Source organism: Mustela nivalis (genome assembly GCF_964662115.1).
Source record: "Mustela nivalis genome assembly, chromosome: 8".
Lineage (NCBI taxonomy): Eukaryota > Metazoa > Chordata > Mammalia > Carnivora > Mustelidae > Mustela > Mustela nivalis.
The window spans coordinates 76,010,204-76,080,644 of NC_139027.1; the positions used below are offsets into that span (position 1 = coordinate 76,010,204).

Here is a 70,441-nt window from a genome sequence, read left to right on the forward strand (position 1 = left end):
ACCACGGCAGGCACACCTCAAAGAGGGAACACACAGCCGCCTCTGAAAAGCCTGCCCCACACTCTGGCACCTCAGTTCATGAATATGCTTTTCCAACGTCTGACGCTGCTGCTTAGCAAAGATATTATGGGACAAATCCTTGATTTGACCTTTTGTATCTCTATTCATCCCACTGTGCTAAAAGCAATTATGTGCATCTTGTGTGTGGCTGTTGGAATGGGGAGTCACTTAGCGACAGGTCCCTTTCACACTCCAACTGTCCCCTCGCTCATTCCTTACCCCCCTCGCCAGGGCCTGCACAGCAGGCCTCCTCCACTACTTGGCAGAGTCGAAAATGGCATTAAGGGGAGGCGAGCAGGATGTAAACAGGTGGAAATGGTTCCTGTCATGGCGATTAGCATTCCCCTTGGCCAGGCATAGCAATGGAGGGAAAATAGGGCTCCAGGGGCACAGGGAGGAGAACGCTTGCTGGGGAGCAGGAGGCAGAAGAGGGCTTGTCACAGGCACAGCCAACTTTCTACGAAAACTTCCTACAAAGCAAAGCAGTCCTCCCATCAGGGTGAAGGGTAATGGTCTCTGTCTAGGGATGTGATGTCTGTCATCTCTCTTCTTCGCCTGCAGTAGATTTATGTGTGCTTGTGTCCGGGTGATTAAATATATGTGCAAGGATCGATGTCTGCTTGTGTGGGAATGCACAGTTGTGTCTGTGTGTGTGTGTATGTGGTTGTGTACATTCCAGTGCCCGTATGAATGCCTGTGTGTTTTCTGCGTTTGTAGACTGATAGGCGTGGATGTCTAGAACACGTGTTAGTACCTATCTATGTGTGTCTGAGGGTATGTGTGTGGAACATGCATGTATGCATGGCTGTGTGTGTATCGTTTCTGGATGTGCTACGCCCCTCTGTGTACGCATGTGTGGCAGTACTTGTGGGCATGAGTGGAAAAGGGCTGAGTGGGGAAGAGCTCCTCTGTCCTTCTCTGGTGGAGCAGCTCAGCATGACAGTGGAGACTGTTCTAATCCTGGCCAGAGAGGGGAGCCTTGAGGATACTAAATTGCCCAAGGGTTTGGTTCTTTGGGAACTTACCCCCTTGTCTCAGTTCTCCATGTCCCTTAAACTCCAGCCCTAAATGTAGTGGAAAGACAGACCCCAGAGCTAGGGAGGCTGTCCAGGAAGACAACCCAAGGAGACAGTTAAGATGCTTGAAGTAAGACCCCCGAGGAACGGAAAAAGATCAAGGATCTTTTCTAAGCTTTTGTATATAAATAATTTACAGTGGAAAAGTGAGCTGCCCTCTTGGGCAGGAGATAAATGCAGACAATGAAATAATGGTGAGTAAAGTGATCTGCTCCCAGCCCAGGCTCACCCCTGATTGAGTTGAGAAAAGACTGGGGGAGAGGAAGTAGAACTGGCAGGTGTGGGAGGGTTATCAGAGCCGACCCGGACCATCTCCGCTGTCTACAAGAGTGCTCACCTCCCAATCCCAAGTATATTCGCCATTGACTCAGGAAACTATGGCAGAAAGGAGAGAATTAACAATGCCTGCAATCAGAACTCTATGTTATTGTCCAAGAAAACCTCCCAAGCATGCCAGATTTTACTGGAGTTGGCAACTTCCTGACACTCCAGCTTCCAATCAGCAGCAGGTGACCTGACGTGATCTTGTCCCCCATTCCAGATCGTTTAGGGCCTTTCAGATTATTTGCGAGGTAGAGAGGGGTTGATGAAGCTCCAGGGTTAGGTTAGGCTCTCTGCTTTTAAAATCATCCAAGAGACTCATTCAGACCTTTTATGATTACTCATTGATTGCTCTTTGTATGTAAACTAAGAATAGAGCTAGAAAACAAAATAAAATGATCCATGACGACACAATCTACAATAACCAACTTTTAATCTTCTGATGGATATCTACCCCGCTTTTTCTTTATATGTGTGTGTGTATGTGTGTGTATATTATATGTATATGTATAACTTATCACTTATTAATGTCTTAAATATCTTTCCATGTCAGTAAAAATTTATACCATTTTAGCTTTTTCCAAGTTTTTAAATTCCAGCTAGTGAATACACAGTACAATATTAGTTTCAAGAGTAGCATTTAGTGATTCAACACTTCCGTTCAACGCTCAGCGCTCATCACATGTGCTCTCCTTGATCCCACCTCCCAGCCATTATAGAGACTGAGAGCCTCTCAAGGCCAGGGACTAGATTCTCCTTACCCCCATGTGCCCAGTACCTAACCCCACAGCCCAGAAGATGCGAATGAGGACAGTGAGGAGGGCACAATGTGGGAACCACGGCCACCCAGCCTTGGTCCCGCTGGGTCGTCATTCCCATCGTCTGCGCTGCTGACCAGTGCGCTCCACTCCTGCCAGGAATCTCAGCCAAGCCTGTAGGCTCCGAAGCCAGAGCGTGTGTTCAGATCCCTCCTCCTCCACTTACTAGGGCCATCCTGGGTTAGTCACCGAACACATCTGTACCTCAGTGCCCTCATGTGTGAAATGGGAGTAGAATAGGGCCTATCTTATCACAGGGCGTGGGGAGGACTCGTTTTTTGTACTATTGGTACAGCACCAAAACCAGGAGTGAGTCCTTTGTAAGCTCTCAAACACGTCTGGCTGTGACTGTTACTGTATTACCTCAGATGGAGAGAAGTGAGCCTTTTAGTCAGTCTTGGAAGGCTTGGCTTCTGGTGATTCTGTCTCTTCTGACTCTTCCAAAGAACAGATCTTCCTCCCCCCAGAGACCTGGAGCTTGGGTCCCTGAAAGCTATTAAGCATAGCATGACCTGTGTTGCCTTTATTACTCAAGGCCTGGCCTCCATGGCTCTCCTGCATCATGCAGAGTTCCTGGCTTCTCTTAAGCACTTGTCTCTGGGTTTAAAAGACAGCCTTTGTTTTCCCGTCTTTGTACAATTGGGAATCTGATCATTGGCTCCAAGATCACCTTTATAATTTTCCCAAGGACCCCAGAACCCCCATTCATGCTGATACAGTGTTGGTGGCCTACGGGGATGTCTAGAGCTTCTGAGGTAGGTGCACAGACTTCCGGGGACATGGGCGTATTTTGTCCCATCAGAAGAAAATGACATGTGCTCTGAATTGTACATCTAGGCTTGGGAATGGCCTGTATAGAACTGTTCATGTTCTCAGAGTCTTTTGTGATCTTTTGTATGGTTTTTAGTGGGGGCTTCTCTGGAGTTAGGAAGCTACATGGAGCTGTAGCAAGTCACGTCCTTGGCCTCTTCCGTGAAGGAATTGAAGTCTGTCCCTGGTACTCCCATCTGCCTGTTCAGGCCCCACTTATTGATTCGTTCAGTGGATGTTCCTTGGGTAACTACAAGGTGCCAGGCATGTCTGGTGCTGGGAGAGTGAAATGTCAAATATGGAACCTGAGCCATAGAATTCACAGTCAACCAGGTATATGGACAATAAACGGTCATGTGAGACAGTGCATTCCGTGCTCTGATGAGGAAAGCAGAGGGGGCCATAGGGATACACGGCAGGGGCATCAAGCCCAGACTGAGATGATTAGGAAAGTCCTCCTAAAGGAAGGGATGTCTGAACTGGAATTTGGAGGATGAGTAGGAGGTGGGCAGCTAAAGGAGTGGGCACAGTATATCGAAAGGCCAGAAAGCAGAACAGAGCAAGGAATGGTGAAGGGAGGGAAGGATATTGAGTGTTTTAGGACTGTAGCATTACCAAGGCAAGAGTGATAAGAAAAAATGCTAGAGAGGCAAGCAGGGACCAGATCCTGATGGGTATCTCGAGCCATGGTAAGGAGTTACACTGTATTCCCTACACTCAAGCGCTTGTCCCGTGTCTAGTTCCTCCTGATTCCCTTTGTTACGTGTGCTGATAAGGCTTAATACTCATGGGGGAGGTGAGCATAGGGTGCATTTCATTTTAGAAGGGACCTCAGAAGAGAAATAAAAATTATGTCTAAGAGACTGAAGATTTCATAGCATAGTGGCCATTAGTCAGATGGACATTTTGGAAACAAGGAATCCTGCCTAACTCTTCTTCTTCTTTTTTTTTTTTTTTATTATTTGCCACAGAGAGAGAGATCACAAGTAGGCAGAGAGGCAGGCAGAGAAATAGAGGGGGAAGCAGGCTCCCTGCTGAGCAGAGAGCCCGATGCAGGGCCCCATCCTAGGACACTGAAATCATGACCTGAGCCGGAGGAAGAGGCTTAACCCACTGAGCCACCCAGGCGCCCTAGCTGCCTAACTCTTCTTTAAGCATTGGTGCCTAGGTAGCTGCCTGCTTCTGAAACTCAGGGGATGCGTTCTTTCATTTTTCATAAGAATCACATAAACCAGTTTCTGCTGCGTAAGAACAAAGAAACCATAATCTCTCATGTGTCAAGAGAGAAGCCAATGAGCTTGTAGGAGCAGTGAAAAAAGATTTAAGTGAGGTGATACATGTGAAAGAGCCTAGCCCAAAGTGGACATTAAAGAAATATTTGCTAAAATAAATAAATATATATATATATATATATATTTGCTGGACTTGCCGATACCACTTCAAGTAACCATCCTCAGATGTTCACCCTTCCTGGGAGCCAGGCCCAAGATGCAGTGAGTGATGCAAAGAAGTACGGGACCAAGGGGCACGGGGTCTAGCTCAGGAGTTCCAGCGTCTCCACTTCTGAAGCTCATGGCTGTCAATGCATATGGTGGCACAGAAGGAGAGTATTCACCTAGGAAGAGAAGACATGCTTTCTAGGAAGAGGGACGTGTTTTGCTAAGAGTTGAGAGGATGGGGGGAGAATGGCGGTGGCTGGGACTAGCATCTACAAAGACATGCACAGAAAAGGCAATCCCACCAACTAGGTACTGCAGTCAGCTGGACCGAGGGGATTGAACCCTGGCGTCGGCTCTTATAAGCTGGGTGAACCTGCATAAGTTACTTACCTACTCTGAGTCTCAGTTATCCTCATCTCTAAACTCAGACTAGGGAGAACCCAGCTAACATCACAACATGGTGCGGACCGTTCACCTCTGAGCATAAGAGCAAGGGTTTAGGGGTCAGACAGAGCTGGTTTCACATCACACTCAGCAGGCTGCTGCTGCTGTGGATTTGGGTAAATTAACTAACCTGTCCAAGGTCAGTAATGAGGTTGTTGTGGTAGTACCGTATCACAGATCTGTTCAGAAGAACAAATGAGATGACACCGGTCAAGAACACAAAGCTTGGTGCTTCCAGCATGATTGGGTGCTAATTACTAGGTAATAAGGTGAGAGGAATACATCTGCAGAAGGAGAGGAATGTGAAATCAGTGCAGGGCAACCTCACAGTGCAGCCGCTCCCCAGGCTGGAGGGTGTAAGCCTAGAGACTTCCTTCCCCCCCCAGTTACCAGTGGCCAGTGGCCCTTTAAGGAAACCATCCAGTCTACCTGGAACCGAAGCAACGTGGGAGCTTCTGCCAAGTGCCCCTAGAGCCTGCCAAAAGCAACCGTTCCCATGACTGCCGGAACAACAAGGCCCCCAGATTGACATCTGAGAGCTACTACCATCTGCGTTTCAGAGGACAGGAGGAAAATGCTCTAATTAATCGGCTGGAAAGGGGCTGAATGGGAATGCAGATGCATGGGTGTGGCCAGCAGTGTTGAGTAAAAGGAACAGAGGGGGAGCAGGTCACATCAAAATTCATTAAGCATTATTGACCTAGGTGGTGGTGAGAAATCAATACTGGCTTCTAGTGGAAAGTTTTACTGGGGCTCAAACTCCAAAGTGCAAAAGAGTTGTTTCATGTTTTCCATGACAGTTCAGCTCATTGGTGTGTAGACTTGGCTATTATTTTCTTTTGCCTCTTGAGGCAAAGATTATAACAAGTAAATTTGAAAGGAGAAATAGATTTCCACCCCCTACCCCTGGGGTCAGGAAGGAGGGGTTACATCAAGTCTGATTGGGTTAGAGGGTGCCTGTCGCATAGGAAATGGAACACAGGTCCCAGCCTCTGCCTCCCCAACCCTGCTCTGTTCTCTGAAGTGTCCCCATTCTGGTGGCCTTCATTCCCCTCACTGCCATTTCTACCTCCTACTGGAGAAGGAGCTCTTTGGACATATCTGTTTAGGTTTGTTTGTTTTTGCCCTAAATTGTTGAGTGCCTTTTTTTTTCTTTTTTTTCTTTTTCTTTTTTTTTTTTTTTTTTGACAGAGAAAGAGAGAGATCCCAAATAGGCAGAGAGGCAGGCAGAGAGAGAGGGAGAAGCAGGCTCCCCTCTGAGCAGAGAGCCTGACTCGGGGCTCAATCCCAGGACCTGAAATCGTGACCTGAGCAGAAGGAAGAGGCTTTAACCCACTGGGCCACTCAGGCACCCCTGTTGAATGCCTTCTAATGAGCTCATGTTAACATCCAGTTTCCATACTCTGTTGGGGAATGCAGGCACAGGCAGGTAACATAAACCACCAGTGATCATTGTTTTAGTGGTGGAATGAGCACGGGGTCATTGTTGCTTTGAGACAAGGCCACAATGAACATCGCAAAGTGTAGTCTGAAACCCACTGCCTCTCTCTGGCCTGCGTCCATCACTGGAGGGCAGAGCAGGGGTCAATGTGGAGAGCGTAACCCCTCCATTTGGATCTGGGGGTACTGGAAACCCCATGCTCAGTGACAGAGCCTGGGTTGAATGGTTCAGTCAGTAATCCAGAAATCATAGCTGCCTGCCTGCTGTGAGCACACCTGTGTGCTAGATGTTTCCTAGGAAGCAGGGTGGATAAAGAAACCATGTGGGGGCTGCCCTCAAGGAGTTCATAGCCTAACTAAAGAGGCAAAAAACTAAGCTAGCAAACAGATGTGGTGGGAAGGGGTTTTTGTTTCTGTTCTCTCTTTCTTTTTCTTTGAGTTGGGCACCAACTACGGTGAGATGCAGAGGGAGACAGACTATTCCATAGCATGACTGGGTACAGATGTACTGGCTGTGCACTGTACAATTTGAGGGGTAGCTATTCACATAGACAAGGAGTGATGCCCCTGGAAGAGTCCTAGGTGATGCCGAAGGCCGCGTAATGTTAGAGATCTCATGCCCAGAGGCAGCCCACTGTGAAGTTCTCTTTTTCTAATCCCATTCTCACTTTCCAGGTTCTAGTGCCCTCTAGAGCTGTGTTATTCTGTAGAACTTTGTGTGGTGATGGTGATATTCTTTGTCTGTGCTGGCCCATATGGAGGTCGCTAAATACACGTGCCACCTGGACACTTGAAATGTTGCCACTGTCACTGAGGAACCGAATTTTCAATGTTATTTAATTTTAATTAATAATTTAAGTGGCTACCTTTGGCTAGTGGCTAGTATGGGAGAGCACAGCTCTGGAGTGAAGGATAGATAGACTAACAAAAAGTAAGATCCTGGGTGCCTGGGTGGCTCAGTAGGTTAAGCCTCTGCCTTCAGCTCAGGTCATGATCTCAGGGTCTTGGGATCGATGCCCACATCGGCCTCTCAGCTCAGCAGGGAACCTAATTCTCCCTCTTTCTCTGCCTGCCTCTCTGCCTACTTGTGATCTCTCTCACTCTTTGTCAAATAAATTAAAAAAAAAAAATCCCCGAGATGAGAGCAAAAGGATATAGAGTGACTAAGGGGCTATTGAAGAGGAAGAAGACATAGTTTAAGGCTAAAGTGGTTTCTATGTCAACCTGGAGGGAGCACATTTAAACAGGGCCAAGAACACTGATGCAAAAAAAAAAAAAAAAAATCAGTGGCCAGTCACATAGTATATGACTTTATTTATATGAAATGTCCAGAATGGGGAAACCCATAGAGTCAAAAAGCTGATTGTTGGAGAAATGAGGGAATGGGGAGTGACCATTTAATGGGTCCGGAGTTTCCCTTTGGGGCAATGAAATGTTTGGAACTAAACAGAGGTGGTAGTTTTATGACACTGAATATATGAGATGCCACTGAATTATACACTTTGAAACTGGTTAATTTGATGTTGTGTAAATTTTACTTTATTTGAAAGAGAACCCAACTCACTGGCAGTGGAAGGGGAGCCGGTACCGCCGACAAAAACATGAACTGCGGGGCTCAGTCGGTGAAGCATCTGTCTTCAACTCAGGCCATGATTCCAGGGTTCTGGGATCGAGCCCCACATTGAGCTCCCTGCTCCGTGGGGAGCTTGCCACTCCCTCTCCTACCTGCATGTGCTCTCATGCACTCTCTCTCCCTCTGTCAAATAAATAAAATCTTTAAACAAACAAACAAACATATGAACATTCCCATGTCCCTAACTCTCCTTGTGATCTCTAAAGAAGCGGAATATATGATATACACCCAAGATAAAGCACATTTATACACGCTTCGGGAGTCCATGCATATGTGTTTGTCGCAGCCAACATGTAAGAGCACTTGGAGTTTGGGCTGTCCCATTTGGGCAGAGATGTATGCTGGTGTATTCAAGGAGTATAGTTAGGAATGACCAAGGACCAGACTACTGGGAGTGGGAGAATGATATCAAGATAGCTTGGAAGGGCAAACCTCAGTCATTCATTCGCTCTGATCTGGTCATTTGGGTTGTATTAGGCATTATAGATTTGAGAGCTTGAAAGGACCCTACATGATCATTGTTAGGCCATTCCTCTTCCTTTGGGCACTACCCTCCGAGTGAAAGGTGACCAGAGGGCCCAGTCTGGCAATTGCTGTAGTAGCAGCAATCGTTCCCATTTATCAAGGGCTTACTCACATGTGTTATTTTGTTGACGTATTTCTCTCCACTACCCTATGAAGTATGTGTCAATTCTATTTTAGAGATGAAAAGCAGGTCCAGAGCACCCATTCAAACCAGAAAGCGTCAGAGCCAGGATCCAAACCTAAAAATATCTGACCCCAAAGCCGATGCTTGTAACTGCTACTCAACATTGCTCCTGGTGTACTGTATTGATTTCGCTGTTTCCAGGGTAAAAGTGGCATTTTTATGGAAAAAAAAAAAAAACAACAAAGCTTATCCTTTAGCCACGTGCTATGCATTTCCTCTGCCATAACTTTGTTTCCTTCCCTTCATCTCTCAGATTCTATTCACCCTTCAAACCTCAGGTTAGGCCCACAGTCTCCATGAAGACATAGCTTGTCCTTTTAGATCAGAATGGTCTCTTACCTCTAGATTCCTGTAGCACTTTGTAAAATTTTTTTAATAAACTATTGCTTTTAAGTGTTAAGAATTTCAGTGTATAGGGACGCCTGTGTGGCTCAGTTGGTTGAGCGACTGTCTTCCACTCAGGTCATGATCCTGGACTCTCGGGATCGAGTCCCGCATCGGGCTCCCGCTCCACGGGGAGTCTGCTTCTCTCTCTGACCTTCTCCTCACTCATGCTCTCTCTCACTGTCTCGCTCTCAAATAAATAAATAAAATCTTTAAAAAAATTTCAGTGTATAGCTCAATTAATTTTTATTTTTTTTATTTTTTGAAGATTTTATTTATTTGAGAGAGAGAATGAAAGAAAAAGAGAGCACAAGGTGGGGAATTCAGAAAGAGAAGCAGAAACAGACTCCCTGCTGAGCAGGGTGCTATATGGGGGATTCAATCTCAAGACTCTGGGTTCATGACCTGAGCCAAAGGCAGAAGCCCAACAACTGAGCCCCCAGGTGTTCCATAATGAAAACACACACACACACACACAAACTGTGCAGCCATCAGATCAAGACGTCAAACATTTCTAGCACTCAGAAGATTCCCTTGGGCCCCTTCTCTGTCCATACATGCCATCATTGTTACCATGCGCAAATTTCACCTGTTCTTAAAATGCTAATGAGCGGGTCACACAGTGTGTAGTTTTGTATCTGGCTTCCTCATCCTGGGATATGCGTCTATAATATTCATCATGCTGTTGTTTATTAGCATCTTATTCTTTTTTATTGCTCTGTAGTATTCCTTCGTACAAATATACCAGCATCGGTCCATTCTTCTGCACTGCAGGTGGACCTTGGATCTGTGATGGCTAGTTTTTTGCACCACCTAGGCTAGCTAGGCTGTAGTATCCAGTTAACCAACCACTAACCTGGGTGTTGCAGTGAAGGTATTTTGTGGATGTGATAGTATCTGCAACCAGCTGAAAATTAAAGTAAAAGAGATTACCTTTGATAATGGGGGTGGGGCCTTCCAATTAGTTGAAGGTCTTAAGAACAAAAACCCAGGTTTCCCAAAGAAGAAATTTTGCTTCAAGCCTACAGCATTGGGTGCCTGGGTAGCTCAGTCCTTAAGTGTCAGCCTTCAGCTCAGGTCGTGATCCCGGAGTCCTGGGATCCAGCCCTGCATCAGGCTGTCTGCTTGGCGGGAAGCCTGCTTCTCCATCTCCGCCTCCCCCTGCTTCTGATCATTCTTTCTCACAAAAATCAATATATGTATATATATATTTTTAAAGATTTTATTTATCCATTTGACAGAGATCACAAGTAGGCAAAGAGGTGGGCAGAGAGAGAGAGAGAGAGAGGAGGAAGCAGGCTCCCCGAGGAGCAGAAAGCCCAATATGGGGCTCAATCCCAGGATCATGACCTGAGCCCAAGGCAGAAACTCTAACCCACTGAGCCACCCAGGCGCCCCAAAAGTCAATATATCTTTAAAAAAACAAAACAAAACTGCAGCCTTAACTCCTGCCTGGGTTTCCAGTCTGCTGACGTGCCATGGAGATTTCAGAGATGCTAACCTCCACAACTGCTTGAGCCATTTTCTTAAATTTCTTTTCTTTTTAAAAAAATATTATATTTATTTATTTGACAGCACGAGAGAACAGAAGCAGGGGGAGGGGCAGAGGCAGAGGGAGAAGCAGGCTCCCTGCTAAGCGGAGAGCCCAATGCGGGGCTCAATCCCAGGGCCCTGGGATCATGACCTGAGCTGAAGGCAAATGCTTAACTGACTGAGCCACCCAGACACCCCTTCAATTTCTTAATATATGAATGTATAGAACCTCATCATTCTGTTTCTCTGGCGAATCCGGATGTGGGGTTTCCAGACTTGAGCTACCATGAATAAAGTTTCTGTGCACCTATTTGTATGTCCTTTGGTGGATATATGCACTGGTTTCTCTTGAGTCTATCCCTGGAAGATGAATGCTGAGTCATGGAGCACCTATTTTCTGAGTCACACACATGACAGTTATTATTGACTGCCTAGATTAATCAGTTACATTTAAGGTGGGTTTGTTAGGGCCAAAAGTAACTGTAGAATTTGTTTTGTCTATGTCCTTCACTTTCCATGGCAGAATGAGTCATGTATTTAGTTAGTGCTAACAGAGTATTTGGAGCTACAGAAACATAAAACTTAACTTGAATTCAACAGTAAGGAAATGTACTATGTCATACAAGAAGAAGTTCACTGGTATGGAAGCTTCAGAGTTGCTTAATTCAGCAGCTCAGTAACATCATCAAAGATCCAGATTCTTTCCACTGTTCTGTCGTCCTCAAGATGTTGTTGACTCTGACCTCAGACTGGCCCAGCTTAGTCACAAATTGAGTACAGAAGTTCCAGGCATCAGGCATTTCAGAGTCCAAAGGACAAAGAGATTGTCTTTTCCTCTTAACCTTGCTTGGAAGCCAAGAATCTTTCTCAGGTATCCTCCTGTGCATTTCCCCCCAACATCTCTTAGCCAGAAATAGGTCAGAGAGCCACCCTTGTGTCAATTACTGTCAAGGGGAATCAGACCCTCATTTATTCCTGGGTCTGCAGATGGGTCTTTCCTTCCGGAGTCGTGTGGAAAAGAGGCAGATGTTTGGACACAACCAGGGGTTGTCCGCCAGCAATGGAAGAAGAGAGAATGGATATTGTGGAGTTAAGGAATAGTGTTTCCCACATTAATGCACCCAGGTAGCTTAAACCTACTTGAAGACAGAAACTATTTTGAATTTTCTTGAGTCCTCCATTATACCCAGGAAGACAGTCAAGGGGCTACTAAGGTTTTCTTAGCTAGTGGAGGACAGATTTTTTTCCCCCTTAATTTTAAATTTATGTCCAGCCTTACATATATAGGGTAAATAATGCATATTTACTCAACTTGAAACATTGCAGATGTAGCTTTCTTCATGTTTCTTGTACTGGGGTTTATTAAGTTTTTTGGATCTGTGGGTTTATAGTTTAACCAAATTGGAAGTTTTTCTGTCATTATTTCTTCAAATAGATTTCCCCCCCACCCCCTTTCAGAGAGAGCAACTATAAATATATCGGGTTGCTCAAAGTTGTCCTAAACCTCACTGATGCTCTTTGTATTTATTTTCATTCTTTCTTCTTCAGCTTAAAATAGCCAGAATTCCAAGGTGCCATATTTGGGGGTGGTGTATCTTGAGCCCGGCTACATTCATTTCACCAGACCCTATGAAAATTCAGATTTTTATAGATTCCTTACTGATTGGAGAGTGTGAGCTGCTGTCCATCCACGTGTAGAGATACAGAATCATGATTGTTTTCTTCCCTTGTACTTAAAACCTACTCTTCCCGTGGTGGGCTGCAGAGTTTTCTTCCTTTAGGGCAAACCATGGTGGTGGAGAAATAGATATTCTTCTTCCTCATGCAGCAACTTCTGTCCAGCCTAGAAGAACATCTCAAAATTCATCTGTAAAGAGGGAGGGAAAGAGCAAGAGAAATCCACTTACTTTGGGAAAAAAAAAATGCTAGTTATCAATGACCGGTAAAAACTCTGCTTGGGTTGGGAGTGCAAATCTTTGGCTTGGTTGTTGAAATTTCTGTAGTATGATCTCATAGCAGGCATGTGCACGTGTGTGCGTGTGTGCACGCACGCACACTCACACACACACACACTCTCTCTCTCTTTCTCTCTCTCTCTATATATATATATGAAGAACTAGCTGTGCCTCTAAAGGACCCTGCATTTGGGTACCTAGCTGACTCAGTCAGTAGAACAAGTGACTCTTAGGCTCAGGGTCATGAGTTTAAGCCCCACACTGGGTGTAGAACTTTACTTAAAAATAAATTTTTTTAGGGGTGCCTGGGAGGCTCAGTGGATTAAAGCCTCTGCCTCCAGCCCAGGTCATGATCCCAGGGTCCTGGGATTGAGCCCCACATCTGGCTTTCTGCTCAGCAGGGAGCCTGCTTCCTCCTCTCTCTCTCTCTCTCTGCCTGCTTCTCTGCCTACTTGTGATCTCCGTCTGTCAAATAAATAAAATCTTTTTTAAAATAAATAAATAAATAAAAATTTTTAAAAAAGAGCCTTCATTTATAAAACGCTTTTTACATATGTTATCCTGTTTAATCCTCACATGAGATAATAGAGAATAGCTTGTCCAGTATCACCCGGAAGGAAAACGATGGAGTCCTGTGACTCCCAAGTCCCATGTTATTTTCAGCACATCAGCACTGCCTCACCTTTATACAGGGAGACAAAACCACTGGAGGGTGGCACACTATCATTAAGGAAATAAATGGATTAAAACGATATTCACAGTGTGGGACCTTCATCTGTTGGAAGACATATTTATGCATGTAAAAACATACGCAGAATGGGGAAAGGCCATGATATGTTGAATAGATGGGGAGTTTATAGGTGACTTTTTCCTGTTTTGACTGTCAACATGACCTAGAGCAGCACTGTCGGCTAGAACTGTCTGTCATGATGGCAGTGTTCTCTGTCTGCACTGCCCAGTACGGTAGCCACTGGATACATGTCCGTTGAGCTCTTGCAATTTGTCTTGTCCTGGCCAAGAAGTAAGTGTAAAACACGTACTGAGTTACCAAGGCTTAGTATGAAAAGAAGAATGTGAAGTATCTCATTTAGTTTATTTTTATACTGATTGAATGTTGAAATGATTCTATTTTGGATGCCCTGGGCTAAATAAAACATTATCAAAGGTAATCTCACTTGTTTCTTTTTACTTCTTTTAATGTCGCTACTAGAAAATTCTGCATATGGACATGGCTCACAGTATATATCTCTTGAGCACCACCGGTCTAGAGTTCAAGGGCGTGAAATTCTTTATCAGGGGCACTTGAGTTCAATTCCCAGTCTTCGCTTTTCTAAGTAGGGGACCTGGAACAAGTTACAGAACTCATCCTTGTTCTTTTTCAGTTCTTAAACAGGAATAATGATTGTGCCCTAGCTCAGAGAGTTATTGTTAGAATTAAATGAGTTGATTTTGGAAAGCCTCTACTGCAGGGAGTGACTAGCACCTGTTAAGCGCTCGATAAGAATTAGTTGTTAATTCTTTTTTCTAAATTTTCTAAGGTGGATGTGAATTTCTTATATAATAAAGATTTAAAAGAAAATTGAAATAAACAATGAATTCTGGAACACTGAAAATAAATTTTAAAAATAAATAAAAATTAAAAAAAAAAAGAAATTGAAATAATTAAAATTTAAAGCAAGACCATTATCTTTAACCCTGGTCAGAAGCTGAGTATTTATATTGTTTTAAAGCTGTGTAGTCAGGACGCCTGGGAGACTCAGTCAGTTTAGCAGCTGCCTTGGGCTCAGGTCGTTATTCCAGATTCCTGGGATCAAGTCCCTCATCGGGATCCCTGTTCAGCCAGGAGCCTGCTTCTCTCTCTGCCTCTGCCTGCCAGTCTGTTGGCTTGTGCTCTCTCTCTCTCTCTCTCTGACAAATAAATAAATAAATAAATAAATAAATAAAATCTTTTAAAAAAAATCAAAGCTGTGTAGTCGTGTTTGCTTTGTTTTATTGTGTGTATGCATGTACAAACCTTGGACACAAGCGGAGTTGGGACCATCACAAGTGACTGTTTATTAGGCAATCTCATTCTTGCCTTCTGACCCGGGTCCTCCCCCTCCATCAAAGGGAGGGGATAATTGCATCATGGTTCCTGCTGGCATGCACAACACACCAAGTGTTCGCCTATATTTAGCCAACATGAAGTCACTGAAACTCTATGCCCACTAGATGCAATTAGTGCTTTGTTATTTGTTGCTCACATGGCTTATATCCTGACTGCTCTGCATAGTTTGTGTCCTTAGATGAATTTAAAAGAACTGAAAACCTTTTGTGCCGAGAAAACTGCTTGGGGAGTAGGAACCAAAATCCCAAGTCACTGAATCCCCTGGAAGGTACCCTGAGGTGAATACTTGATGCCTCCCGCAAGCCAGCGAGACCTCAATTATCCTCCTCTTTGATGGCAGGAGGAGTAGCAGGGGGAGCAGGCTGGGGAAGGAAGGGTTGTCTATATTCTACCCAGCTGGTAGAAGCAGTACTCGGTCAGTGGCTCCCAGGAATGGGCCCAGCTCCACTTTCCTTCCTGCAAACAGAAATGGCACCTGGAGCGCAAAAACACAGAGATGCTCAGCGGGGGCTGACTCTGCAAGGGGACAGAGGCTGGGGACTGCCCACAGAGCAGTGAGTCAGAGGCTCACTGTGTTGGCTAGTGCCTCCATTTTACTCTTGGGGCCTCGTCCCTCTAATTTAAGGCTCTGAGGTGCCATGTGTGCGTGCGTGTGCGTGCATGTGTGTGTGAGATATTGAGAACATTAGCTTAGACTCTCAATCCTCAAATTTTTGTTTCTCAAAATTATCCTCATTTTGGATGGCAAAGACTTACTCCTATCAGAGATCCCAGTTTTATTTTATTTAACAGACAAAATAACTCCCAGGGAGCAGGCAAAGAAATAAAGCAAACACTATTGAAAATATTTCTAAAGTATGAGGTATTCATAAATGTGTTTTACAGGATAAAGCCCGATATTCCTGAGGCCAGAGATGCTAGACAAAAATTTAGAGGCTAGTTGACATGCTTCTACCCTCAAACATTACCGTTCTCTTGTCTTGTATGTCTTAGTCCATCACTCGGACTTTTTTATTCTAAAATAGATGATTTTATGATGAAAAATATTTGTTATTTTTAAAAGAATATGAAACTTTATTTTGAAAAATTTTTTGAAACTATTGTTTTTATATCAGAGATTTTATTAAAAGAGAGAGGGAAAGGGTGAGTGAATATTTCAGAAAAGCATAAACAAACCCGGTTTCATTTATTAACTACAGAAACACAGATTTTAATGAGTTTTAAATATTCATTTAACAAATATTTACTGAGTATCCAATGTGAATAACAGTACATTGGTATCCTCGCCTTATCTATCTTTCATTAAGTGATTTTTGTAATTTTACTAACTAATATGTTCCTGGCATCATTCTTCTTTGCTTGCAATACAGATTTGGGGATGTTATTAAAAATTATCCGGGGACAGGGGCACCTGGGTGGCTCAGTGGGTTAAGCCTCTGCCTTCGGCTCAGGTCATGATCCCAGAGTCCTGGGATCGAGCCTCGCATCAGGCTCTCTGCTCGGCAGGGGGTCTGCTTCCCTCTCTCTCTGTCTGCCTCTCTGCCACTTGTAGTCTCTGTCAAATAAATAAATAAAATCTTTAAAAGAGAAAATTTGTCCGGGGACAACATTAAAAAGAAAATGAAAGCAACCACATAAGCTCAACTCAGTGACAGTTGCAGTTGGCCCTGTCTATGAACGGAACATTGTTATATCCCAATGGATTGTGAGAAAGAGGTTACAGACAATTACCAGCACACCTTCTCTCTCTCTCACAAAAGGAGAATGCAAATAGGATCAGGAGAATTCATTTCCGGGAAAAAACACTGAGTCAGCTGAGATTGATTAAAAAGTAAAGTATTTCAAACTTCAGTATTCTATTATTAGTAACAAGTTAATTTCCACATACCTCACACTCTAATGAGGATAGCTGTGTTGGACAGTAACCAGTCATCAACACCTCAGTGTGAATGAAGATCTGAGAGTCGATTCTCCTAGAGGGAGTGAAGTAGTGAGAAGGAGAGAACAGTGGGTACTTGGAGCAGGGAGGGGACACCCCAGGGAGAAAACGACTCTAACTTCCTAGTTTGCACAGGAACTCTGGTATCTGGAATAACATGCATAGGTCCAAGTCCTGCTTCCCCCCAAATCATAGCAACTGAGTTCTTTACAATGATGATTCATATTTTACTAATACTAATTGCTATGATTACCATTACTAATTACCATGATGGAAAAGAGAAGACTGCCCCTTCTGAGAGTTTTTATAGATGGTCGGTCATTATAGTGATAACTTATGGTAAGTGTTTAAATACATTAAAGTGGATGCAGGAAGGTTGGAAATAAATATTGTTGCTATGGTTTTAAGATCTAAATAAAAATAATAGGTCCATTAGTACAATAGTTAAAATATGCCATGGTATAATGCACAATAGCTTTTACTACCAGAAGTATATAACGTATGATTTCTAAAAATTTCATAAAGAGCATATTTTCAAATCTGTATGTAAAAGATTATTCGATAAATGGGGTACCTGTTTGAAAAAGAAAATAAAGAAAAATAAAATCTCTATCTGACTCTTCATATAAAATCCATTTAGAAGGTCTAAAAATTTGAACATAAAATAAGTGAATCCATTAAAATTCCAGAAGATAAACTGAGTGTGTATTTTTATAATCTTAGAGTAAGGAAGTTCTTTTCAAGCAGAAATTCTCAAAGGAAAGACTGTCAGTTGGGGATTTTTTCTTTCTCTCTTTTTTTTAAGTTAAAATGTCTCCACAGCAAAAATTAAAATGTCTCCTTATTTCGCAGAAACGAGGCTGAACTAATACTGGGAGGAAATGTGCAATATTAATGACAAAAGAATATGAAAAAATATGCATAAAACACAATGACCATAGTAAATTTTATATATAGGAACAAACAATATTATAAAAAATGGGCAAAGACTGGTATAAGGAGTTGAAAGAAGAAGCATAAATGTCCCCAAACTGTTGAGCCCAGTTAAGATGTGAAAGGGAGACAGTCTCCAGACCATCAGCCCACAGCCCCATTTTGCAGGGGGAAACTGAGTCTCAGAGAAATTCAGTGACCAGCCTCGTGGCTGCCAGCCCATGAGAGGAGAATTAATTCAACTTTACCTTGAAAACAGTCTCTAGAGCTCTTTATGCATTGAAAGTGAACGAAACAAGATGAAGCTGTCACCCTCCGCATTCAGACCCCTGTGCGTGGCTTCCAGAAGAACATCAGGGGAACACTGGAAGCAAAGGGAGATCCCAGGGCACCGTTTACACTCTCGTCTGCAGGGTGAGTGGGACCGAGCTCATTTGGCTTGGCTGCTCTTGCATTGGCTTTCAGAGGCTCTGGATGTGAGACACTGAGCTAAAGAGACATTCCAGGTCAGCCCCCATTTGTCTGGATGACAACCTCCAGCCCAGCTCTACTAAAGGTCACTGTCTGCAGGGCAAAGCCTTGCCAACTGATGGATGCAAAGACCAGACCTGCCATCCAGGACTGGACACTGATACAATGTGAATGGAAACTAACAAGAGGGCAGAGAAAGCAAAATCTGTGTAGTCCTAGTTGCTTTAGCTATTGCCTGCGACAGGGGTTCCCTAAGTCTGGCCTGCACACAACCTTGGCCATGGGAAATAATATTTTTAGGTAGTATACAAACTCATTTGAAATTATAACGGCCTTGTATTTGTTTCATTATGTATCCATACATAACTGCCCCAACAAAGTCATGATCCCACATATGGTTTTTAAGGATAAGCCTGCAGGAAGTGTTTGGGTTAAATAAATGACTTCATTTAAAGAACAATGCTGGGGGTGCCTGGCCCCCTCAGTAGGTGGAGCATGGGACTCTTGATCTCGGGATTGTGGGTTTAAAGCCCACGTTGGGTGTAGAGATTACTTAAAAATAAAATCTTTAAGGAAAGAAAGAACAATACTGAGTATTAATGGTGCCCATGTTTGAACAGAGCAAAGATTGTGAATAAGGATTGACAGTGGCTGAAGTGTGTATGATTTTTCTGCACCAGTTCTGGAAAGTACTGCATTTTACAATGCCTGTCAACCCATGCACAGATACATGTACACAGCTGTAAGAAAGACTGTGAGAGGGGCGCCTGGGTGGCTCAGTGGGTTAAAGCCGCTGCCTTCAGCTCAGGTCATGACCTCAGGGTCCTGGGATCCAGCCCCACACTGGGCTCTCTGCTCAGCAGGGAGCCTGCTCTCTCTCTGCCAGCCCTCTCTCCTTGTGATCGCTGTCAAATAAATAGATAAAATCTTAAAAAAAAAAAAATAAAGACTTTGAGAAACAACTTTTACCACTATGCAGGTGATGCCCTCTGGACCCTCGATTCATTTTTGATACCCGCCGCCCCACCCCGCCCCGGCCCTTGTCTTTCTTCTCCCCATAATCAATTGTCTTCAAGTTCTTCCTGTCAGTTCTGCTTCTTAAGGTTCTTTATTCATCCCTTTTTCCATCTCCAGGGCTTCCTTCCTGGTCTCTGCCCTCATTGCCTTCACCTGGACGATATCCTAGCTCATCTCCTTGCCTCCAATCCAGTTTTTCCTCCTTCAATCCACCCTCCACACTGTTGCCAAAAAGACTTAAAAAAAAAAAACAAAAAACAACCTGAACTGATCCTATTGTGCTCTAGTGCACAGGACTAAGGCCAAGCTTCTCAGCAAGACTTGAAAAGCACCTGGTTGCTGGTTCCTGGTGCCCCTTCCCAAATTCCAACCCTGGCAGAATCCAGACTAGAAACCCAGGTCTCTTGATTCTCAAGTCTAGCGCTCTTCTCAGCATACCATGCTGCTCCTCAAAGAATCTCTCCCCGTTGTTTCATTCCACAGGTGATATCTGCATAGGTAACTCTGACTTCTTGGCACCAGGAGTTTCTTTTCCTTTTTTTAAAAAATTTTATTTATTTGAGAGAGAGAGAGAGTGAGGAAAAGATCACAAGCAGAGGGAGAAGCAGACTCCCCTCTGAGCAGGGAGCCTAAAGTGGGACTCTGAAGTCGACACATAACCAACTGAGCCACCGAGGCACCCAGGCACCCTGGCACAGGGAGTTTTAAGTATACCTTGTCATGAAACAGAATGTCACAAAGTAGACCAGGCATATACAAGGGTATTGTCTCCCTTATCCATTATGAATACATATGGTCATAAGTTATAGATGTGAATAAAAATGGAAAGTATCTATTAGGCAGGTGCCTGGCTGGCTCAGTCAGGATCATGGGACTCTTGATCTCAGGGTTGTGCGTTAGAGCCGCACTGTTGGGTGTAGAGATTACAAAATGATAATAATAATAACAAACTTAAAAAAAAAGTATCTGTTGGGCAAAACAATTCATGCTGAGGACCACCGATACTGCTTAACGATTATGTAGGCCATCCTCATTTTGCAATTCTTCCACAAGAAGCAGATGGTCTAGGGGCGCCTGGGTGGCTCAGAGGGTTAAGGCTCTGCCTTCTGCTCAGGCCACGATCTCAGGGTCCTGGGATTGAGCCCCGCATGGGGCTCTCTGCTCAGCGGGGAGCCTGCTTCCCTCCCCCTTCTCTCTGCCTGCTGCTCTGCCTACTTGTGATCTGTGTCAAATAAATAAATAAAATCTTTGGTGGGGGGGGAAGCAGTGGGAAGCCGGTGACCCATTCGTTAAATCCCAGTCTAGATTAGCCTGCTAGAGTCAGCAGAGTATGACCCCCCCCACTCCACCCCCACTGATGTTAGGCTGGCCTCAGCCAATGGAATATTAGCTGACATGACACACAGAGGCTCCAAATATATTTGCCTGTTCTGCTTGACCCCTTGAACAGGTAACACCCTCTGCCAGGACAGCATGCCTCAGGTAGCCTTTGTCCTTTCATCCTGGGTCCGGAAACAGAACCACATGGAACCATTTATCCGACCCTCAGCCAAGAGTCCAGCCTCGCTCAGCCTGCCGGATGGAGCCCAGCCGAGATCACACCAGCAGACCCAGGACCAAGAAAAAGAAATGTGTCTTGTCCCCAGCCACGGAGACTTTTGAGGTGGGCTGCAGCGAAGCAAAAACTGACTAACCCCAAAGCAAACTGGGTTTTGTTTTGTTTTGTTTTCGTTTTTTATCAAGCGGAAAATCAACTCTCCTTTTCCTTTTGGATCACCTGCGGGGGGCGAGGGGGAGGGTAATAACGCTCCCTTGACCTTCTGCTAGCCCCCAGCGTATTTCTGGGGCATCTCCCAGCATGCCGGTTGCATAATGCAGAAAGCTCTGCAGCCTCCTTCTCACATTAGCCTGACAAGAAAGTAAATTAGGACTGTTACACTCCTGCGCTCCCTCCCCCATGAAGTCCCTGCCAAGCCCAAAGTAAAACAGAAAATCTGGTAGCCCTGTGTTTAAATTGGCGTGGCCATGTCACTGCTTCTCCTTTCAGAAACTGCCAGCTGTTTTGTCAGGGGTCTCCAGGTCCCACTCGTTTTAAGCCATGATTTTTTCTAGCAGGAGTTCATGGGGCCCGAGTCCAAGGAGGAAGCCATGCAGCAAGGGTCAACGCCACGACGTCCAAAGGCCCGGATCACACAGACCTCGTTTTCCTCTAGCCAAGGTCGCGGAGGACCGTCCTTGCTCTCTGTTTGGGCTCCTCCGTGTTTTTCTTCCCCTCCCCGGGGTTGCCCACCTGGAGCCGGTTGTCACCAAGTCCTAACAGCGGGCGGAGGTGCGCTTCCCCGCCTCCCAGAGCCTCCGCGCCAATGCAAACGCTATCCTCCAGGTGGCAGTAGAGAGCCGCTCCCCGCCTGGCCGCTTACGTCACCTTGTTTACTCGGCTCCGGGTCATTTTTAGATCTAAGATCACAGGATGTTAATTGGGCCAATGATTTCCCATTCGTTTTGGCAAAACGCCCTTCTTGTGGGCGTCCGGACAAGCACGATGTCCTTCTTGACAATGAAATTTTGCTGCGGGGAGTATTTACTTGCAAACACTTGGAATTTCATCTTTAGGAGAGGCGAAAGCTGCGCCTTGGTAGGTGCTATGGGCTTGTTTTGGGGTCATTTTAGATTTGGAACTAGGGAGAGCGGGGAGGCCAGACACTACAGTGGTATCTGGGTGACATCTCCAGAGCCATCAGAGAGCCCGCAGGAGGAGTCTGCCTTTCGCACTTCCCTTTCCCCTTTATAAAATAATTACTCAGCAGGAAAACATTTGGACTTTGGAACTTGGAGGCATAAGGAAAACAGCTGATTTGGCCAATCTGTGTCCTGATTCACTGTGGGGGGACACCTTGAAGCTCTGGGCCTCCCAGAGGCACCTGCCTCAGATGCCTTCGCACAGGAATTGGATCTGAATGTCTCATAGATCCCACATTTCACAGGCTGGAACTTTTCAAGCCAACAACAAGTATTGCTTATTTCTTACTCCCATGCTACCCAGCTACTGATGAGGACAGGTGAGGCCCAGAGGAGCTAAAAGGGCCTAGCTCACTCTGTCATCTCCAGGCCTGGATCGTTTGAGCACCAGTAAAACATCAGAAGCCTTGGAGTTTCTGCTCGTTCTGCGCCAGCTTTGGCGGGTAGAGGATGGAAGGTTCCAGAGTTTGCCAATGACTGTGCATGAGGCAAAATAAACAAATAGAAGTCCGCAGTTACACAATCCTTTACAAGAAGAGGGTAGACACATCATATGCTCAAAGAAAGCAAGAGAAAATCTATACTGTTAAAAATAAATGAGCCTCAAAGTTTTTTTAAATGCCTGTTCCTCTCTGTCTACCTCCCAGCTCATCCTTTTAGCACTCCTGCTGCTACATATAGAAAGTGCCTCCCGGAGAGGGCAGAGTCCCTCTCCCTCAGGTCCTTCTGCAGTCCCCCGGAGTGACGGCATCGGCCTGAAGAGATAGATGGTTTTCACGTGGGCAGGAAGGGAAGGAAAATTCTCTTCAGGTGGAGGCAACAACCATTTTTTGAGCACCTGATCTGTGTCAGTTACTCAGGCGGGCAATATAAGGTTATAAAAACAAGGAAAGTCACGGTTTCCTGCCACTGCAGAACTTTGAGTTTTCATGGTGTTTATCTCATAGAGAATTTTCATTCCTTTTGGCAAGCACATGCTGAGAGAAGCTCTGAAAGAGATTTTCAATAGAAAAGAAGAATGTCAGGTAAGTAATTTGGAAAAGCATACTTCCACTTGGGTGTCTACTTAAGAGAGGGTTGGGGCGGGTGGTGCGCCTGGGTGGTTCAGTCAGCTAAGAGTCTCCTTTTGGCTCAGGTTGTGATGGGATCGAGCCCAGCATCAGGCTCCCTGCTCGGCGGGAGAGTCTGCTTCTCCCTCTCTCTCTCCTGCTCCCCAACTTGTGTTCTTTCTCTCTGGCTCTTTCTCAAATAAATCAATAAAACCTTAAAAAAGTGGGTTGGGAACAGGGTTTGGCAACAATGGCAGATTTGCTTGGTGGACAAGGGGACCCGGCATCCCAAGCATTCTGGGGCTCTAAGGAGATGGAGGGAGGTGGAAAGAGGAAAAAGGGAGACACTTGCTCAGGGTCAAATGGTGCATTGAAGGGCAAGGATTTGAACCATGGAATTCTCCAGAGAAGGTTCAGGAGTAGGGAGCATAACATAGCTGCCTCCAGTAGGAGCATTCCCTAGAGCTGCTTGCTATTGGACAAGATGTAGGCTCACCTTCGGTTTCCTGCGTCTGTGAATAGGAGGTGATATCCAAATAGGAAAAAACAGACAGCCCCAGGACCACTTATCAACCATAAACTCGTCTTTCTATTTTTATTTTTTTTAAGATTTTATTCATTTGACAGAGAGAGACACAGCAAGAGAGGGAACCCAAGCAGGGGGAGTGGGAGAGGGAGAAGCAGGCTTCCCACCAAGCAGGGGCCCCTATGCAGAGCTCGATCTTAGGACCCTGGGATCGTAACTGGAGCCAAAGGCAGTCGCTTAACGACTGAGCCACCCAGGTGCCCTTTTAAATGCCCCTTGTCACGAACCTGGTTGATGATTCAAATCCATCCTGATCACAGGGCAGAGCCAATGGAGAGAAAGCAAACAATGAAATTTTTAAAATTTTTAGGGTTATACAAAATTTAAAGGAGATTCTAAAGAACTTTTTGTTAGCTATGAAACAAATAGAGACTTAGCATAAAACAAGCATATGGATTAATAAATTATAAGCAAAGAATTTTGTAACCTTGCAACCACCCGTGAAAGGAGAGAGAACGGTGCCGGCGATTCCAGCAAGAACTTTTTTAAGCCGCAGTAACTGCTGCAGGCTACAAGGACGGAGGAGTGGACAGGTCACTTGGAGGATGTTTGGAAGCCTCCAAGGAGCGGATGACCCTCCAGCCATCAGCCTAGCAGTATTTATGGACTACATCTAATGCTGCCACAAACAAAGTATAGGGCCTCATCCCCACACATTTTACCTGAAGGAGGTGAGAGAGGAAAGGGGTTAGCATTTATTGAGTACTTCCTGTATGCTAAGTGCTTTACTTGTGTTATCTCTAATTGAGATCCACTAAGCATGAATGCTCGTTATAACTTTGTGAGGTTCGGGTTACAATCCCCACGTGACAGATGAAAAAACTGATGCATAGAGAGGTCAAGTAACTTGCCCAGGGTCCCGTGGCCTGTAAGAGGCACTGGCACTTGAAGTCAGGCAGCCTGGCTCCAGAGCCCCCACGTTCTTCACCACCACCCTAGATAAGTTGGTTATATGGTATATACTTCTGTTTGCCCTTCAAGATCCACTCTCCATCCTTCCCCACCCTGGTCTGTGCTACAGACCTTGTCAGTGTCTTCCCTTGCTCGCCCTTTGGCTTCTGGTTGGGTTTAGCCAGCGGGTGTCCCAGATGGGAGAACAGAGGGAAGGGGAAGTGGGAGGGTGGCCTGGGTGGGGCCTGGCTGCATCCTGGGCCTGGCTGCATCCCTTTTCTCACGGTGGCCACTCTGGTCAGGTCACTCTAAGCACACAGGCAGCCAGCTACAGGTCTCGGTGACCATACCGCCCCTCGCCCCTTTAGGCCTTGGGGTGGTCAAGTAGCTGTTACTTCTTGCCCTGCCTCTGTGGTTTCCCTGCATCCTGCCCACACCTTTGTAAATAGCCCCTTTATTCAACTTTCTTCAAATTACCCAACTTGAGTGTGCCATCTGTTTCCTGCCCGGGTCTGGCCTGATATAAATAGGAAGGCAGGAAAGCAGCAGCTCTGAGTCCTCTCTCCTTGCGTGGGCAGTGTTCCTCATGGGTACAGGACCAGTCACAGGTGAATCAGAATGACCTCTCATTGCAAGGGCTCCGGGATGTTCTGTGGGGGGAGAGGGGGTCCTGGCACTACAGAATGAGGTTGAGGGCCCCCCCGCCAACTTAGGGCCTTCTGAGACACAATAAGCCACAAGGGTTCTGTTGGCAGGAAAGATCCTAGGCCTTCTGGGAGAAGGGCTAAAGAGAAGAAACAGAATTGGGTGGGGCGAGTTGGGGGTGGGGGCGGACCGGCTAGGGAGTGGAAGAGGTGGGCTCAGGAAGCCAGATGGCCTGGGTTCGAATCCCAGCTCCTCCACCAACCAGATGTATGACCTCTGGCAGTTCATTTAACATCCCCAAGCCTAACTTTCCCCCTCTGTAAGGTTGGACAGTAGGAGTAAATGAGTCCATGAATGCAAATGGCCGGCCCATTTTCAGTTTTTTATTACTGAGGAAGATCAGGCCTTTGAAAATTTTTGACCTTTGAAAAATACAGGGCAGATTCAAGGGCTGGAGCCCTTGGGGACGATGCATTGGGAAATCAGAAAGCAAACCCTGAAGCAAGTTGCCACAGCTTGGATGCCAGGACCAGCATGGAAAGCTAAGGGAGGCATAGAATCCTCCCAGTACTTCTTGGCCCTGTCCTTGATTAGGCTGCCACTTGAGGGCACACAGAGCAGATGTCCGTCAGAAGACCAGAGCAAGTGAAGTTGCCAGAAAGATCTCATGCTGGAAGAATCAAGTTCCCCCCATTGCTCCCCTTCCTAAAGGCTCCCCTTCTGTAAACATCAGTGCTCTCTCCAGCATTGACAGTTTCTCCCTCTGGAAAGGAGTAATCTCATCAGCATACAAAGATGCTCTAATAACTTGGGAGGCCTGGGTGGCTCAGTGGGTTAAGCATCTGCTTCGGCTCAGGGCATGATCCCAGGGTCCTGGAATCAAGTCCCGCATCTGGCTCCCCGCTCAGCAGGGAGCCTGCTTCTCCCTCTGCCTGCCGCTCTGCCTGCTTGTGTGCTCTCTCCCTTAACAAATAAATAAATAAGATCTTTTTAAAGAAAGATGCTCTAATGTCTCTTATCTTAAATTCTTCAATCTCGCAACTTCCATTTCTCTGGTCCCATAGCAAAATTCCTTCCGAGAGTTGTCTATAAACACTTCTTCCCTCCTTTTCTCTCCTCAATGGATCCATTAGCATCTCAGCCCCAAATTGTTCTCCCAGGCCACTCTTCTCCGTCAACAATAACCTCCACATTGCGTCATCTAACGACACCTTTTTATCTCTCTCAACCCCTCAGCTGCATTTGGCCCACTGGGACAACACTCTGTGTTGACACATCTTCTTGCCTCAGTTTCCGAGGATCTGCAGAGATCCCCTCTGGCCTCTCCAGGTTTGTCAGTGTGCTGGGCCAGCAAGCCTACTCCTCTAGAGCCCTTGGGGTGTGTAGTATGGAGAGATGAGCTCACTTAGCAGTTCTTCACAGCACTCAGGAAATGTGAGGAAACTTCCATCTTTGCTGATCATTGGAAGCATGAAGTTGATGGGAGTTGGAAAGGGGAAGGTAGCCAGGGAGGAGCAGTGGGAGATGGTGCAGGATAAGCTCTGTCATCCCACCCCACAACCCTGGCAGCTCACAGCAGTCAGAAGCTGACATTCATCTTCGCATTTTTATGGTCAACTGGCCCTTATTATTCCTGTTTTACAAGGGAAGACAATGGAAGCAGGGAGGAGGAGGAATTCATTCATTTTCTCGGTCAGGGTCATATGAGGCGAGGCCATGCCCCAACAAGGCTCTGTGCAGAAGCCCTTACCCTGCCCTACTCATGTCCTATATGGTCTCCAGAACATAAAACTCAATCTATAGTACATTCCAGACCTTTGCCAGAATCCTCTCTTGAGAAAACCCAGAGCAGACTTGGGACCAGTATGTAGTCCAAGAACTTAGCATCACTATTCTTTGTCGGTCCTGGGTGCCTTGTTTTTGTGTACTGGAAGAAAGTGTTAGGGCAAAGAGGGAATGGGAATGGATGAGACAAAGACAGGAAGTGGCTCTTTTTAATCTTGTCTTCAGAGACTACATCATGAGGATGAGAGGATGGAGTGAGAAATACTTGGGGGAAAAAAAGAAATACTTGAGAGATGCCAGTGGTGGTCTTCAGCCTTCATACATTGTGTCATGGCCAAGTTTGCAGGATCAGTCTAGAGCTCCAGTGGCAAAATATCTGAGGGTTTCCCATTCCTCCTTCTTGCTGGAAGCAGCATCCGGGGTCCCTGGTAAGAGATGTTTCGGGTGAGGATGGTGGTTTCGTTCCCCATTGAGACAGTTTTAGGAGATGGGTTTTCTGCTCCTTCCATCCCACACCCTTGAGCCAAGTAGACTTCCTCATCCTCATCTCTTGCACCATGTCTTTGGGAAGCTAATGAGAAATAGAATGTAGAGTAAACTCGGTTGGTTGAGTGTCCAACACTTGGTTTTGGCTCCGGTCACGATCTCAGGGTTGTGAGATCGAGTACTGTTTGGGACTCCGTGCTCAGGGGGGAGTCTGCTTGAGATTCTCTCCCTCTGCCTGTCTCCTTACTCGTGCATGCTCTTCCTCTCTCTCAAATAAAAAAAAAAAAAAATCTTTTTAAAAAATTTTAAAAAGAAGTAGAATGTAGAGAAAAGCACGGAGTCATATTAGATGTGCGTTTGAATGTGAGCGGCATAGTCACCAGTGATTTCCGTGTGCTCAGAGTCTCCGTTTCCCTGTCTTTGAAATGCAAATAATAAAAATCACCTCGTGGAGTTATTGCAGGGATCAGAGTCAGTGTTCATATGGTTTCTGCACATGTGCATGGTTGGTACTTGGTAAGCACTGGCTGGTATGATAAAGGGCCCATTAGGCTAGCCTTTTACCTAAATCCCTTTCTATACACAAAAAAAAAAAAAATCTGGCGAGTCAGTTCTATCAACTAGGATGCTTTCAACTCTAAGTGCAGACAATCCAACTGAACTTAAGAGTAAGGAAAATGGGAGCGTTTGGGTGGCTCAGTGGGTTAAGTCTCTGCCTTTGGCTCAGGTCATGATCTCAGGGTCCTGGGATCGAGCCCCACATCGGGCTTTCTGCTCAGCAGGGAGCGTGCTTCCCCCTCTCTCTCTCTGCCTGCCTCTCTACCTACTTATGATCTCTGTCTGTCAAATAAATAAATAAAATCTTCGGGGGGAAAACAAAAGAGTAAGGAAAATGTATCCTCTACTTAAGAAATCTGGAGGCAGCCTCAGGGAGGACTGATCCATAGCTTAACAATGTCATAGAGGCTACACGTTCTTCCAGCCTATCTGCTCTATTCCCCAGTCGTCTTCCTCATGCTTTCAAGATAATGGGCACAGTTCTAGATGTCACTTAGAAACACAACCACATCCAACAGTGGGAGAGGACCGTCTCTTCCTGTGTATGCCTGTTTAAGTAAGGGGATCTTTCTGAGAAGCCAGCCAGCATACTTCTCATTTCTCATCAACCAGAATGATTTCATGTGCTTATGTTTGAACAAAAAGACAATCACTGTAATTGGTTGTTTCAGTCAACTTCTATTCCTGACACAGGAGGGATGGTTATTGGATAGACAACCAACCAATGATCTGCTCTGCTGTTTGTTTAACAACATCCAAAAAAAGTGTTTATGAAGCACCTACTAATACCTATTGAGCACTCAGGCTTTGGAGGGACTGACCTCATAGCTTAATGTCAACCACTGCAAATTTAGAACGTAAATGCTGGCGATTTTGACTCACAGAGAGGAGATGCTCAGGAAATGTCCTCTGAAGCAAGGAGCCAAAGGGCAAGGTGGAGGTGGCTGGGCCGGGTTCATTCATGGCCAGGAAGCACCATCTCGGAAGCAGGGCTCGCCAAGAAGGTGAGGGAGTTCCCCAAGCTTCAAGCTGGCACTCGGCTCCCAATTACGATTCCAGAATTATTAGCTTTGATTCTGTGAGAAAGGAGCACATCAAAGCCAGAATCCTATGAATTAAAATGTTGACTAATCGAGCTAATTATAGTTCAGTCATCTGAATTTTCACACAATGAGCCTGAGTTCTCATGAAAGCCTGTTCTCTGGCAGGAGGAGGCTTTGATGATGAAGCAGCTGTTTATGTCTCAGACCTAGTCCTCCCCACTCTGGCCAGGGAATCCGTACTGGAGTGCCTTCTGCCCACTCAAAGGTCTCATGAGTTCTACTCCAGCTTTCTTGAAAGCTGAAGCAAGCTCAGGTGAGGGGGAGATTATAGAGATGTGGGGAACTAGAGTCTCCTCCCCGGAGAAAGATCTAACCGGCGTGTCAGAATGTCAGGATGAGATTCTTTTCGTTTTCAATTTTATTCCAGATTTAAAAATACTTAGGTTATTTACATAGCCTAATTATACTTTACGGAGAAACTTCTCCCTTAACGTGTCTCAGTTATCAGATGCAGAATGGTATATAATAAATTTTAATCACTGTTTAGATGTTCTTTGCTGCAGAGTTAGTAATATAGACGAGGCCTAAGTCTTTGAGCTACCAACGACAGTGTTTGATTGTCACGACTGAGGAGGAGGGATGCCACCGGCATGTCGTACTTGAGGCCACTGCTAAACACCCCACCATGCGCAGTGTAAACCCCGGGACAAAGAATTATCTGACCCGGAATGTTAGTAGTGCTGAGATTAAAGAACCTGGTGTAAAGTGTGAAGGTCCATTCAACACTGGTCGTGCACTCAAGGTCTCAGCAAGTTTGCTTAAATAGTCTCACCTGCCACCCAAAGACCTGTTTTGGCAGGTTCCTTCACATTATACATTTTTGCAAGAGAGCTGGGAATAAAGAAATGGATGGAGTCCATGGCAATCATAGTCTCAAGTCTTATAGCCAGTATGCTGGCTCTTCAGATGGTATTTGGTGAATAACGATGAAGTGTATGGATGCTTGCCCCCCACACCCCGTCAGGCTCTCTTCCTGTATGGACAGTTAAAGAGGCAGATCTATAGAATATGGTTCACTCAGCATGTCTTTAAACTACCTTTTTTTTTTTTTTTTAAAGATTTTATTTATTTATTTGACAGAGATCACAAGCAGGCAGAGAGGCAGGCTGAGAGAGATGGAGAAGCAGGCTCCCCGCTGAGCAGAGAGCCTGTTGCGGGGCTCGATCCCAGGACCCTGGGATCATGACCTGAGCCGAAGCAGAGGCCCAACCCACTGAGCCACCCAGGTGCCCCCTTTTATTTCTTTTTTAAGATTTTTTTATTTATTGGGGCACCTGGGTGGCTCAGTAGATTAAAACCTCTGGCTTTGGCTCAGGTCATGATCCCAGGGTTCCAGGATCGAGCCCTACCTCGGGCTCCCTGCTCAGCGGGGAGCCTGCCTCCTCCTCTCTCTCTGCCTGCCTCTCTGCCTACTTGTGATCTCTGTCTGTCAAATAAATAAAATAAAATAAATCTTTAAAAAATATATATTATTTATTTATTTATTTGAAAGAGAGAGCACGAGAGGAGGGAAGGTCAGAGGGAGAAGCCGATCCCCCATGGAGCTGGGGGCCCATTGAGGGACTCGATCCTGGTACTCTGGGATCATGACCTGACCTGAAGGCAGTTGCATAACCAACTGAACCGCCCAGGTGCACAGTCTTTTTTTTTTCTTAATCTGTTTTTTTAAAGATCTTATTTATTGGGGTGCCTGGGTGTCTTAGTGGGCTAAGTGGCTGATTTTGGCTTAGGTCGTGATCCCAGAGTTCTGGGATAGAGCCCTGCATCAGGCTTTCTGCTCAGTGGAGAGCCTGCTTCTCCCTCTCCCTCTGCTTGTGGCTCTGCCTACTTGTGCTCTATCTCTGTCAAGTAAATAAACAAAATCTTTTTAAAAAATATTTATTTATTTACTTGACAGAGAGAGAGAGAGAGAGATCACAAGTAGGCAGGCAGCAGGGTGTAGGGGAAAGCAGGCTCCCTGCTGAGCAGAGAGCCCAATGCAGGGCTGGATCCCAGGACCCTGGGATCATGACCTGAGCCGAAGGCAGAGGTTTTAACCCACTGAGCCACCAAGGCACCCCTCCAAACTATGTCATTTTAAAGGAGGTTTTAATTCATTCTCTTGTAAATACTACAGAATCAATAGGTTTTAAAATTATGCAAGATCTAGGTAGGAACTAAGGACCCTTTTTATTCAACTTAACTGTTATCAAACTGTGCATAAATCAACTAAGGGAGGTTTAGGCCTTCCTCTTGCTTTCTGACTGTCCTCGTTATCCAGGATATTTAGAGCTTGAAGTTCATTTGTCTTTTCAACACACTTTTACCTGAAATGATGTTCTGTTCTGTCTTGTCCTTTTGGAGTAACACCACTTAAAAATTGTTTTAATGGGGCTCAGTTGGTTAAGCAACTGCCTTTGGCTCCGGTCATGATCCGGGAGTCCTGGGATCGAGTCCTGTTTCGGGCTCCCAACTCCACGTGGAGTCTGCTTCTCCCTCTGACCTTCTCCCCTCCCATGCTCTCTCTCTCACTTTCTCTCTCTCAAATAAATAAATAAAATCTTTTAACGAACACATGCATGTGATTTAAAAAGTCAAGTAATAGGGGTGCCTGGCTGGCTCAGTCGGTTAAGCATCTGCCTCTGGCGGAGGTCACAATCTTGGGGTCCTGGGACTGAGCCCCACTTCGGGTTTCCCGCTCAGTGGGGAGTCTGCTTCCCCTCTGCCTCTCCATTCCTCCCCACCTCATGCTCTCACTCTCTCAAATAAATAAATAAAATCTTCAAAAAAAAAAAAGTCAAATAATACTAAAAGTCCAGCGAACTGTGGCAGTCTCCCTCCTCATTCCCTCTCAGACCCCTAAGTCTTCCTGGCTTTTTTCTGGTGTGGACACATTGCCATATTTTGAATAATCCACATAGGCCATTCTCTTTTAGTTCCTGTATTGGTAAATTTGGATTTAGTGCTCTTTTCAGCCATCCCTTCCCTAGTCCTCCCTACCTCATCATATTATAATTTTTGGTTAAATTAGTGTTTGGTGGGGTGCCTGGGTGGCTCAGTGGGTTAAGCCTCTGCCTTCAGCTCAGGTCATGATCTCAGGGTCCTGGGATTGAGCCCCGCATCAGGCTCTCTGCTCTGCGGGGAGCCTGCTTCTCCATCTCTCTCTGCCTGCCTCTCTGCCTACTTGTGATCTCTCTCTGTCAAACAAATAAAATAGTTTTAAAAAAACTTGTGTTTACATTATTACACATGTGCAAAGAAAAAAGAACATAGTAGTGTACTATTATTTTTCTTTGTTACTTTTTGTTTTTCCTGATATTAATGATTACCTTGTTTGTTCACTAGCAGCAACTACTTTAAATTTTGTTTCTTTGCAGTACTTTTGGTCAAAAGATTGCACTTGTGACCTAATTTCTCTTTGCAGAGGCCAAATTTAGCTGACATTCTGAGTTTTCAGCCCCCAAATGGCCTCTAACTCAGGACTCACTAAAGAAGGAGACTCCGCCTAAGATGCAGCCCATTTCCCATCATTGGCTTCATTTTCCCCAAATGGGCCATTCTCTAATCACAGCTTTTTATCTCCATTTAAGAAGCTAGCTCCTGGGGCACCTGGCTGGCTCAGTCAGGAGAGCATGCTACTCTTGGTCTTGGGGTTGTGAAGTTGAGCCCCTTGTTGGGTGTAGAGTTGATTTAAAAAGAAAGAGAGAGGGACGCCTGGGTAGCTCAGTCGGTTAAGCATCTGCCTTTGGCTCAGGTCATGATTCTAGGGTCCTGGGATCGAGCCCTACACTGTTGTTGCCCATCAGAAAAAAAGTTAAAAAGAAAATGGAAAGAAAGAGAGAGAACCCATCTCCAGCTCACCTTCTTGCAAGGGGCCACATAATGGCAAATACTGAACCCTCAACACTACAGTCTCCCCAGTCACACAGCTGAGATGGGTTGTTAAAGAGCCAACGGTGGTCTCTTCAGAAGGTCTTAGGGACCAACACTGGCTCCAGCACAGGTGATCACTACTGAATTTGTACTAAAGACACATTTCAGCCTTCACAGATAGCTGCTTTTAAAACCTATCACTTTTCTCCTTTTTGGCTCTATACTGTTGTGAGCGGCCCTTTGGATCCACGACCTTTCGGCTGCCAAACAGTCTTGGACGGTGCACAATGCAGGGGTTGGTTTAAAATGGCGTCAAACCGGTGGCAACCCTCTCTGGTTTCTGCTTTCACTGAACATAGTCCACCATACCCCCAGGATTCACTGCCCTGCTCCTCGTCCTCTCTACAAGGTTCAGGGCTAGAACCCTGGCCTTCCTGCCCCCAGGGCTGAGAGGGTCTGTCCTAGAAGATGAGGACTCCAGTGTTGAGGAGAGAGAACCTCATTAAAAATGTGCATGGATGGGGTGCCTGTGTGGCTCAGTTGGTTAAGCGACTGTCTTCGGCTCAGGTCATGATCCTGGAGTCCTGGGATCGAGTCCCACATAGGGCTCCCTGCTCGGCAGGGAGTCTGCTTTTCCCCCTGACCTCTCTCCTCTCATGCCCTCTCTTTCTCTCTCAAATAAATAAATAAAATCTTTTTTTTTTTTTTTTTAAGTGCGTGGTTCAATTCATGCAAAGGAGAGGACTTTACCAGCAGAGGATCTCCACCAGAAGAGCTTCTCTCCCAAAGGGTGCTGGCCTCTCAAGGAGCCAATAGCAGCTTCCAGACTTAGCTGATTCAGGCCTGGCCTGCCTGCTCCTTCCTGGAGGATGCTTGATCATGTCAGCTTCCTGGCTTTAGCAGGCCATGCTCAAGTCTATTCCTATACCCTCTCTTGTGGAATTTCTTCCCTTCCAAACTGAGCAGTCAGAGAAGGAAGTCAAGCAGTCTCTGCTGGAAAACCCTGAAGCATCCCAATCTCTCCCAAGACTCAGGGACCCCTCCTGCTAACAGAAAGACAGATGCCAAAGCCTCGCCTGGGATCTTTTCCTGAAATACAACCCTGCTTTCTACTCCTGCATCTCTGCTCGATTCTGCACAGAGAACAAAGGGATTTTTATGGAGGCAGACACACCCCACATTCCTAGTTTACAGAATTTATTTTTAACCAGAACTGCATTTAGAACCATGTGAGCAACCATACTAGTAATAATAGACGGAAGAGAAGAAGTGCGTGTGGATTCATCTTCCTGGATTTGGGTGGCTCCAGTTAATATTTAAAATGGTCTCGAGTTCTCGAAGTACACACTGACTGTTTGATGGAGGAGGCGCTGAGGAGAGAGACAGGTGGGAGTGGGAAAACTGACCTAGGATTAAAAATTAATTGTGCTGAATTTTTAAATTAGATCGTTGAAGGCAGATGGCTATGAATTTTAATATGATTTCGTATTTAACTTTTTTTTTTTTTTTGAGGAGATTTAAACTCTATTATTCACCAACGAGGCAATTGATGAACTCCCATTTCGGCTTTAATTCTACCTCATCACAAGTAGAATTACAGGGCTGGAAACACTCTACCAATCATCCTCCGTTGGAAAGAACCACACCCAAAGCCAGCCAGGGCGACAGGGATCCCTAGCACATTTTTTAAGACTTCTAATTTAAGGTGTTCTATGGCCAGTCTCCCTCGGGAGCAAATTCTGGTGTTCCACTTTCCCATTCGTTCAGCCTGGCTGTGCTTCCTCTTTCCCTGCTCCAGGGGGCTGCATAGACAGAGGAAACACCACCCCCATCCCAGGCTCCGTCAGCCCCAGCCTTGACCCCTGGGGGGCCCAAAGGCCCGTTCTTAGGGCTATGAAGTGGATCAGGCCACAGCCCTGGGCCAAAGGGGGAGAATGGTTGACAGAGAGGGCCCTTCCCACTTAGGGTATAGGAACTAACCTGATTTCAGAGGCTGGTCCCGCAACAGTGTTCAGTCTATGTCAGAGCCCAAAGAGAAAAGAAAGGCTAGGCAAGGAGTAGTACTGTAGAGCCCTCTTTATATGGTGTTGGAGGACAGGGACACAGTCCAGCAGCTGCAGGAATGAAGGGATTGGATCCAGTAGGGACGTGGTCTTGAAAGAGCTGAGCTTTCGTAAAGGGTATCAGCAAAGGGATGAGGGCACAGAGAAGAGTACACTTTCTACTGGGGAAAGAAATTGGCAAGAAAAAGACCGGTATCAGAACCCTGGGTAAGCAAGCTGGAGAATAATTGCCAAGTTCTGGGGGGAAGGTGGAATCTCTTCTAATAGCCACTGTGGATGCAGCTCCTCATACATACCCACTGTCTCCAGAAGTTGGTGACCATTTTGACGACTTCTTATTTTAGATCTCCAGCCTATACCCCTTTCCTGGACTCCAGACCTTCGTATCCAGCTGCCCACTGGACCCCTACACTTACATGTCCAAAGAAACTTATCAGCTCTCCCCCAAACCACTCCTCTTCCTATGATCTTTGTCCCAAGGAAAGCACTTATTCTTGACTCCTCCTTCTTCTCACGCGCCATGTTTGGATCTCTTGTCCCATCAAGTTAAATCTGCTTTCTGAATAGCTACTCATTATTTCCCCTCATATGCACTGCAAAAATCTTAATTTTGGTCAAAATCAGCTCTCGCTAGAATTTTACTGCAGCCTCTTATCTGTTCTGCCTGCCTCTAGACGTGCACGTCCTTTGGCCATCCTTCCTCCTAAATACTACTTTGATTCTATCTCTTGCTTAAAATCCATTACCTGGTGCCCATTGTCCCCAGGATAAAGTGCAAAACCTCTTAGTGTGACCTAAAGACTCATGACCTGCCCTGCCTGCTGCCCATCATCATCTCGTGCCCCTTTGCCTCATCGGCCCCTAGCTGTACTAACCTTCTGGCAGGTCCCTGAGGAAGCCCTCATTTCTCTGGACTCCATGGCTAGGTACATGAAGTTCTCACTTTCTTCATCTGGGTCACTTTTGCTCATCTTTTGGGACTCAGTTCAAAGGATCACCTTCTCAAGGATTCCTACTCTTTCTGGTGCTCCCTCACCTGCTTCCACAGCCCCCAACTCCCTCTGTCCTCCTGCTTATCTCCTGTGTAGATATTCCGGACCAGACTTGTGGATAACCCAGGCAGAAAGCAGGTCTTTTTCCCCAAGGAGCACTGCAGCCATGGGGAGACCAAGGGCCTTGGAGTCAGCCAGACCTGTGTGTGAGAACCAAACCTGAAGTAAGACACCCTGGACAAGATTTGTATCACCTCAAGAGCTCCGTGTCATTAGCTGTAATCCTTGTAAGCCATTGTGAGGATTGAAGTTGGTAAATTTACAAAGTGCTTGGCATTGAGCCTAACATACACATCGTAGGTGCTCAATAAATGTTGAGTGAAGGGAATGCAGAAAGAGACGTTCCAAATGAATTTATGGGCTCGAGGTCAGTTATGAGAGAGGCTGATGTGGGTCACTGTGACTTTGGCCATTTCTGCAGAGAGATGGCAGGACAGGGTGGAATTAAGACCAGACTCCATCTAGAGAGGAAAGGCTAACTGAGCTGATGGAGAACAAGACAAGGAAGACCAACAGTGAACACCAGAGGTCTCTGTGAGTTGGCAGGCAGGGTTTGACTGTGACTGAGCTGTTGCTGAAGGCTCAGAGAGTCAGACTTGCCAGTGCCGTAAACTGACATTGGACAGTAGGAAACACATTCTCACCCTCACTCTGGAGCTTTGAAAAACACACACAACTGGTCCCCATCTCCAGACGTGTGCTTTCAAGCACTCTCAGGTAGACCCGGGACTGGGCATCTTTAAAAGCTCCTCAGAAAATACAGATGTAGGAGCACCTGGCTGGCTCAGTCAATGGAGTGTGTTACTCTTGATCTTGGAGTTGTGAGTTGGAGTCCCACATTGGACGTAGGGATTACTTAAAAATATAAAATCTTAAAAAAGAAAAAGGAAAAGGAAATTCAGATATAGCCAGGGCTGAGAATCACTCCTCTAAAGTGAAGGCAGCCCAGTCCAGAGAGGGGAAGGAACACCACACCTCCCAGAGCTGATGAAGTTTGTCACTAGGACCCCAGAGGGTCCCCTGGGCATAACTGAAGTAATATATGGTGGGGACTGGCTGCTCCTTGCTTACATGACCTGGCTGAGACAAGCTTCGCATTAGACCTCTCCTGTCCACAGATCAAGTGACAGGGAACAGGGAGAGATAAGGTTGGGGAAATGAAGCTAAGGGACACACTTGCCCCGATCTCAAATCTCCATCCTGCCTCTCCAGCTCCTCCCCTAAGGAAACCAGCTGCTCTTCAGGATGAAGAAGGTCCTTTGAGAGGTAATGGGGGAGGAGCACCTTGGTTTCCTTCATATCCCCTCCAGCAGCAGAGGGGGAAGCCAGTTGGGAGCTTCTTCTCACTTCTTGTGGAAGAACAGCTCAGAGATGGCAGCATAGAGCTCATGACCATTCTAAGAATGTAAGGAAATTTTTTTTTTTTTTTTTTTTTTTTTAGATAGGAAATGAATCCCCAGTCAGCTGCAGCAGACTTTCAGTTTGAAGATGTCATAACCAAGAATGAGAAAAAAAATAAGGGAGGAACTCATTAAAAAATTAGAAACAGCTGACATTTACTTGAAAAATGCCTAGTTCTCTACTCCGTGGATTTCCACAATTTACACATAGAAGGTAATGAGGATGATGATACCCATTACAGTTCACAAGAAGTAGCCCCACCAAGAAGTAGCATAATGAAGAAACTTCTAGTAAAAGCTGTCCTTTATTTTATCACCCTGTTCCTCCTGAAACCCTACAAATATTTGATCATGCCAACCTGATCAAAAGTCATCGATCAACGGTTGCATGCAATGAGTTGCTTGCAAAAGTCATTGATCACTGCTTGCTTGTAGTGCAAACAGCCTCTTTGTCACCCTCTACCTGGGAAAAATAACAAGAGAGGACCATGGATCACTAAGAAGTAAAAGTGAAATCTCCTCTCCTTGGACTTTCAATGCAGAGGCATAGCCCCGGGGAGGAAAGCAAATGAGAGGGAAGCGCATAACCAGTATGGACAGTCCCCACCCCCACAGCCCCCACCCCCATCATCTTCCTACACCTATATACAAAACTACACCTCTTACGGTAAACTCAGTGTTGTAGAAAACTACAGCTTTTGTGCCCACAAAATATTCCCTACCCCCCTCCACCTCACCCCCCAGAAGCAAGAAAATTTGTAAAGTGGTTCACAGATCCTGGAGGGTACCTAATTGTAGAGAGACCTGAAAATGAACGGTCTCCCATTCCCTGTGGGCAGGGACTGGACACAGACTATGTTTGTTCAATCATCTTTTCCTTTTTGGAAATTAACAGCTCAAGTCTCTATTGATTGAACATGTTGTCCCTGTGATGTGGTGGGGATTTCACACAAGTAATGAGGTCATGCTGTTCTGGGATTATTTAACCCTTCTGGTCCTTTGTTTTTGTCCTTTTTGCTAAAATGGAAACAACCCATGTGTGTGAATCTGTTGGAGGGAACAAGACCAACTCTTGTAGTTCGTCTCATACTTTTACGTATGTGAAAAAATATATACATACATATATATATATATATATATATATATATATATATATATATATATATATATATCATAGCAGTAAGGAAATTCCAATCTGTGTCTCTGCAATGTACTTTGAACGCTGATCCTGTAAAGGGGCAGGCTCCATAATGCAGTAGGACATTAAGCAAGAGATGGAACAGGGAACTAGAGCGGGCCATTGAACATGCTCCTTAATTTTCTCTCTTAGGGCTCTGCCTCTTTGTCTTTTAGTAATCTGGGGCTGTGCTTGCTTGTGATGATACCAGCTAGCAGAGAGTAGAAAATACGATGGTGGACTGAATCAGGCACCTACCCTCCAGTGCAGGGAGAAGGAAGACAAGGGACGAAAAGAAGCTGGAACTGCTGTTTAAAGTACTGTAAATGGAGTAATTGTCAGGACTGATCAATTACTTTATATAAAATTGAATTGTCAAGGAGGATTCTCCCCTTGCGGAAGGAAGAAACAAAGTCCTTTATTCCTCATGATTTCAAGGATGAGGAAGGTCTTCTAAATTAAGGGAAGGGGGAAGTATAAAGAGAAGCCTTGGGGTGCCTGGGTGGCTCAGTGGGTTAAAGCCTCTGCCTTTGGCTCAGGTCATGATCTCAGGCACCTGGGATCAAGCCCCGCATTGGGCTCTCTGCTCAGTGGGGAGCCTGCTTCCCCCTCTCTCTCTGCCTGCCTCTCTGCCTACTTGTGATCTCTCTCTCTCTGTGTCAAATAAATAACATCTTTAAAAAAAGAAAGAGAGAGAGAGAGAGAGAAGCCTTATTACCAGGCCACTTAGCAGATGTGCTATGGGCACCTGCTATGTGCAAAGCTCTGAGCCAGGCCAAGGAAAAGCCCCACCTTGCCTGGGAGTTGCATGGGTGGAGAGGGTACCATGACATCCTGGCTTGTGCCCCACTGTGTCCCGGTCTCACACACTATTATAAGTTAGTCACATGTGTCTCTGAAATCCTCCTCCCCTTCCTTACCTTGTGGGGGGCCATCCCGGTGTGGTTAGCACGTTCTGCGCCTCGGGGCTCCCAGCCTCAACCATTCCCTTTCATTTCCCCTTCCCTCTTCCCCAAGCTCTTCTGTCTTAGTTCCTTCGGGCAGGAGAAGTTGCGCCTGGTTCTGCTCTTCCTGGGTGAATTTTGGCAAATCATCTCACTTCTTTGATTCTCAACTTTTCCTGTTAATCAGGAGAATAGTAATGCTTGTCTTGTATTGCGAAGATTCAATGAACGACGAATGTGAAATTAACTAACGCAAATCTTCATAAAGATTGTCACAGGTAGCAGGCACTGTGCTGAATGCTCTTTGGACTATATTCCAGGTCATCCTTCCAATGGCCAGTAATGCAGGTGTCATTTAGAGGTGGAGAAACTGAGGCTTAGAGAGGTTAAGTAATTTGTCCCCAGTTGTTGCTCATTTACTGGAAGTGTTCATATCTGAACTTACAATGGAATAGTCTTACTCTGAGGTCCATGTTGGTAACCATGGTGCCCCACTGCCTCTGGAAATGCCCCTGTGGAATGCTATGTCAGCAGGAGATCGTTTTAACAGATACACTAAACAGATAGTGCCTTTTGTTATTAGATTTGAAGGTACCAAAAATCGTATCATATACGTATAAAAAAATGCAGAACAATTAATTTACATAGAACCATAGGCCTTAGTGGGTGTCTGGGTGGCTCAGTGAGTTAAGCTTTGCTTTGGCTCCGGTCATGATCTCAGGGTCTTGGGATCAAATACCAGACTGGGATCCCTGCTCAGCAGGGAGCCTGCTTCTTCCTCTTCCCCTGCTCATGCTCTCTCTCTCTCTCTCTCTCTCTCGTTCACTCTCTCATTATCTCTCTTTCTCAAATAAAATCTTTAAGAAGAAGAACCACAGGCTTTAGAAATAAAAGGATCCTTGAGATGATCCAGGCTTATGGTTTACAAACTCTGCTTCTCAGAAGTCCCATACCAAGCTCCGCTTTTATCTCTTTTAAAATTTATTATTATTTCTAGGCAGCATTTTATCTGAAGAATAATTCTAGGGCTTACTTTTTTATAATTCACTATAATTTGGAGGGGAGCATTTTCCTGAAGCCATAAGAGATACTCAGACTCAAGTTTTCCTGACTTTCGGTCCAGGTCTCTCTTCACTCCCCAGTCCTATCTCTCAACATGAGGTGTCCAGTGTAGTAAATATTTGAGAATATTAAAAATAGATAATCAGGGCGCCTGGGTGGCTCAGTGGGTTAAGCCGCTGCCTTCGGCTCAGGTCATGATCTCAGGGTCCTGGGATCGAGTCCCGCATCAGGCTCTCTGCTCAGTGGGGAGCCTGCTTCCTCTTCTCTCTCTGTGCCTGCCTCTCTGCCTACTTGTGATCTCTCTCTGTCAAATAAATAAATAAAATCTTAAAAAAAATAGATAATCAAGGGAGACTTCTTCAAAGAAATATCTCAGGAAGGCACATAGGTCTGGCTGATCTAAGCAAAGGCATGGTAACCAGTAAAAAGTAATAAGGCATGGTAACAAATAATTGTAAGAGATTTGGAGATGGGCTTGAAAATAATGGCAGTGATGACTATTATGAAGTTGTCTTCTGTGGAAGTAAGCAGAGAAATACCATTCCATAAGGATCTTTTTAAGTTCAAGGATTTATTCATTTAACCATCAGTTGTAAAGCATCTACTCTATCCCTGTCACTGTACTCGGCAGAAGGACCACAAAGATGAAAAGACAGTGCCCCTGCACTCAAGAGGCTGGCTTACTGGAGTTGGGGGGGAGATGGCAGAGACACTGGTGTGGTGAGAGCAGTTCAGAGATTTACAGAGTCCTGGGGAAACTTGGAGAATGGACATCCTATCCTGCCCCCAGGAGGGAGAGAATGGTAGTCAGGTAAACTTCCTGGAAGATATAACATCCGAGAAGAATTCAAATCAAGGAGATCGACATCAGAGGACATTGTTCTAGCCTTAGATAAAATTGAATTTCATTTCTTTCTAATTTCTGCTGGAGCAGAGATGGGCCATCCAGTAAGGCTCCTTGACCATAAGCCACAAACTGATCAGCCCAGACCACATTGCCCCAGGGGTGCTGCTAACTAGAAGTTCTGCTTTCAATTATTATAAATAGTTTCTTAAGATGATTTCTTCTCATAGAGTCGAAAACAGCTATTCCTCAGAATCAGAGCCAGGTGGCATGCTTCTCAGTAATCACTTAGATCTCACGTCCCGTGATTTCTAAATAAGTGTACAAGATGGGAGCTGCACTACATAGCTAGTAGATGCTTGACAAAAAAAAAAAAAAAAAAATGAACTGCACTAGTAGTGGGCAGATAAATTGTTGAAACAAATGGAGCCCATGATACGGTGGCTGAAGTCCAGCAAAATGTATCACTCGTGAAACAGGGCAAACAGTCCAAGACATCAACCGCTTTCTTCTACTTGAGGAATCATGCCCCATACTCCTTCCTCTGAGATTCTGCTCCTCAGGGTCTCGGTCCTGAGGAGCCTGGGTGGCTCAGTTGGCTGAACATCAAACTGTGATTTCAGTTCAGGTCTTGATCTCAGGGTTGTGAGATGGAACCCCTCCCCAGGCACCATGCTCAGTGAGCATGGAGTCTGCTTCTCTCTCTCCCTCTCCCTCTGCCCCTCCCTGTACTTGTGCTCTCTCTCTCTCTCTAAAACAAACAAATAATAAATCTCAGGGCCTCTGTCTTTCTCTGTCCAATTAGAAGAAGGGGAAAGTAAGTGTGAACACTTTCTTAAAGAGCTATACCCAGGAAATGCCTAGGTGGCTCTGTTGGTTAAGTGACTGTCTTTAGCTCAGGTCATGATCCTGGGGTCTTGGGATTGAGCCCCATGTTGGGCTCCCTGCTCAGTGGGGAGTCCACTTCTCCCTCTCCCTCTGCTTGCTGCTCCTCCTAATTGTGCTCTCTCACTCTCTGTTAAATAAATAAGTAAATAAATGAATATCTTTTAAAAAGAGAGAGAGAGAGAGCTATACCCAAGACTGGCACATATGGGTTCCCTTCACGTTTTATTGGCCAAGATTTGTCACATCATCACATAGAACTTCTGGGGCTGATGGGAAATATAGTTCCAGGCTGAGTAACTTCTCCAGCCACAACTCTGTTGATACAGATGAGGAAGAGCTGGGTGGGCAGCTACTGTCTTCATCACATAGCTAGAAAGAAAGAAAATGGACCATCATAGAAAATCTAAGAATGTGACTAATAAGAGTGCTTCTGGGGCCCCTGGGTGGCCCAGTTGGTTAAGTGTCTGCCTTTGGCTCAGGTCATGATCCCAGGGTCCTGGGATGGAGCCCCATTTCAGGCTCTCTGCTCATCAGGGAGCCTGCTTCTGCCTCCCACTCTGTGATCTCTCTCGCTTTCACACTTTCTCTCTCAAATAAATAAAAAAAAATCTTGGGGAAAAAAAAAGAGTGCTTCCAGCTCCAGAATATTTTATAATTACTTGCTTGGTAATGTCAATACCTGAGCACATGTACCCTTAAACACTTCAGATAGAAGCCGGTGCAGAAATGGAAAACAGGGGAATATGATCAGGTGATTGTATGTTGCTGGTTTGTCAAAACCTTGGTTAATTTTTTTTTAAATATTTAAGAAATCTGACAACTAGATAAGTAATATTAACAGCAGTAAATCATGGGAAACTGTCAGAATTTTTCAATCAGAGCAATTTTTTCACACCAGCAAATTTTCTTCAATGTCTTTGCTATGCTAAATACTTTAGGGTAAAATAAAAAAAAGATACTGTGGGGCCACTTGGGTGGCTCAGCAAGTTGGGTGTGTGACTCTTGGTTTTGGCTCAGGTCATGATCTCTGGGTAATGATAATGAGGAATGTCAGGCCTCACATTCCATGGGGAGTATTTTTGAAGATCCTCTCTCCTTCTCCCTCTGCCCCTCTCCCCTACACTCTCTCTCTAAAATAAATAAATAAATATTTTTAAAAAAATGATGCTGTCATTTAAAAGTGTATGTACGTATATATGCAATTAGGAGTTAAATAGAAGTGATGCAACCCAAAGATACTGTTGATTGCTAAATGGATTACACAGAAAAAAGGTAGGTATGGTCTGAAGGCATAGAGAAAGCAGGATCTGAGCCAAGTCTTAAAGTGTAGGCGAAGTGTTGATAGGCATAATGGTTGGAGAGGCATTACGTGCATGAAAGTTCCTGAAGAAAATGAGACTGAAACGTATGTGAGGGACAGAGGGGAAAGCATTGTGAATGAAGACAGGGATAACAGTGATTCACTATGGTGGTGACAGTCCATGAGCAGGGTGAGGTGGAAAAAATAGAGTTAACCTTATGCTCTCTAGGTGGAAATGAGGAATGAGGTAGACAGTAGGGTGTAGCTTAAAAAGGCACACCTCTTTACTGAAACATTTCGAAATACCATTTAAAGATGTTCATAGTTAAATAGGTTAATTTGGGAACACCTGGCTGGCTCAGTTAGTAGAAAATGTGACTCTGTGTCTCAGGGTTGTTGTGAGTTCAAGCCCCATATTGGGCTTGGAGATAGATAGATAGTTGGATGGATGGATGGATAGATAGATAGACAGACAGATATAATTTGCTTATTGCAAATATTTGGGGTGTCTGGGTAACTCAGTCTGTTAAGCGTCAACCTTTGGCTCAGGTTATGATCCCAGGGTCCTGGGATTGGGCTCCACATCGGGCTCCCTGCTCAGAGGGGAGCCTGCTTCTCCTTTTCCCTCCCCCTGCTCCTGTGATCTCTATTTCTTTCTCTCTCTCTCTCTCAAATAAATAAATAATCCTTAAACTTTTTTTTTTTAAACGAAAGAATAGAAAACATTTGACTTCTTTTTTTCAAGTCTGGAATAGGCTTTAAGTTTTGAAGCCCTTGCAAAACACTTTAGGCTAAGATTAAGATTCTACTTAGCATGATGGTGATTGGCACGAGTCACTTAGGAAGTAGCCAATAAATGATCGAATTGCTAAATTGCTTGGTAAACCACTTCGCAGAATAACCACAGGGTATACAGAATTCAAATTTTGTAAAAAAAAAAAATATATATATATATATATATATATATTTATTTATTTATTTATTTAGAATGAGAGCACAAGCCAGGGGCGGGGCAGCAGGAGAGGGAGAGAGAGAATCTCAAGCAGACCTTGCACTGAACACTCAGCGCTGAGCCTGATGCAGGCCTTAATCTCACGACCCTGAGATCATGACCGGAACTGAAATTGAGAGTCAGACACTTAACCAGCTGAGCCACTCAGGCGCCCCAGGGTAGGCAGAATTCTAAAGATAGCTCCCAAGATGCCCGTCCACTGGTTATTCAATTGTGAAACTAATATAGTAACACTGTGAAGAGATTCTGAAAATGTAATTACAGTCTCAAGTTAGTTGACCTGAAGGTATGGAGAGCCCTTTCAAGCTGAGCTTTTCATCTGGTGGGTAGCAGAAGAGGAAGTTAGAGAGACTGGAAGTGAAGGACAGCATGTGCCATTGCTGGCTTTGAAGATGAAGGAGACCATGTGAGAAGGAGTGTGGGTAGCTTCTAGAAGCAGACAGTGGCCCTAGATGACAACCAGCAAGGAAATGGGGACCCCAGTCCTAAGATTCCAAATTCTACCAATAACCCAAATGATGATGTAAGCAGATTCTTTCTGAGAGCCAACAAGCAGACTGGCTAGAGCCCAGTCTAGCCAACACTTTGATTTTGACCTCTTGAGACTCTAAGCAGAGGGCCCCGCTGAGCTGGCCAGACTTCTGACCTACAGAACTATAAGCTAATAAATGAGTGTTGTTTTGAACTGCTAAATTCACAGTGACTTGTTACATAACAGTAGAAAACTAATATAAATGGATACCTGAATTCAATTTAAGCAGAGGTTGTATACTTCAAGACTCCGTTCTAATCCTCTGTGAAAACTCCTAATCCCCGCCAGAGTGATCTTTTTCTCGTCTCTACTCCTATAGGACTTCATTTTTATCATTCTGGAGTTAGCTAGCACGTATTGCTTGGCACTGTGTGTACCCGACCTTCCTTTTGCCGCTAGATGGTAAGCTCCATGATGGGAAGAATCAGCTCTTTACAGTTTCTCCTTCTAAAAGTCTAGGAATGTCGGAGAAGGTAGTGGCCAAGCCAGGATTTGGAGAATTTTCTGTCCACAAAACCAAAGGTGAGAAGGAGCAAATGGCTCTTGTTTTCTCTCGGTAAATAAGACTGAAACCATATCCAGTTGCTAAGATCAAGGTTACCCATCTGCTGGGAGTGCTAACCTGACCGGGGTGCTCTCGCTACGTAATGGGCAAACCAGAATGACTGGTCTGACTCAGAAAGGTATCACTGAGACCCCTTCCAGTGATGAGTCTGTTTTATTCTTCGTGCCAGTTATAATCCCACAACCACGGCTCCAGCCTGCCCCCAGTTTGCTGTGGAGCCAATGAGCTTGGCAGGGTGATCAGACCTGACTTACAAAAGACAGTGTTCTTTTCTTAGGTAATTATGTGAAAACAGACTTACTAGCCTCTAGGTGCCTTTATTTCTAAGAAACTCCTTAAAGCAGGTGTATTTCTCATTTGGGTGGATTTTTTCATAAACTCTTACCTTTATGCATGACCCACTAATGCAAATAAATTCTAAAAGCACATTTGATACAGCTGTAGACTGATTCCGTAACATGTTAGTAATGTGTTCCTGCAGTTCTATAAGAAGGCAGAGAGCCTACTCCAGAGCTAAGAAGTCATTTCTCTTTCATTCCCCCTAAGGTGGCAAAGGAAAGATGATCCCCTTTTGAGGCACCCTATGGTGCAAGAAGGAGTGATCAGAGGATCCCTGAAATAGAAGTTTGCTTGGGACCAGATTTTACCCTGAAGATGGAATGCCCGATTTTCAGAAACTCTCATGACATTCAATGGTGATTTTTTAGTTAAGGTTCAGAAACTAAATCGAATGCAAGTTTGGAAGAGATTTTTCAGATAAAAAAGATTTTTTAAATTGACTAGCAATATTTTTACCGGCATCATGCATGCTGCAATGCCCTTTTATTTCTAGCTTGAGCTAGCTTCCCCTTTTCCAGTTTTGCAATAATTCAGAAAGTCTCCTAAAGTCCTCCTGCTCAGCAGCACCACCACCCCAACATTCAAGTCCAAATCTGGGATATTCCCCTTCAAAATATCTTTCAAAACCATTCTCAGGGTGCCTGGCGGGCTCCATCACTAGAACCTCTGACTTTGGATCTTGGGGCCATGAGTTCGAGCCCCACATTGACTGTAGAGATAACTTAATACATGCATACATAAATAGCATTCTGTTTCTCCATACTTCTCCTTGCTGCCTTGGTTAGGGTCACCAGTATTCCAGCCTTTCTCTCCCGTACACCAGACCCGGGTGATTTTTCTAAAACATCAATCCAGTTCTGTTTCACTTAAAATTCTCTGTTGCACTGCTGTCAGAGCACTTGACATGCCCAAGCCAGATTGGTTGTGCTTTTGTTTCACCAGCCTTGTCTTCCCTTTCATCCTCTTTATTTCTTCACTGCTTTCTCAAAGAAAATCGCCACTTGGGGTGCCTGGGTGGCTCAGTTGGTTAAACATCTGCCGTAGGCTCAGGTCATGATCCCAGAGTCCTGTGATCAAGCCCACATCGGGATCCCTGCTTAGCAGCGAGTCTGTTTCTCCCTCTCACCCTCACCCAACTCATGCACGCGCGCTCTCTCTCTCTCTTGCTCTCAAATAAACAAAGAAAATCTTAAAGAAAGAAAGAAAAAGAAGAAAGAAAAGAAAAAAAAATCTCCACCTACTTAAATTACAGATTCCTGGGTCCTGTCTGAGGTCTACAGAATCAGAAACGAGGGGATGTGGGACCAGAAATCTGCACTGCTAAGGTCCGCAGTGATGCTCAGGCAACATGGCAGTTTTCCAAACTAGTTCTTCAATGTCCCACATTCTCTCTTCTTCATACCTTTGTGCTTGGTGCCCTGACAGACACTCATACTTCTTTGCCTAGCTGATTTTGGATTGTGCTTCAAGAATTGTTCTATAAGCGGGACGCCTGGGTGGCTCAGTTGGTTAAGCGGCTGCCTTCAGCTCAGGTCATGATCCCAGTGTCCTGGGATGAGTCCCACATCAGGCCCCTTGCTCGGCAGGGAGCCTGCTTCTCCCTCCGCCTCTGCCTGCCACTCTGTCTGCCTGTGCTCGCTCTCACTCCTCTCTCTCTCTCTGACAAATAAATAAATAAAATAAAAAAAAATAAAAAGGATTGTTCTATAAGCTCTTTAAGGGGCGCCTGGGTGGCTCAGTCATTAAGCAACTGCCTTCAGCTCAAGTCATGATCCCAGGGTCCTGGGATTGAGCCCCACATCACGGGCTCCCCGCTCAACAGGAAGTCTGCTCCCTCTCCCACTCCCCTTTCTTGTGTTCCCTCTCTCACTGTGTCTCTCTGTCAAATAAATAAATAAAATCTTTAAAAAAAATAAAAATAAAAGCTCTTTAAGAGTCACCTTTAGGAAGCCTGTCCTGACTCCCTGGGCTGCATTGCTCTGAAGGCAAAGAATTGCCATTTGTTATTGCTGCCTGTTACCTGTCTCTCCCGCGGCCAGGTAGGCTGTTTACAGGTAGGGGCTGTTTCTTTTTTCTTTTCTTTTTTTAAAAAATATTTTTATTTATTTATTTATTTATTTATTTATTTGTCAGAGGGATAGAGAGAGCACAAGCAGGGGGAGCAGCAGGCAAAAGGAGAGGGAGAAGCAGGCTCCCCACTGAGCAGGGAGCTGATGTGTCCCTCAAGCCCAGGACTCTGGGATCATGAGTGAGCCGAAGGCAGATGCTTAACCCACTGAGCCACCCAGGTGTCCTGGGGCTGTTTCTTTCATCTCTGTCCCCAGAGCCTGGCAGAGTCCTGGGAATGTACAGTTTTCAGCTCTTAGTAGGAAAACCATAATCTGATACAAGAGCTAAAAATGAAAAGGAGTTCTTAAACGGAGGGAATTCGTGCTTTTCTCTAATAGAGAGTCATGTATGCTAACTGTCGCCTTATAGATGAAAACTATAGATGTAGATGAACTTTGAATTTCTTCCTCATGGTGTCCTGAGCTCTGATGCACTTTGCTATGGGAAAGATGAATTCATCCAAGAGTCAGGCAGTCCTGGGCTCACACCTCAGTCCTGCCAATTACCAGCTGTGTGATTTCAATCAAGTTGCTTAATTCTCATTATGTGAGACAGAAAAGTCTCTTACACATGCAGAGGAAATAATACATCTACTCCTAGAGGGAAAATGGGCGGTAGTGAAATAAAATATGTAAGACATGGCAGGTAGTGAAAAAATGCTTATTCTTTCTCATTTACTCTCAGAAAGGAGCTTAGAGGGGTGCCAGGTAGCTCAGTTGTTAAGGGTCTGCCTTTGGCTCAGGTCACAATCCTGGGGTCCTGGGTTCAAGCCCCACATCGAGCTCCCTGCTCAGCAGGAAGTCTGTTTCTCCCTCTCCCACTCCCTCTGCTTGTGTTCCTTCTCTTGCTGTGTCTCTCTCTGTCAAATAGAATCTTAAAAAAAAAAAAAAAAAAAGAAAAGAAAAAGAAAGGAGCTTAGATTGTTACTGAGTTTCTACTGCATGTCAAGTATTTTATTGGATATTGGGGATGGAAGAAGAATGCAAAAATATACATAGAATAATGTCTTCTTATTCAAGATACAGTGTTTTAAAAGAGCTTATGATGTATTAAGGATTATAAATAAACTCATAAATCAATTTTATTAATTTTTTAAAAGATTTTATTTATTTGGGGTACCTGGGTGGCTCAGTGGGTTAAAGCCTGTGCCTTTGGTTCAGGTCATGGTCCCAGGGTCCTGGGATCGAGCCCCACATCAGGCTTTCTGCTCAGCGGGAAACCTGCTTCTTCCTCTCTCTCTCTCTCTGCCTGCCTCTCTGCCTACTTGCGATCTCTGTCTGTCAAATAAATATATAACATCTAAAAAAGATGGATTCGAGCCCCAAGTCACCAAATAGAGGAGAGCTTCACCAACCTTCTTTGGACTTTTTACATCTAAAAAAGATGTTATATATTTATTTGACAGACAGAGATTGAAAGTAGGCAGAGAGGCAGGCAGAGAGAGGAGGATGCAGGCCCCCTGCTGAGCAGAGAGCCCGATGTGGGGCTCGATCCCAGGACCCTGGGACCATGACCTGAGCTGAAGACAGAGGCTTAACCCACTTTGCCACCCAGGCACCCCAAATTTTATTAATTTTCGTAGAAAAACAAGATCTCAGCTACAAAGAGATTGCTAGCTGCCTTCCAGAATTCATCTCTCCTTATTCCACAGAGATAGAACCAACCCCTCCATGTAAGTCAAATACATGGCTACTTGGAAAAAATATATATATATGATGTTTCCCAACCTCCTTCACTATTAAATGTGATCATTTGCTAAGGTTCTGACTAATGGGATATGAATATAGCATGAGAAAATTCCAGAAAACATCCTTAAAGAGAGGGAAGCTGCTGTCTCTCTCCATTTTCACCTTCCTGCTGATGGGCTGGGACCTTGACGGTTGGAGCTAGAGAAGTCATCTTGGGCCATAGCAGAGAAGCTGTTTATTGAGGATGGAGAAGACACAGAAATCCAGAAGGTCCCCATTGATCCTATGATACCATCATACTAGCCCCAAATTGCCTGTATTTATTTGAGACACAAGTAACATTTAATCCACTATTGTTTGGCTTTTCTTCATTCACAGCTGAAGTTAATCCTAACCAATACAAACCAATACTGATGCATAAAACTTCAAGCCATCTTCAAGTTTTTAATGGAAAAAGTCTTATGTTATTATGATAAATGAGAACAATGCAGGAAACCAAACAGTATGTGAAAATACATGGAGGATAGAAATAGAAAGGAAATATGCCAAATTCTTAATTTTTTGGTTTAAGATAGTACAATATGTGGTAGGGTTTTTTCCCCCCTGTTTCATGTTTTTCAGTACTTCCCCAATTTTTTTAACACAAAAATTTGTATTTTCCATTTTTTTAAAAGATTTTATTTATTTACTTGAGAGAGAGAGAGAGCATGAGAAGAGAGAGGTCAGAAGGAGAAGCAGACTCCCCGCTGAGGAGGGAACCTAGTGCGGGACTCGATCCCAGGACTCCAGGATCATGATCTGAGCCGAAGGCAGTAGCTTAATTAACTGAGCTACCCCTGTGAAAATACAGGCGCCCCTGTATTTTCAAGTTTTGAATGGATATGCATTTGAGCTCAGTTGGTAGCAACCACTGAACATATTTAGTGTTTTCTTAAATAAACTTAACAGTATTTTTTTTTCAAGATTTTGTTTATTTATTTGACAGAGAACACGAGCCAGGGGAGAGGTGGAGGGAGAGAGAGAAGCAGGCTCCCTGCTCAGCAAGCAGTCTGCTTCTCCCTCTCCCTCTGCCCTACCCCATGGCTCCTATACGCTCTCACTCTGCTCTCTCTCTCTAATAAATAAATAAATAAAATATTTTTGAAAAAATAGCTTTGGTGGGAGCAACCCCCCCCCCCCAGTTTTCAGAAAAAGAAGACAATAGCCTGGAGGAGTGTGTGTGTGTGTGTGTGTGTGTGTATTGGAAGGGACAGGATGATTATTGAGGAAAGGTCTTTTTTTTTTTTTTTTTTTTAGATTTCATTTGTAAGTAATGTCTACACCCAACATGGGTCTTGAACTTGCAACCCCAAAATCAAGAGTCACATGCTCTGCCAACTGAGCTAGGCAGGCGCCCCCAGGGAGTGTCTTAAGGGATAGTCTCTAACTTAGGCGTGGATACAAAAAGTGTTCTGGAATAGATATGAATTCGAGTAGTAAAATGTTCAGCTTTCCTTAACGCTTTCCTAAGATTGCTCAAGAGTTTGTTTTCACTAGAAATTATATTTTAACAGAAGTGTAAAGTAGTTCCATGCTCAATGATGAAAGCAAAACCATAAATCTCAAGAGGACGGAAAGTAACGCAAGGAGAGAGGTCAGCGTGTTTTTTTAAACAATGGGAAGAATTCCCATTTGTTTGTAATTAAATACTAATAAAGTCCTACTTTCCACAAAGGGATAAATACGTCTGTTATTACTCTAAGAGACAATCTGAGTAACTGGGAAACTAATTTGTTTTAACCATGTTTTTGACAAGTTACTTTTGTGTCAGAAGAAGAGTTCACCCAATATTCCATATGCTTCCCCAAATTTCCCAGCCTCCTCTGTTGTCGGGTTAGGGCCACGTGACTAGTTCTTTGCGGGAGACAGAGCAGAAGTGATATGTTGTGTGCTCCTTCTGGTCTGAGATTGGGAGTAATGGGAATGGAACCACATATTGAAATGGTGGTCTCACAAGAGATAAAGCCTGGATTCGAGCCCTAAGTCACCAAATAGAGGAGAGCTTCACCAACCTTCTTTGGACTTTGAATAAGAAATAACTTTTGGGGGGCACCTGTCTGGCTTAGTCAGTGAGCGTGTGACTTTTGATCTCAGAGCTATGGGTTCAAGTCCCATGTTGGGTGTAGAAATTATTTAAAAATAAAATCTTAAAAAAAAAAGAGAGAGAGAAAGAAATAGGGGCACCTGGGTGTCTCAGTCAGTTAAGCGGCCAACTCTGGATTTTGGCTCAGGTCATGATCCCGGGCTCCTGGGATCATGCCCTGCGTCAGGCTCTAGGCTCAATGGTGAGTCTGCTTGGTGGTTCTCTCTCTCCTTCTATCCCCCACTCCCCCTCCACACACGCCCTCTCTAAAATAAACAAATAAATCTTTTAAAAAAATAAATAACTTTTTGTTGTGTTAAACGAATGTATTCCTTTGCAAGGGCTTCCTTAACAGAATGCCACATACTGGGTGGCTTAACCAAGAGAAATGTATTTTCTCATGGTTCTGGAGGCTGGAAGTTAAAACTAAGATATCTGGCAGGTGTGGAATCTCCTGAAGCCTCCCTCCTTGGCTTGCAGATTGCCACCTTCTTGCTGTGTTGCCTCATAGCCTTTTCTCTGTGTGGGTGTTTGGTGTATCTCCCTGGTGTTTGGTATCTCTTCCATCTTCTTCTGAGGACACCAGTCACAGTGGAGTAGGGCCCCACCCTAATGGCCTCAAATTTAATCACCTCTTTACGGACCTCTAAATATGGTACAAACAAAGGTACTGGACAGTGGGACTTCAACATATGATTTTTGCAGGACACAGTGCAGCCTTAAGGGTCACTGAGAATTCAGGATTTGTTTTGTTATCACAGCATAGCTTATCCTGACCAATGCAGTTTTTCTGGGAACAGGAATGAAGAAGATATGTTTGCTTTGAATGTATGAATTTATGTTACTATATGTTGATATGTGTGTATATATGTGTGGAAGTGTGTGGATGTGATATACAGAGCATCACAGTCTCTGAATGACTTACAAGATACCAAGATATTGTTCCCCTTATCCTTGGGATACCTGGGTAGGTGCTCAGGGCTAGAAGCCTCTAGACTGTACAGTTCAGTCATGAGCAGACTCCTCTGTTTACCCAGCATACTGTACAATTATATTCTTCTATGTGTGCAGTGGTTTTTAAAAAGATTAAAAAGTACTTTGGGGGCACTTGGTATCTCAGTGGGTTAAGCATCTGACTCTTGATTTTGGCTCAGGGCATGATCTCAGGGTCTGATATCGCACCCCATTTCTGGTTCTTTGCTGAGCACAAATCCTGTTTGAGATTCCCTCTTTCCCTAACCTGCTGCCCCTTCCTACTCCACGCCACGCTCTCTCACTCTCTCTTTCTAAAACAAATAAATCGTTTTTAAAAAGGTAAAAAATCTTTTATTCACTGTGAATAATTATATATCATGTCAATATATGTATTTTATGAATTTCCCCCATCTTACGGAATATAGGGAAAATTTATGGAGAAAATAAGTGCCAAGCACTGTTCTAATACATATAATTTAAATGAGTATACATGTATTAACTCATTATATTCTCAGGGGGCCCAGGTGGCTCAGTTGGTTAAGCATCTGTCTTAGGCGCAGGTCATGATCGAGCCCTGCGTCAGGCGTCCTGTGAGTTAGTCTTCCTCTTTCTCTCTCTCTCTCTCTGCCCCTCCCCACTTCTCATTCTTTCTCTCTCAAAAAAATAAAATCTAAAAGAAAAAAAACCAACAACTCATTTTATTCTCAAAATAACCCTCCAAAATTCATACTGCTACTATCCCGCTTTGCAGATGAGAAGACTGAGGCGTACCTGAATTAAAGACTTTCCCAAGATTACACAGATGGTAAATAATGGAGCCAAAATTTAAACCCAGGCAGCCTGATTTCTAGTCTTTCCGAAGGAACACTTAAAGACATTGCCATTTTTAAGCAAAAAAAAAAAATTTTTTTAATCTATGAATTTCATGGTTGGATTTGTGATTTTGCTTTTTTTCCCCTTATGTCTACTATGCAGTGGTTGTGTCAAGTTTTCTCTTTGATTCCTTTTAAGAGTGATTGTGTTGGTTTAGAAACAAATGAAAATCCTTGCCCTGAAAAATGGTGTACCCCAAAACATGAGAAAACACAGTGTGAGCAGGGGATCAATGCTGTAATTCCAATCAACTCAACTCAGCAATGTATGCTGAGTGCTGGTGATACAGGACAGACTAAGATGACTTGCCATTCCTTGACTTGTAGGCCCCAGCCATCATAACTTAGGGATTTATGGTACGTTAGTGAAGTAGAAAGGCTTAAGAACCATGGTGGTTTAGATCAATACCCAGCTACGAAGGAGAAACTTAGAAATTAAAACCAAAAATTTTAAAATATGCAATCATTCATTTAAAATAATAACAGGGGCACCTGGGTGGCTCAGTGGGTTAGTGCCTCTGCCTTCAGCTCAGGTCATGATCTCAGGGTCCTGAGATCAAGCCCCACATCGGGCTCTCTGCTCAGCAGGGAGCCTGCTCCCCCCCACACACGCCTGCCTCTCTGCTTCCTTGTGATTTGTCTGTCAAATAAATAAATAAATAAAATCTTAAAAAAATAAAATAAAATAATAACAAACCTATTATATGCTAACAAAAATAATGTGTTTTTTTAAAGATTTTTTTAAAAATTTTATTTGACCGAGAGAGAGAGATCACAAGTAGGCAGAGAGGCAGGCAGAGAGAGTGGGGGAAGCAGGCTCCCCGCTGAACAGAGAGCCGGATGCGGGGCTCGATCCCAGGACCCTGGGATCATGACCTGAGCCGAAGGCAAAGGCTTAACCCACTGAGCCACCCAGGCACCCCCGTTTTATGAAAGATAATTATTTCCAAAGCAAAAACAGTTTTTGGAGGGAAGAATGGTGTTGGTTTTGTTGTGGTTGCTGTTATTTTGCTCATCTCCATAATGTCATGCTTAATAGAAGACAGACTCTAATATCTGCTTCTGCATTCAGTCTGCTGTGAAAGGTATGGGTTGAAAAACATGAAGAAAATCTGGCCTCACACAGGAGGCACCTGGCTGGCTCAGTCCATTGAGCATGTGACTCTTGATCTCAAGGTCATGAGTTCAAGCCCCACGATGGAGGTAGAGTTTTTTGTTTGTTTGTTTGTTTGTTTGTTTGTTTAAGGTAATTACAAGAGGAAGAAATGCAGATATACTGAAAGGTCCATGTTAGAAGGGGTGCCTGGTTGAGGCAGTCAGTAGAGCATGTGACTCTTTTTTTTAAAATTTATGACAGCGAGAGATAGCGAGAGAGGAAACACAAGCAGGATGGACCTAGAGAGGGAGGAGCTCCCACGTTGGGCCTGGAGATTACTTTAAAAAGTAATAACAAATAGATAGATAGATAAATAAATTTTTAAAAATCTGGCCTCAAGCAGGTAACTGGAAAAAGAAGAGGATTTTTTTTTTTTTAAACATATAATGTGGTATTAGCCCCAGGGGTACAGGTCTGTGAATCATCAGGCTTACACACTTCATAACACTCACCATAGCACATACCCTCCCCAATGTCCATAACCCAACCACCCTCTCCCTACACCTCCACCCCCACCCCCGCCAGCAACGCTTAGTTGGTTTTGTGAGATTAAGAGTCTCTTATGGTTTGTCTCCCTCCTGATCCCATCTTCTTTCATTTTTTCCTTCCCTACTCTCCAAACCCCCCACGTTGCCTCTCAAATTCCTCATATCAGGGAGATCATATGATAATTGTCTTTCTATGATTGACTTACTTTGCTCAGCATAAGCTGAGCCTTATGGAACACTCTAGTTCCATCCAAATCATTGCAAATGGCAAGATTTAATTTCTTTTGATGGCTGCATAGTATTTCATTGTATATATGTACCACATCTCCTTTATCCATTCATCTGTTGATGGACATCTAGGTACTTTCCATCGTAGTTTGGCTATTGTGGACATTGCTGCTATAAACATTCAGGTGCACGTGCCCTTTCAGATCACTGCAATTGTATCTTTAGGATAAATGCCCAGTAGTGTGATTGCTGGTTTGTAGGGTAGCTCTATTTTCAACTTTCTGAGGAACCTCCATGCTGTTTTCTAGAGGGGTTGCACCAGCTTGCATTCTCACCAACAGTGCAGGAGGGTTCCCCTTTCTCCGCATTCTCGCCAGCATCTGTCGTTTCCTGACTTGTTAATTTTAGCCATTCTGAGTGGTGTGAGGTGGTATCTCACTGTGGTTTTGATTTGTATTTCCCTGATGCCAAGTGATGTGGAACACTTTTTCATGTGTCTGTTGGCCACCTGGATGCCTTCTTTGCAGAAATGTCTGTTCATGTCCTCTGCCCATTAAAGAAGAGGGTCTTAATAGGCTTTTCAGATGATGATGGATATTCTTTGATATTACACCAAAACTTGACAAGTTGTAGTTTCTTAAAAGTTATTTATGCAAAAAAAAAAAAAAAAAAAAAAGTTCTTGTAATGTGAGATCTGGTCTTTTCCCCTATCTCATGAATGGATCTCTTACCAGTGCATGATTCTATAAGATCATGCATTTTCATTCAGAAAATAATGGTTCATTGAGTTATTCATGTCTTTGTAATGTTGACACATAACATTCTACAAAACCCCCAAAATCACATTCATTAATATCACCACGGATGTCACCGGGAAGGTCTTTAAATACTGGGAAGCTGTCAGGGTCACAGTGGCAGATACAAGGTTCCTAAAATTCGAATATTAGTGTGAAGGCTCGAATTTTATCACGGGCAACAAATACCGGCAATTGTTTTCTTTGAAGTGACAGGCCCACTTTGTTCATTTTTTAAGAAAATATCTGCCAAATACCCAGGTTTGAATACTATAATTTGTCTACCAGTCATTCTTTTAAGTCAAAACAGAGCTCCATGAAAAAGCACTTGGTTCCTTGCAATTCGAAGAACAAGTGCTTTTCCTCAAGCTATCCCCCCGCTTCAGTACGCAGCACATGTGTACCTCCTATTTCATTACACGTAGTGTTAAAAATACATGAACTCAGGGGTGCCTGTGTGGCTCAGCCCGTTGAGTCTCTTGGTTTCGGCTCTTGGTTTCAGCTCAGGTCATGATCTCAGGGTCCTGAGATCCTGGGGAATCTGCTTGAGATTTTTTCTCTCCCTCTGCCTCCTCCTACTCGTGCTCTCTTTTTCTCTCTAAAATAAACAAATCTTTAAAAAAAATATGTGTACTAACAAAAATGTACTCGTGAGTCAATATTTAATAAAATTAGGAATTTTTATTATTTCAGGGCACCTAGGTGGCACAGTGGCTCAGGTCACGACCCAGGGTCCTGGGATCAAGTCCTATATCGGGCTCCTTGTTCTCCCTCCCCCATTTCCCCTGTTTGTGCTCTCTCACTCTTGCTCACTCTGTTTCTCAAACCAATAAATAAAATCTTAAAAAAGTTTAAAAAAAGAATTTTCACTATTTCACCAAGAACATTCTTCTTTTTTTTTTTTTTTTAATATTTTATTTATTTGAGAGAGAGAGAATGGGAACAAGGCGGAGGGTAGGGAGACAGGGAGAGAGAGAATCTCCAGCAGACTAGGCACTAAGCACAGAGTCCATCTCAGGACTCGATCTCACAACCCCAAGAGCACATCCTAAACCAAAATCAAGAGTCTGATGCTCAACCGACTGAGCCACCCAGAAGCTCCTCCCCAAAGACATTCTTAAGTGAAACTGGCATCTTACTTTTAATTTACTTACTTACTTACTGGTGGTGTTTGGCAGTGAGTAATATAAAGGTTATTGTTACCCTATGGCCCAGCTGTATTCATTTGTCTAAGACATCAGCAGTTTTACCCACCATGCTTCTCTACCATCAGTGCAAATGTCCACATAATGAAAAAGACAAATAATGTCTTAATATTACTAGGAAAATAGTTTTGGGTGCCTGGGTGACTCAGTGGGTTAAGCGACTGCCTTCAGCTCAGGTCATGATCCTGGAGTCCTAGGACCAAGTCCTACATTGGGCTCCCTGCTCAGCAGGGAGTCTGCTTCCCCCTCTGACCCACCCCCCCTCTCATGCTCTCTCTCATTCTCTTTCACATAATTAAATAAAATCTTAAAAAAAAAAAAAAGAAAGAAAGAAAATAGTTTTGACCTCAAGGATCTCTTGAAAGTGTTTTGGTGACAGGGGAGGCAGATAATGTTTGAGAACATCATCACAGAAAATAACTGTATTTACTCACAAAGAATATTTGACATCCAAAACAGAATCCTGGAGTAGATCACTGGTTATCATATATGTCCTTGTAATACGGTAACTACTACAAAAATCACAGAATGAGGAAAGGATTTTGTACTAATTTAGCTTTTACAATGAATATGCTAAAAAAAAACAAACTTAGAGTCAAAAGATTAGAGATTTTATAGTTAGCTTAGTTACTTGTATTATTGTTTTCAAGCATTAGAAGGTCTATTAGTGAGGTAGATTTTTTTTCTCTCTCTTCTTTATTCTCTAAAAAATAATGACATCAGTGGGAGAAGATCTGAATAAACATCTCTCCAAAGAAGACCTACAAATGGCTAATAAATAAAAAACAAAACAAAACAAATGGCTAACAAGTATATGAAAAGATGCTCAACACCATTAGTCATCAAGGATATACAAATCAAACCCACAATGAGATACCACTTCATACCCACTAAATGGCTAGAAATCAATAAGTCAGATAATGACAAGTGTAGGTGAAGATGAGGAGAAATCAGAACTCATACAGAGCTGGTGAGAATGTAAAATTGTCCAACTACTCTTGGAAAAAGGTTTAGTGGTTCCTCAAACACTTAAACAGAAGGTATAATCTGGTAATTCCATATCTAAGTATATATCCGAGAAAATTAAAAATGTAGGCTTACACAAAAACTTACATGTGAATGTTCATAGGAGCCTTATTGAGAATAGCAAAAATGTGAAAACAACTCAAATGTCCATCAACAGACACATAAATAAGCAAAATGCAATATAACCATGCAATGGAATATGATTTGGCCTTTAAAAAGGAATGAAGAGCAGGTTTGTTCTGTAACATGGATGAACCTTGACTACATTAGCTAACTGAAAGAAGCCAACCAAAGAAGACCACATATTATATGGTTCCACTTACATGAATGTCTGGAATATGGAAATCAATAGAGACAGAATGTTAATTAGCAATTACTTGATGGAGAGAGGGGAAATAAAGACTGTGCAGGAGTAGAGAGTTGATAGCTAAAGGATAGGGGTTTCTTCTTGAGATGGTGATGACAATGTTCTAAAATTAACTGTGGTGATGGTTACACTTATCTGTGAATATACTAAAAGCCATTAAATTGTACAGTGTAAATGGGTGAATTGTATGGTATGTTAATTACATCTCAAAAAAACTTCACCCTCAAATTAATTGAGTTATAGGAAAAATTATAAGAAAACATTTTAGAGCAATAATTTTGTAGAGAAGGAGTCTGAAACCCCAGAAAGAGAGGTAGTTGACCTGAAGTCCTACAAAAGCTGGGACAGGAACCTGGGTTTATGGTCCCGGCAGTGGAGTGCATTTCATTCCCTGGAATAGTATTACAATACCCCTTTCACTTCCAGAAGAAAATTCTAATGATCATACCAAAAGCATTCAAACTGGAGTCAGCCTAAGAGGTAAAAAGAAAGTGTCTACAAGAAAAGTGCTCTATCTACAATTCTGCTTTGAACAATGTCCCCCTTTGTGGAAAGAAATGGGAAATGGAGCAGAGTGAGAGAGGAGAACTAGAATTCACCTTCTTGCTTTAAACACTAAACCATGGGCGGGATTCTAAGTAGTCACACCAGTTGCCTAGGCTTTTGCCAACTCCTTTAAAAATAGCCATTCGTAAGAATAGTAAGCACAAGATGTAGCACAGAGGGTTGGGTGGGTCCCCAGGCTAGTTAATATCACACCACTCATGGCCAGACATATTGTACCAGACAGCTTGATACTTTTCTTACAAATGATTTGGTTCCACTGCTAGTCTGTGTGAGAGAGAACTATGGGGATTCCTCTGATTTGTGTCCTATTTTTGAGTTTCAATCTGCTTTAATGTAGTAACCCATCTGATGCTCGGAACCGTCACTGTGAAATCAATAGGGTAGGTATTATTAGCCCCATTTTGCAGATAGGAAATTATTTTTAGATAAGTAGGACAAGGTTTATTATCATCTTCATTTTATGAATGAAGAGTTTTATTTTACACAGTGTGATATAAATAGCTGCAAGAAAGGACGTAAACCTGTAGCTGGTGCATGAAATTTGGAGAACTAAGACTGGAGAACAGGGGTGCCTGGCTGGTTCGGTTGGTGGAGCATGCTATTCTTGATCTTGGGGTTGTAAGTTCAAACCCCATGCTGGATGTTCAAATTACTCAAAAATAAGACCCCAAAAAAGGAAGAGACTGGAGAACAAGGGAGCAAAATATACAACTGGGATACTCGTGGAAATGACAGATTTATTACTGCTTTGTGTTTATTGCACTTGTGTAAACTGCTTTTAGACAGATCAGATGCAGATCCAGACCCTGGACCTGCAAGCTCTGGTCTGCAATAGAATGGTTGACTGTGCTGCCTCCTTGCACAACTCCAGGGGGCCTCATTCACATAGAGGTGACACCATCGCCATAACATTGGATGTAAATGGTGGGTATCCCCCAGAATTAGCAAAGCAGATTCTGGGCCCTGAATAAGAGATGCTATGAAATATCATATACAGTAGGGCCACTGGCTGGCCCAGTCACTAGAACATGTGACTCTTGATCTTGAGGTCATAAGTTTAAGCCCTATGTTGCTGTAGAGATTACTTTAAAAAAAAATTTTTTTTTTAAAGGATATCACAGGCATGCATCAGACAAATCTTGAGACAGGGAAATTGAAGGGACCCCATTAAAAAGCTGTGTTTTTCCTTTGCTCTTTTTCTGGCTTCTATTCTTGCTAGGACCTGTACCCTCAACTCCCCACCCTACACATGCCCTATAATTCAAACAACATATGTCCTCCTTGTAAGTGACAAAGAGATAATGATATTTTGGAGTATTCTAGGACTATAGAGACCATCTAAGGAATGAAGGGTCATAAACGTTCTCTAAGATCAGCGACTCCAAACACCTTGATGCCAAGATGCCTGACTTCAGGGAATGAATGACTTACAAAGGACACCTGGACCCTGTCCTTGTTCTGACCCATTCCTGAATGCCTCAAAGGACACTTACACCAGACCACAATAAAACCCCAGGCCCCAAGCAAAGACGAGATTCATGCTCTTTCTATTTCCGAGTCTTCCAGTACTCTGTATGTATGGATGGATGGATCTATCAGTATAGATATACAGATATCTCTTCAGTAAACGCTGATTTCATCTCCTGCTGGCTCACATCTGACTTCAACTTTTGAAAAGTGACGGACCTCTTGGCTAGTCCTGCGGGACCCCTCTGGGTGGTTGGACACCTCCTGCTGGCATCAGTTTCAAGGCTCATCGCGAATTCCACCTTCTCCATGAAATCTTCCCCAATAACTTCTGCCCTAACAGTCCATTATATGCATTCTCTATTTTGGCATTTAAAAAATATTCCAGGGGCACCTGAGTGGCTCAGTGGGTTAAGCCTCTGCCTCCGGCTCAGGTCATGATCCCAGGGTCCAGGGATTGAGCCCTGCGTTGGGCTCTGCTCAGCGGGAAGCCTGCTTCCTCCTCTCTGTCTCTGCCTGCCTTTCTGCCTACTTGTGATCTCTGTCAAATAAAGAAATAAGAAGCCATTAAAAAAATATATTCCATTTTAACTGTAATTTATCTTTTTATATTATTCTTCCATTTTTCATCCTTAAGTAGCTGGTTCCTGTTAAGCTTCATCTCCTTCAAAAGATTCTAACTCTTTGAGGGTAGAAACCGTATTATTTTCCATTTCTTTATGATCCAAAGTGATCATGGTTCATGGTAATAAGTACAATAGCTAATAAATGAATCAGTCAGTTCAACTTCAGAATTTGAGTCATTAGGTATTATGAGTGCAGTAAAGAATGTAAGGAAATCTAGAAATATATCAATTATCCCATGAATAATAGTCCCCTTTGAAATTACGAACTCATTTATATTTCATGGTGTCTGTTTTTTAAATTGGGATCGTTGCCTTAAATCTTTGTGCCTGTGTTTGGTAAATCATATGGACAAACAAATTTGAATTCCGTATACTAATTTTGTTAAGTGTCAAGAGCCAGTTGCTGGTAGAACAAATACCCAATTATTTAAACCATTGAAAGAGAAATTGAGGCCGAGTAAAAATTTGAAGAGTTTATTCAAGCGAAAATCAATCACAAATGCCAAACCAGAAAGTGTTCCACCAACAAGAGCTAGGGAAAAAATTGCATAGAGAAGGTGTGATAGCAAGACAAGGAAATTATTTGATCAGCAATAACTTAAGCCGCTGCCTTATTTGGGAAAGGCTTGTTGGCTGTGTGTGATCGGTTGCCCTTAGGTTTTGATTTCTTAACCTTGAGGCATTTATAGGCTTGGGTTTGGATTTGTTTACATAATCCCACTAAAGCCCTAGAACCACTTCAGAGTCATGGCCTCCTTGTTTAGTTAATGTAATAATCACTGTATCTGTATTGCATTTTCTTTTCTTTTTTTTTAAAGGGAGGGTTTTTTTTTTAAATTAATTTATTTGACAGAGATCACAAGTAGACAGAGCAGCAGGCAGAGAGAGGGGGGCGGAAGGAGGCTCCCCACGGAACAGAGAGACCAATGCAGGGTTTGATTCCACGACCCTGAGATCATGACCTGAGCCAAAGGCTGAGGCTTAACCCACTGGGTACACAGGTGCCCCTGCATTGCGTTTTCAAAGAAAGAAGATATTATGAAGTTCATCATTTCAAACAGTTAAAATCTAAAATTGGGTCTTTAAGAAAAAATCTAAACACCCTCAGGGGTTCCAAGATGAATATTCCACCCACAGGCATCAAATTCATGTTCTAGGTCGGAAGAATGGGGGAAGGAGATGGGGGAAGACGGTAGCCCTAAGCCAGCTGAGTCTGGCCCTTTGAATCAGGGAAACAGTAGTTTCTAAACAAATGTCCCTTGGACTCGGGAAAATCATAGCTTCTACTAGAAACTGCATCTAGTAGAAATCACTTAGATTTTCTCTGCCAGAACTGGGCTGCCTGGCCACCTTTAGTGGCAAAGATGACCAGAGATGTGAATATTTTTAACTGGGTGCTCAGCCACTGTGAACAGATTGGATTTCCATGAGGAAGGAACAAAGGCTTGAGATAGGCAACTTGCAATATCTACAGTGAAAGGTGAAAGGAACTTTCAATGTCAATCTCGAATTGTATTTGACCACACGAATATGCACCATGAATTTGGAAGGTGAGAGACATTGAAAAGACTTTCCCATTGTTAGTCCCCCCCCCCATTATTAGTCTTAACTACCCTTAGGGTCTTCTACCTTCCTGAGAAATTACTGCCTGTCGTTTTAAGAATAGCCTTAACTGTAGAAAATCAGTGGAAAAGGTAGAGATATTGCTGGTAGATAGGACTCAAAAACGGAAATAGAGTTCCTAGAACCAGACCCCTACAGGCTATGGCCAGAAAAGGGCATTTCTCAGCCACATGATGCATAATAATTGTGAGAATTTACTGGAGTCTATTAAAAGAAATTTGGGAAGTCTGGGTGGCTCAGTCAGTTAAACGGCTACCTTCAACTCAGGTCACGATCCCAGTGTCCTAGGATGGAGTACTACTTCGGGCTCCTTGCTCCACGGGGAGTCTGCTTCTCCCTCTGCCTCTGCCTGCCACTCTGCCTGCCTGTGCTCTCTCTTTCTCTCTCTCACTCTAACAAATAAATAAATAAAATCTTAAAAAAATAAAAAAGAAATTTATCTAAAATAGTGATTCGATAGTGAATCCTATTTCCATAGGCCCCAAACTCTCAGATCTGATAAAACTAATGTCTTCTCATCCAACACAATTTTACAAGGGTTTCTCCTGGATCTAAAAGTATTATGTGCTTGATTTTCTTACCAAGAGAAAATCAACACCGGACATTGGGACATTGACCCCTCTCTCAACCTCTCCAAGCAATTAGCATCAAATTATTTCTTTTCTTGTGGAAATTGAAAAGGAAATCACTAACAAATGGAATCCAATTACAAGATTTTTCCCTCTCTGTGGTATTTCTATTTAGCAGTGGTTTCACAAACACTTTGGGTTCCTTTTTCAGCAGGAGTTTCAAACTCGATGGAACATTCTCTGTCAATAAAAAAAAAAAAAAAAAAGTTGTTCATCTAATTTGGGACTATCAACAGCAGTGGTGGTAACCTTAGTCAGTTTCATTTTTCTGTACCAGTAAAAGAAGAATATGTAAAATAAGAATATAATTTTCACCATGACTAATGCATTTCCAGTAATTATTATAAAAAAGATAAATTCTCAAAGCAAAATAGAAACTTAGTTTTACTGAGCTTGTTTCATTTTGTTTTGTTTTTATAACCTGGCTGCCAGCCTGTCTTTATTAAGGCAACACTTACTTGATCCCTAGTTAAAAGATTTACGTCCAACTGAATAAACAGCATAATTATTTTGTCAAGGAGTAATGGAAATGGAACATTTCCTCATTTTTTTTTTCTTGGCGTGGTGTAGTTTTTACAAGCTCTACAGAAGATAGCATTCCGATAAGGTCATAGCGAATAGAAGTTTTGCTCATTGGATTAAAAATAGATCAGCTCAGTGAGTCAGCAGGTAGCTGTCTTGCATTTGCCTACTGAGAACATCCTAATTCTTCTACTACATCACAGTGAAGTACTCGTGTGGCTTCATGGGGATTAGTTTATTCAGCTATCAGAAATAAGATCACAGTATATCTAGGACATTCTGTGAGATACAAGAGCACCATGAGTATGATGGGTCAAATTCTGGTTAAGTAGATGTAAGCGCATATTCAACCTAACTATTTCCATTCCTTTACTGACAGGATCATGGGCCAGATTCTGGTTAAGTGTAAGTGAACACAAATGTGAAGATTTCAGTTCTTTTAATCAATTTACAGTGATATTGTCCAAATTAAAAGTAAATGCTGGGCGCGCCTGGGTGGCTCAGTGGGTTAAGTCTCCACCTTTGGCTCAAGTCATGATCTCAGGGTCCTGGGATCCAGCCCAACTTCAGGCTCTCTGCTCAGCGGGGAGCCTGCTTCCCCGTCTCTCTGCCTACTTGTGATTTCTCTCTCTGTCAAATAAATAAATAAAATCTTAAAAAAAAAAAAAAAAAGCGAATGCTGGAATCAGGTTATGGAGGGTACCTGACTCTGGGCTCTGCTCTCTAGAGCATAGGCGGATTCATTATTCCCTGAGCCTTCCTGCCTGACTTGCCCTTTCCCTAGCCTGTGGGGAACCTGGGTGGGGGAGTGGGGCTTCCTGTCTTTCCTTTTTTTCATTACTCACATCTAGGCAATGACCAAGACACCCCCAGCCCCAGAACAATCTGGGTTGGGGTTGGTAGTTCTCCTCAAAAGGAGACATGAAGAATGAGAGGCTCACCTTCTTCTAAAACACCTTCTTCCAAGTACTGACTTTCAATAGGAAAATAGTTTAAGCTAGTATTTTCTGGTAATACCTATATCAACATATCCAGCATCATCCTCTCACATCCTCCTTGTGTGAGGGGCTAGGGAAATATTAGTGAATAAAACTAGATCTTGACCTTGTAAAGGATCCATCAGGATCAGATCCCTGAGGAAATAGTTAAAGCTGTAATGTGAGGAAAAGGGGAAGTAGGCAGATAGGAAGGTGCTAGACAGGTCTCTCACGGCTCTGCACGGGAGAATAGGTAACTACAATTTGTCCTTGGCAGGCAAGCAGTTTTCCTTTCAGGTAGCTAGTTTTCCTTCAGAATCCCTAGTTTAGAGGTGTCTGGGTGGCTCAGTTGGTTAAGCATCTGCCTGTGGCTCTGGTCAGGATCCCAGGATCCTGGAATTGAGTCCCATGGGCTTCCTGCTCGGCGGGAAGCCTGCTTCTGCCTCTCTCTCTCTCTGCCTGTCCTTCCCCTGCTCGGGCTTGTTGTCTCACACTCTCTCTTAAATAAATAAATAAATAAATAAATAAATAAATAAATAAATAAAATCTTAAAAAAAAAAATCCCTAGTTTATCACAACCCTCTTAAGTCATGCAAGCACCGCCGTTCATGTTTTTAAAACTATTAACTGACAGCCAAAAGTTAAGACTTCAGGGGTAAAGGCTCAAAGGGAGATCCCTGCTAGAAATGTTTGCATTTGAACACAGAAGTCTGGGACTCTTCAGAGTTTTCACATCAGACCACTAAACTCTAGTCGAATGCCAGTCTCCAGGTCCCCTTAAAAGGTGTTACATTAATTGGACAAAAAGTTCATAATGCTTTAGTGGCATTATGTAAGCAAAGCAAAATCTAAATCTGTAAATGTCTCAAAGTTAAGAAATAGAAATCTAAGGACAACCGGTCACAAACAGCCATCTAGGTTCTAAGCTCTAAACAATCAGTAATTTCCTTACTTTGCTTCTCTCTTTTCTCTATGAAAGTCTCTCCTGGAGTCCCTGAATAAGGCATAGGTGGGGGCTCTTGCGATCAGGCTCACAGAAATCCCAGAAATGCGGGTAAACCAGAAATAAGGGAAAAAACCAGATCATGCTGCACTAAGTCTGTGAGGTGGGTGTCTTTTTTTATGATGATTACCTGTGGTCAATAAAGAATAACCAGACCCTAAAAAAGGAAGGAAGCCATCGAAGGTGTTATCAATAGGGATGCTAAAAGAATTTAAGTTCCCTGGTTAGCTTGCTTTACTCTCTCCTTTGTCTGCTGAGATTCATTCTTCAGCTCCGTAAGACAAGAACCCAGCTCTCCCCCATCACCCCATTTGGTGGGGGCATTCCTAACTACTTACGGTTTGGGGCTGCCTGATTTTAACCAATGTAAAATTTTAAAAAATTTAATATGCCTCCGTTAATCTTTTGACAAAGGTTAAATGTTACTCAGTATCTTGAGTCTCTGTCCCAGGCCCTATATTTATCTTGTTGAATTGTATGTTAGTTACGCTTAGAAATTACTTTTCATTCATTTGTTCAGATGAATGCTGCTTTCTTTTTGTCAGTTATTGATTCCAGTGATAGCATTTGAAAGATACATTTATACTTCCCTTAAGAGTAGAGCTGACTGGGGCTCCTGCCTGGCTCAGTCAGTAGAACGGACAGCTCTATAAGCTTGGGGTTGTGAGTTTGAATCCTACCCTGGGTGTAGAGATTACTTTAAAAATAAATTAATTAGGGGAGGGCGCCTGGGTGGCTCAGTGGTTAAGCCGCTGCCTTCGGCTCAGGTCATGATCTCAGGGTCCTGGGATCGAGTCCCGCATCGGGCTCTCTGCTCGGCAGGGAGCCTGCTTCCCTCTCTCTCTCTGCCTGCCTCTCCATCTACTTGTGATTTCTCTCTGTCAAATAAATAAATAAATAAAATCTTTAAAAAAAAAAAAATTAATTAGGGGATCCTGGATGACTCAGTCAGCTGAGTGTCTGTCTTTGGCTGGGGTCGTGATCCTGGGGTCCAGGGATGGAGCCCCGCATCAGCCTCCCTGCTTATTGGGGAGCCTGCTTCTCCTGCTCTCTCTGCTGTAACCCCTACTTGTGCTTGGCTCTCTCTGTCAAATAATAAATTAAACCTTTAAAACAAAATAAATGAAAATTAAGAATAAATTAAGAGTAGAGCTGACAAGAGAAAGAAAGAAATAAGTGGATTAATTTTTTAAGCGTTATTTCAAGGCTTACCAATAATGCTTGAGAACCAGTATTAAGGGGGCACCTGGGTGGCTCAGTGGATTAAGCCGCTGCCTTCGGCTCAGGTCATGATCTCGGGGTCCTGGGATAGAGTTCCGCATCGGGCTCTCTGCTCGGCAGGGAGCCTGCTTCCCTCTCTCTCTCTCTGGCTGCCTCTCTGTCTACTTGTGATTTCTCTCTGTCAAATAAATAAATAAATAAATCTTTAAAAAAAAAAAAAAAGAGAACCAGTATTAAGAAAGACTTGAATATATCCTCTACTCCATATTCCAGTATGACTGTTCTCAGCCTCCAAGAGGGCAGACTCCTCTGTTGACTCATCTACTATCTTTGGACCCCCATGGCTGGCTGGCTCCTGCGTGATGCTTGTCTGGGGTTGGATGGATTGAACCTCAGCAGCTTCATAGTTGCTCCCAAGTCCTTGGAGCTGAAAGCTATCAATGGTTGCACAAGATTTATTGCATTCCTCATCTAGCCCCCCCCCCCAAATTGTAAGTTTATAGAAAGAAAATTTATATCAGTCCAAGAAAATGACTTCAAAAAAAATTTACAAAGCAACATAAAATTAAATATAAATAAATGGAGTGAAAATAGAGTGCATAGTCAGCCTGAGAATATTTTTTTTTAAAGATTTTATTTATTTATTTGACAAAGATCACAAGTAGGCAGAGAAGCAGGCAGAAAGAAGAGAGGAGGAAGCAGGCTCCCCGCTGAGCAGAGAGCCCAGTGCATACTCCATTCTAGGACCTTGGGATCATGACCTGAGCCAAAAGCAGAGGCCTTAACCCACTGAGCCACCCAGGCACCCCATCAGCCTCAGAATATTGACTGATCTTAAATGCTAGAACAAGTGTGAGGGCAAATACAGATTTTCTCCCCACAGAAAACTGAGTGAGGAGACTTTCCCCTTCGCCTTTTTCTTTCTAAGTTTCTTTCTTTGTCCTTTTCAAATGTACGCCCATCTATTTAATGGCTAAATGGGGCCTTGGCCAATCTCACAACTCAGGAGTATTTTCTTATCCTCAAGGAAGATAAAACCCAGTCTCTCAGTTTCCTGGAAGGAGAAGAGTCTGGCTTGTCAAAAAGAGTCCAGATTGCAGAGCCCATCTAATAGTATTGGATGGGTTCTACCTACTTACAAGTACAAAAGAGGAAGACTCCTTTCTGACTTTGCAATCACTGTAGTGGGTTACCTGTGTTGTGCATCATGTTCTGATTTATTGCTTATTCAAATTTAAAGTTTCTCCTTTTTTCTATGTGTGTGGAGAGCTTCTCTCAATTGAGAGGAGATTTTGTTTTTAGTTATATTTCCCCAACACAAACATGACCCTGAGCTTTCTGGCAGCTGAGGTATTGATTTTTTTTTTTTTTTAAGATTTTATTTATTTATTTGAGAGCAAGAGAGAATGAAAGAGAGAGCAAGCATGACAGGGGGAAGGTCAGAGGGAGAAGCAGATCCCCTGCTGAGCAGGGACCCCCCCCTGCCCCCCCACCCCCCACCCCCACCAGGAACTCAATCCCAGGACTCCAGGATCATGACCAAGCTGAACGCAGTCACTCAAACACCTGAGCCACCAGGTTCCCTAAGGTATTGATTTTAATCATGAGATTAATCTTTGATTTCTTGGGATGCCTGGGTGCCTCATTCGGTGCAGCATAATGGTCAAGACTGTGGACTCTGGAGTTAGAATACTTGCCTTCAAGTTCTGGCTCTGCAATTCACCAGGTGTGTGACCTGTGTCAGTCACTTAGAAATTACACGGAACTTCCCCCAAATCGGAACCTCCTCAACAAATTTTCTAAGCCTTAGTTTCCTCATCTCCAGAATGGTGAGTGATGAATGAGCCCCACCTGAATCTCATGGAAAGGGTACCCCCAGCAAAGGGAGGCTCTGTTGCTGGAAGGAGTAGAAGGGAATATTAGGCAGGCCAGAACAACTGGTGTCCAGATCATTGTTAGTCTCTGCTCTCTGTGCTCAACTCTGTGAGGAATGGGTTGTGTCTCACTTCATAGCCTCAGTGCCCAATGTAGCACTTAAACTTAATAGTTGCTCAATAAAGATTTGTTGACTGGATAAATAATGAGCAAAAAAATCTCATAAGCAAAGTTTCAGAGGTCACAAAGCTGAAACAAAGAATATACAGAGTAACAGTGGGAATTATATTTGAGACCTAGGTTAGGGGCATATGGTAGGGAGCCTTAAAGGCTAAGCTGAGGAATTTGTGCATTTGTCTACTAAATATGTATGGGCAAGGAAATAGTATGAATAGAGCTAAACTGTAAGAAGAGTAAACCAGTAGCAATGTCTAGAATAAATTGACAGTGGGACTCCTTGCTGATGGGAAGATGTTTCTTCTTTTTCTTTTTAAACATTAAAAAAATTTTTTTTTATTTATTTGACAGACAGAGATCACCAATAGGGAGAGAGGCAGGCAGAAAGAGAGGGAAGCAGACTCCCCACTGATGTGGGTCTCGATCCCAGGACCCTGAGACCATGACCTGAGCAGAATTCTGCAGAGGCTTTAACCCACTGAGCCATCCAGGTGCCCCTCTTCTTTTTCTTTTTAATTTTATTTATTTGACAGAGATGGGGAGAGAGTACAAACAGGGGGAGTGGCAGGCAGAAGGAGAGGGAGAAGCAGACTCCCCACTGATTGGGGACCCCTATGTGGGACTCAATCTCAGGACCCTGGGATCGTGACGTGAGCCGAAGGCAGAAGCTTAACCAACTGAGCCATCAAGGAACCCCGGGAAGATGTTTCTACTGGGAGTCCATGACAATCATTTAGGCTATAGCAGAGGTTCTTACTAGGGG

At 43.8% G+C, this 70,441-nt stretch overlaps 2 long non-coding RNA genes across 2 annotated transcripts; one reads left to right on the top strand and one right to left on the bottom strand.

Annotated features, from left to right (window-relative positions):
• Positions 1-12,368: 12,368 nt before the first annotated feature.
• Positions 12,369-21,422, bottom strand: LOC309870978. Its single transcript, XR_014314919.1, has 4 exons — positions 21,288-21,422; positions 17,850-18,071; positions 16,618-16,702; positions 12,369-12,534 (listed from the first exon to the last, which is right to left on the bottom strand). It is a non-coding gene; the product is annotated as an uncharacterized lncRNA (long non-coding RNA).
• Positions 20,557-34,285, top strand: LOC309870977. Its single transcript, XR_014314918.1, has 3 exons — positions 20,557-20,752; positions 21,205-22,853; positions 33,498-34,285. It is a non-coding gene; the product is annotated as an uncharacterized lncRNA (long non-coding RNA).
• Positions 34,286-70,441: the final 36,156 nt, after the last annotated feature.